General features: G+C 37.5%; 1 protein-coding gene and 2 long non-coding RNA genes across 3 annotated transcripts; all 3 read left to right on the forward strand.

Moving 5' to 3' along the window:
* The first annotated feature begins 14678 nt into the window (after positions 1-14678).
* LOC131235250 (LRR receptor-like serine/threonine-protein kinase GSO1) lies at positions 14679-18128 on the forward strand. Its single transcript, XM_058232390.1, has one exon. It carries the CDS (start codon positions 15115-15117, stop codon positions 18040-18042), a length of 2928 nt encoding a protein of 975 aa, XP_058088373.1. The 5' UTR covers positions 14679-15114; the 3' UTR covers positions 18043-18128.
* Positions 18129-36162: 18034 nt separating this feature from the next.
* On the forward strand, positions 36163-36779 carry LOC131235519 (uncharacterized). Its single transcript, XR_009166186.1, has 3 exons — positions 36163-36314; positions 36439-36588; positions 36686-36779. It is a non-coding gene; the product is annotated as an uncharacterized LOC131235519 (long non-coding RNA).
* Positions 36780-42186: 5407 nt separating this feature from the next.
* Positions 42187-50522, forward strand: LOC131234963 (uncharacterized). Its single transcript, XR_009165862.1, has 2 exons — positions 42187-42317; positions 50086-50522. It is a non-coding gene; the product is annotated as an uncharacterized LOC131234963 (long non-coding RNA).
* The last annotated feature ends 11351 nt before the right edge of the window (positions 50523-61873 follow it).

Below are 61873 nucleotides of genomic sequence, written 5' to 3' on the forward strand. Positions count from 1 at the left end.
GCCCAAGACAGTTATTTATGGTTAGATAAAGAAACCCTAATGAGCCAGACACCTTTTTAGGGCTATCTTTTGTTGAGAAGGTGGTTCACACGTTCTGGTGAGAGATGGGGCTGAAAAGGGTAAAAGGGTTGTAGGCCCCGCAAAAAAGAACATGAGTCTCTTGTCCTCTTATCACGTGGTGGGCCACACACGTGCGACTAGGTCGGTGCCGTTATGCGCTGGTGTCTAGGAAGTAGGTGTAGTTTGTAAAGGCTAAGCCCACATGCGTGTACGGAAACCACGTACATGCCACCACACACGACATTGTTGCAGTCGAATGAAATATCCAAGCCATTCATCAGGTGGGTCACACCATGTAAATTTTCTTTCCCAAAATTAATGTGGTCCAATTATAAAGTGAGCCACAAATTAGAAACAAGCACGCAAGGTAGAAAATTTTGACTGAGTTTATTGTAGCTGTACATTTGTTTGGACCGATATACAAGCAGATCGTCCTGATTCTTGATTTGGGGTATCTATTTATTGGTATCTCTTTGATGGATGGTTTGGATCTCTCATCTCTATGGAATAAGTGCACATGTGCGGCGTGTACATCAGCTGCCTTGTACACGCGGGGGGCCTAGCAAAGCCCATGTCCTTCTCCTTCGCTGATACGGTGCGGAGCCCGGCCCCACGCGTGCATCAGGAGGCTAATTCTCACGCCACACATGTGCCGGCATGACATGTTGGTAGGAGATCTAATCCATACATCAGAGGAGTACCGATATTTGGATGTGTTCATCCAAGCATTAGATCGTTCCGATTGTAATGTAGGCCACACTTTTTTAAAAAAGCTGTAAAATGCTATGCTGAAGTTTTCTTAAATGTGACATTGTGGCCAATATGATGAATGGACCAGATTTATTTTTGCAATACAACATCTACATGGTCAGAACCACTTTATGGGTGGCTTGGATATAACACCTGTAAGCCACGCTAGCGTATGCGGTGCGTGTATATTAGCAGCCTTGCACACGTGTCTGGCCTTGGGAAGCCTCTGTAGTGTAAGACACCAATAGCAATTCTCCGCCATTGGTGAAGTTTATTCATTTTTCCTAAAAATTGGGTGCATTTAAAAAGTGTCTTCACGCGTGAGGGAGCCCTTCCAATCCAACTGCACGGGTGCCAAAGTGGAATACGTGTTCGAGATCTGAGCTTTCCATTAGGTAGGCCACACTGTTTAGATCTGATTGGTTAAATATTATTCTATTTAACATGTTGGGTGACCAACAACATACAAAAAAAATGGACGGCTAGCAAAATGGTTTTAGCCGCCAGCTAACATCGTACGCTGTGGCTGACTCAAGAGGCATGAAACGGCCTGAAATCACTCGCACGTGTTTCATACTGGTGACCAAGCTGTTGATCTGATGGGCCCACGCATGTACGGGCGATCCCTACGTTACAAAGGGAAGTTCCTAATACTTCGATAATGCGCAAAAATGGATGGAAGAGGAGAATGGTCCAATGATCAAAGGGTCTGGATCTTCCAATCTGCAAATACAGTTAAATGGTAGGGGTAGGGTGGATCTTCCCATCTTTATGTATTTATTTTATATCCATGCCGTCCATCAGTTATGCCAGATCATTTCAGGGCATGAGCCCAAAAATAAGATGAATCGATTGATGGATGGTGTGGATGTCATAGTGGGACCCACATAGCTTTTTATTGCATGTGATAACCAGTGGCCTCCCTCACTCAGTGATTTGACTCACTGACTAGCCCCCGAGTGGTTTGGCTTTGAGTTTTATTTGTAACTCACCAAGCTAGTGGTAAGTTGGCCCTGGCCCAACTCTCTGGAAGGACCGAAACTGAGTCGACTCTGTCGAGTCCGATATGACTCAGAACCATGGAACTGCAGGTGCAGCAGGTGCAGTGTGACTGGACCAGGCTGGGCGGGAAGCCCAACCAAGCCCAACAGCTAAGAACTGGTCCGTTTCTAGTTCAGCACATTGCCAATCATCAGCAGCGAGAATGATCCTATTGGACCGGAACTTTCACCGCACCTGTTATAGCAAGCACGTGCAACACATGTGATGCACGGATGAACGTGATGAGGTCGATCGTCTCACTGGGGGAGGAGAAAAATAGAAACTAAAAATAGTTCTAAAAAGTAGAAATAAATTTGTTGAATATTGGTGACTGAAATAAATGAGTCTACAACCTTTTAAACAGGGATTTCAAGACTTAGAATAACTTTAGGAATTAAACTATAATTTTTTTATTTATAGTAAGTGTCCAATGTGGATTAACCATATTATTCTCTTAATTTTTCTAAATACTTTTCATGTTGTCCATGGAATCTTGCAAATTCTGCATGGGCAACCTAGCACAGCTGGCTTGGTTGGCTTAAGTAACTTGTCCTACCTAAAAATCATACATGGTACATCGACTAACTCATTCTGATCGGCGAGATATGCCTATTTTAAGGTTATGACGGTCATGATGACTTCTGCTGGGATCAGGCCTTCTCTGTTCCATCTTGGACATGAAAGTGCATCAATGCACCTGGGCTCCTGAACCAAGTGAAAAAGGCTCTGTAAGGCCCACCTGGGCTCTTTGTGATTACTGTTGTGACCATTGTACTTCGAAAGTCCCTCACATTAGAATATCCCAGCCATCCATTTTGAGTAGTTTTTCCATAATTTGCACCAGCTCATATTAGGATGTGACCCCAAAAGTAATGCTGATCCAAAGCTCAAGTGGGCCATCCCATATGGAAAAGTGTGGATCAGGACACCTAACCCAGAACCTACCTACAGAAGTTTTTGGAGCAGTCTGATATTTGCTTTTTCCCTTCATCCTTATGGGAAACACCTTATGAGCCAATTTGATGGCTTATAAACATCACAGTCAGCCACACCAAGGTTTCAATAATGGATTTCCCCATTCCCACTATTCCCTGTGGTGTGGCCCACTTGAAATGTGGATCAGCCTGATTTTTTTGACCCACGTCCTAATATGAGCTGGCACGTATAATGAACAGACTGGATGTAGCAAAAACATCACGGTGGGCTCCAGAGAGCTTTTGTTGCATGCGCTCCCTACAGTTGTAAGAAATTTGCAACCATTGTTGCATTTCTCTTCTTAACAGCTTGTTTGCAGGACCCAAATTGAAAGATCATAATTCTGTCTTAAATAGAATTCTATTGAGATTTATTCGTAATGCTAATTGAAATTTACTCCAATCCATATACATCCAAACAGTGCCTCCATTTAGTTCTAATCTCCATGAAATTCGTATTACAAATGCAATGCTCTTCGAACAGATGCTGAACGAAGCGCAGCATTTAGACTGGCAAAAGAAGCTCGATATCATTCAAGGGTAGATGGAGGGCTATCTTATCTCCATGGGGAGTCTGAAATCCAAATCATCCACAGAGACATCAAAGCAAGCAACATCCTCTTGGATGAGAAATTCAAGCCCAAGATAAAAGATTTCAGGCTCGCTAGATCTTTCACAGAGGATCAAACACATCTCAGCACTAGAATAGAAGGTACGTTGAAAGAATTCAGTAACTTTCTTTACGCAATTCACATGGAGAGGAATGCTAACCACTCATCAGGTGGGCAGGGTCCACCATGAATTGGTCACTGCCAAAAATTCAGATGACTTGGGTCATAAAACAATGGCCCGCCTTTTCTTATCACTTTTCTCCCTCAAAATTCCTTTGGACCAGTGCTTGCTATCATCCAACTTGAAGCTATTAAAACCACTGCCAACTAGCTGATGGGACTAAACAACAGCTAATTAAAAAAACATGCTACTAAAATCAAACGTTCATTTAATCCTAATGGCACACAAAATATGATAATAAATAAAAAAGGATAATGAAGAAAAACCCAAAACTACAACCCTACAAAAACACAATATATAGTTCATGACTTGAATTACAACCACAGGCAATCCAGCAAAGAGAATTTACTATAGTAAGGAGAGATTACAAATAAATAAGAAACGGTATATCTTCTTTAAGAATACAACAAAACTTCATTGATTCCACGCTCAAAAGAAAAATCATTCACTCTTGCAATGCTAACAATAAATCTTCTTGTAAGAATCCTATAAAGTGCGCCTATAGATCAACGGTCTAGATCTACCTAAAGGTTGGATAATGTGATCAGGTGTACCAGCAGGCACCACTAAGTTGTGATACATTCAGAATTCGTGTTAGGGGTGGTGTGCTGCTACCATGATACACACACAATATCTTGATAGAACTAGGATTACTGATTCGTGTGGAGACTTGCGGAGAGGAGTTTTGATGGGTTTCAAACTCCTCACCCCTCTAACCTATATTAAAAGGGCTGGGTCCTCAATCCAACACTAACGACAGAAGCTTGAGCCCCATTATATCTTCTCTAAATTGGGTGTTAGGAAAGAAAGACCTCATCATTTTTATTTACAACAATGGCATTACAGCAAGGTAGGTCATTTACTTCTTTAGATCTCCATATCCAATGCACAAGAAAGTCCTTTTGCAAATCCGTATACAATATTACACTTCTCACATTAGATATATTGAGAAGAAAACCTTAAAGCCTTGTATCTACCAAATAGAAAACTCCCTTCTTAAAACCCTCCTATAAGAAGAAATTTTTATTTTACTCTTTAAAATTTGTAACTCTCCCTTAAGTCCAATAAAATTTGTTTTAAAAGTCGCATTTGATAAGTGAAATATCAAAAATATCCCTCCTAACATCTACTAACACATAGGCCTTGTAAGCATGAAACATGTGTTATATGGCCTCAAAGAAATGAAATAAACCTACGGTGATTTTGATGTCACTATTTTAACACAACTTTTATTATTATTGGGATATGGCCCACTTGGAAATATCAAGTTATAGAGTCCATCTCAGTGGTCCCCACTTTCCAGCAATGGCCCACCTGATCAAGTACCTGTGATATCACCTATGGACATGCATGTTGTCTCAAAATGCAGGAGTAAGGAAAATAACAAAAAAGAAAAGAAAAAAGAAAAAAAGAACGGTGGATATTGGTTCTGGGGTAAATTTAATGTGAACTAGGAACGTGATACCAGAAATACATGGACCCTACATGGATGGCTTATATTTCAAAAATGATCAAACCGATTAGTCGATCCTGTCCATCACTTTCCTCCAATTTCCCCCACTGAATTCTTCACGTCATTAACCCACCATCTTTGGACGGTCACGATCAGATGGGCCTTTTCATCATGCCAAAATAACAGGCCCAACAAACCCCAAAGTAATCAGGACACTAATTTCAGGCCCATGGGCTCAGGCCGCGCACTAACAGAAAATTTTAACAAAACATTGATATGGGCCTGATCCTGGACCATTTTTACCGGCCACATTTGTGGGCCAGACCCACCTCATGTTCCTAATCACAGGCCCATTCGAGTAACCACGTGGTGTGGGTGGTGAGCGTGTGGTATGGGTATGTATAAAAAAATATTATTAATAATAAAATAAAAACATTTCCAAATATGATTTCAACACATCATGTCGTTTCATGATTTTATCACTAAGAAATATGTACGGACGCATTTTTAGCCACGATTTCCTAATTCCCATATTATCATTTCCTATGTTGAATGCAGATTTGGTGCAGCCAACTGACGTTGGCACAAGACCATATTCTCATCCTCCTACGCTCCTTCATGATTTGATTGGCCGACAAGCTGTTAGAAGTAGAGGCCTGCAGCCTACCCACCAACCAACCAGGTCTGCTGGGTCCCTCTCCACTGACTAAGTTCTGGCCTTACTTAGATAAGCTCAGTTATACATGGATTTTATCCACGCTGTCCATCCATTTTTCCAGTAATTTTAGAAGATGATCCCAAAAATAAAGCAAATCTAAGGCTTAAGTGGACCACACCATGGGAAGCTGTCATGATAATGATGCCCACCGTTAAAACCTTCTGAAGTCTCATGTAATATTTATTTGTCATCTAACTTATTCATGAGGTTACATGGACTTAGATGAAGGGAAAATACAAATATCAACTTGATTGAAACCTTTTGGCGATGGGCATTCAATTTTCCCTGCATGACCCACGAGCTTTAAGTCTACCTAATTTTTTTTTGGCTAATATCTTAAAATAATCTGAAAAAAAAAATAGATGGACAATGTGGATGAAACCCTCCACTTGCCTTATCCTCTCCAATCAAATCTTAGTACAAATAGGATGTGTCAATCAAATTTGTTACAGACACTACCTAGCAATATTTGATTAGATAATAGGTTGTTATCAAAGATGGCCCGTACACAACATTTTTCAAAATTGTTTAGTTGAGTACAAACTTAATTGAGCTTCATATACAGTATTTTGTAAAAGTTATTTAGTCAAGTACATACTTAATTGAGCTTCATTTTAAATTGCCACCTACTTTTATTTATAGGATTTAATTGGATAGTAGGTTGTTGTCAAATAGCAGTTGTCCATTCGAATCTTGCCACGCCGGGAGAGGAGATTAAAGAATCCAAGTAGGCTCCTATTACATTTTCTATATATATATATAAAGGCTCCTACAATAGTCCACTACCATTCAGAAAACATTGGTGACTCACCATCATCACGTGGCACTTAACTACGGTTGTCTGGACCAACCAAGTTAAGATCGCAGATTGTGGATGGGACAGATCCAAAGAGCCACACTAATCAAGCAATCCTAACCATCCAGTTGATGGTTATAAAATGGATGGTTAAAAGTAAGATAGTTAATGGTCCAAATTTCATGGGCAAAATAAAATGGTTATTATTTTTGGGTTATGCCCATCAATTCTGGATCAACAATTTCAACGATCTTGATTCTCATTCAACTATTATATTTTAAACTAATATAGGAGTCTAACCCCTGATGTAATTGTGATGAATTAAGTATACGAAATTGACCAAAAGCAAAGAAGGCCCACTAAAATTCCATTGATTTTTGAGGTCAAAGCCATGCAGAAGAAAACACAAGTTGGCTACCTAAATCTCACAAAAATATAACAGAGTTCGAAAAAAAAAAAAATGAGGAAAAGTTTGATACTCTGGTAGATTGTGATGGATGATACACAGACCCTTAGAAATCAATTAGACACTGTGAATGTAGGCATACAGCTGGTTATTCAAATTAACCTGTCCAAATTATAACTCCCATTCTGTATAAATCATGAAAAAAAAATATTACACTTATTTGATTATCCGAGTATAGGATTAGTGGTAATTAATGGACAGTTAAAAATAAAAGTATCCAACGGTCCTATTCCAACGAACAAGTTTCCATGGATCGAAGTTAGGATTGTTCAACCAATCTGATTTTAGGATTGCAACTTTGTGACACTAGGTTCCACATTTTAGTCGGTCTAATTTGAGTTAATACACATTTTTGGAGTACCTGTGTATCAAGGGTATTCTGCCAGAGTATCAAATTAGGCCCCCTTAAAAAAATAGCTTGACCAAGGTAGCCATGCAATTAGTCTAATTTTAAAGGTCTAATTTAAAAAGAGTAATTAAGAGACCCTAGTCAACACTAATTAATTATTTAATCATTGATTAAAGGTAGAGACAAAACTTCAAGATGCACCCCATTTCACCATATTCACATGAAGCCACACGTGCCAACATGTGACACGTGTGAAAGATCTGAGCTTACCATCTAGTTGATTAAGGGTAGAGACCAAAACCTTGGTATGAGTGTGTGTGGTGTGGGTGCGTGTGTGTAGGGAGAGAGAGAGAGAGATCAGAACTTCTGGATGCACCTCATTTCACCATATCCACATGAAGCCACACATGCGGAACGTGTGCAAGATCTGAGCTTCCCATCCAGTTGAAAATAATTATTAGATCTATTACCTTAAAAATTTCAGGCCGTTTCACTCTTCAGGTGAGCCACAATGTAGAAAGTGAACTAGACGGTTAAAAACAAAAATTTCTAGCTGTTCATTTATTTTGTATGATGTGGCCCACCTGATGTATGAAATGGGCTGTTTTTTCGTCTAAAAGATCTAAACAGTGTAACCCACCTGATGGAAAGTTCTGATCAACCATAGGTACTCTTCCACGGCTTGTGTGTCTGCATGTGCATAGCAGGAGCTCTCACACGCATGTGGAGTTAGCAGACCCCATCATTCCATTGTTATTTTATCAGAAGAAAAATACAATAACAGTGGAAAAGGTAAATAAAATAAAATTTGAGAAAACAACCCTTAACAACAAAGGAATTATCAGATTTATTGCACTAGTGGATCGTATGGACACAATTCACCGTACATGTGCCATAATCCAGACCGTCCCAATTGTTGGAAACTCGATGGATGGGATATAACGCGAAAATCTTGTTGATTGGATGACACTAACTGGATATTTTTCCATCAAATTGGAATTGTTGATTGATTTTCTTTTCCACCGTCCATTTGGTAGCTGCACATCAGGAATTTAAGATAAACCTATCAGTGTGGTTTTTGGTACACGTCCCATCCACAATGAAACCCATTATTTGGACGGTCAGGATTGTTTAATGTAGATTTTATGTGTAAGATTAGGTGTCTCCATCAGTATGATCCACCATAGTCTAACAGACTATCATGTAAACTCCTCAAGAACATGAACCCTTTTTAATAATCTCAGCATCCATTGATATCTATTTATCTACCTTCTCCTTTGGCCTTTTGCATTTATTTATAGTCCTCTCTCTCTCTTATAAAAATCATAAATTTCCCTATTATTGACTTCTTTCATTCTAAATTGCAGAGCAGGTGGTATTTTGTTTGTGTGGACCATTAAACTTTTCTCTCTCTAAAATAGATGATTAAGACAAAAAGGTCACATTAAGTAGAATTGTAGCATTATCCCTTTGACTTCTCCTAATGACAACTTCAAGAAGAATGGAGAGCTGGACTCACATGGCAGATAAACACCATTTGAAAATTGTGGTGACTCATCCTTTTGGCATGTGGCACTGACGTTAGACCATCCAAGTTGTGGGTCCCATTGTGGATAGAATATATATATATATATATATATATATATATATATATATATATATATATATATATATATATTTGTGGGTTCATTTTAGGGCATGACCCAAAAAATGAAGTAGATCCAAAGCTCAAGTGGACCACATCATAAGAAGCAGTGGGGATAATGATGTGTATGGTTGAAACCTTTCTAGGACTCACCACACTGTTTATTTGCCAACTAACATGTTCATAAAGTTATAAATATGAATGAAAGAAAAACAAAAATATCATATGCGGCTCCGAAGAAGTTTTCAACAGTAGGTGTTTAATCCCGACTATTTTCAGTGGTGTGGTTCCCTTGAGCTTTGGATCTACCTCATTTTAGGGCTCATGTCTTAAATTGATCCAGCAAAATAGATGTATATTGGTAGTGCCCACGGAGCTTTTCTAGTACGGAGCAGGTTGTACCGGAGGGGTCACACTGATATGTGTTTGTGAAATCCACTTCGTCTATCATTTGCATCTATTAGCCTAGAACTTGATCCAAAAAATTAAGCCCATAAGAAACTGATGGGGGCCACACCACAGGAGAAATTGAGTTTTGGCCAAATATCGTTCAAGGATATTTCGATCTCACTTAAGTTTTTTTTTGGCTTGAAATTCCGTCGTCAGCATACATACGTGATGCGGGGCATGTCAAAGCTTAATATTGCTCAATCTGAATTGTATGCTTTTGACCCTGAGCACCAAGATAGATAGTAAGATCATAAGCAGTCATCTATAATTGAAAATTGAGTAGTTTGGTTACCTATTGGGCAACTCGTGAAAGAGATCATGTGGTTTGTGAAGGGAAGAGTTTGTCATTTTAATAAGTTTTTTTGCCTTTCGTCTGAATCAGCTTTTTCTCACTAGGATAATGGATATTGATAAATTAAAATAGCGTAAGAATAGAAGAAATAAAATTGCATTAATAAAATATGATAAATTCTTACAAAACAGAGATAACCTTGGTGATCCACTGATTATGGTATAAATGGTGAGGTCTTAAACCTAAAGTCTTCCTAATCTAGCGACTTGCACATATGAAGATAATTACACTGAAAATAAAAAGAAAAGGCCTTCCTTATTCCAATAACACCAGTGTAGAAGAATAGAATTATACTACTCCTAAGCGAATTAAGTTAGTCCAATGTAGTAGTGTAGATGAGCTGAATTACACTACTCATAAGTTAAAGCCAGTCCAATAGTAGTGTAGACGGACAAGATTACATTAAGCTAAGCTAAGCTAAATTACGATAAGCATCATTGTGTTGTAGAATTGTATTGTGTTGTGCTGGGCTTGCGAGGACTTGAAGCTCTTCGATGGTCTTTCTATTTATAAAAATTTTAGGCGATAGCTGAAGAAAGATCTTCGAAGCCACTCCTCACGTTTGTCGATGTGGAAATAATTGTTTAGGCCCATAAACAATTGTGGCTTTTTATACAAAACCAAGTGTTTTAATCATTTATTGTGGGTTGGAAATGGGTTGCGCACATGTTGCTCTAATTATGCAACTAAGAGTTCTTCTCATAATGCCACGTGTAACTAGTTATTATATATCTACTCATTTGCTCGAATGTAGGTTATGTGCTATATAAATCAGCTAACTTGATATTGTTGTTACGTTGCTTCATAACTTTTTAAGTAGGATCGGTCATAAGGGTTTCTTCTATGCAATGTTATAGTGCAATATTAGTCAAATTTCTCACTAAACATGATCATATTTCAGTAAATCTTCATTGTCTGTTATAAAGCTATTATGGTGGTCGATTCTGCCACATGAGCATGACACACATCCCATGATAGCAGCCAGCTGAACTTATCCTTTTCAGACTACTCATCTCTTTTTGAACTCTAATCAAATTCCATCCTTAAAGCAATCAAAAAAATCTTATGCTATTTTATCGAGATCTCGCTACCACGTGGCATTATTTAAGCCACTAAATCTAATAAGGTTAAATCAGGCATATATAAATAGTTTTGTAGAAGGTTGATAATGATTTTCCCATCGTCCTGATGGGACTCGTCATATGAACGGGGTTTTTGGCAGACAAGCATGGTGGAGGGAGACTCCTATGTTAGTTTAGCACCATCCATCTGAAAATTGGCAGTGACTCTTCCATTAGAAATGTGGCATAGTTGTACGGTAATCTAAAATGTCCAAATCACTGCCCTGTGGGTTGAGAACAACAGAAAATTTACACCGAGAAGATAATATTAGCAATCCGATTTTAAGATTGTCTAGGCCGATGATTGGTGGGTGCTATGTTCAGTGAATCTAATGGCCAATCTATTTATTCCTCAAGTTTATCTCTTTGAATTACCAGATGCAGCTCATCCTCTGTGAAGGGCTTGACAAACCATAGCGATTCATGCGATTACTGATAATTCAATATATAAAAGTTATAAGAAGATATGCAACGAGCCTTCGCTAGAGAGACTACTCCTCATCAAGGCCTTTGGTTGCCTATCTTCGCTTAGCTAACGTAGTTCGTTCTACCCTAAAATCATATATTTTACGCCTGATAACTTATTCTGGAAGCCATATATTTTACGCCCGATGACTCATCCTGGACTGTGAGATATGCTCGATCTAAAGTCCGATGATCTAGATCACTTCTGTCGTCGACCAGGCCTTTCCTGATCCATCTTGACCATGAAATTGCCAGTGACCCGCTCTACATCACTTGGTCAGTACAATTTTAGAGAGGACATGGTCCACATTATGAATGGTCCCGGTAGTCCTATACTGCTGCCAATGTGACGAGGATGAGTCAGCATGATGTATAATAAAACATGGAAGCGAGTTGGCTGATGCCCACAACACCAAGCTGGGTGGTGTTAGGCGCTGTGGGGCACTATGATGTATGTGTTTTATCCAAGCTGTCTATCGGGTTTTTAAGCTCATCTTAGGGCATGAGACGAAAAATGTAGCAGATCAAAATCTCAAGTGGACCACACCATAAGAATAAGTGGTGATTGAATGCCCACGCCACAAAAGTTTTGGATCAAACTGATATTCTTATCAAAAGATTGGATGGCAAATAAACATTACGGTGGGCCCTGGGAAGGTTCGAGGTGGGTGTCATTTTTCCGCTGTTTCCAGTTGTGGTCCATTTGAGCTTCGGATCTATTTCATTTTTGGTGTCCATGCCCTAAAATGAGCTGAAAAATCGGATGGACGGTGTGGATATAAAATATGTATATTATGGTGGGACCGTGATCATTTACACCTTTGCTTGCCTGTGCTTTAATGGTGGGCGTTTAATCACCACTGTTTCATGTGGTGTAGTCCACCTGATGTTTTGATATGACTCATTTTTGGGCTCAAGCCCTAAAATAATCTGAAAAAATAGATGGACGGAATTGATAAAACACAAACATCTAGTGGGACCCACAGAACACCGTCCAACAGGCAGTAGCTACTCATGGTGGAAATGGTAATCCGCGTTCCCATGCATGCCTATGCGTTTGCTTGTTTGTATGTGAGGAAGTCTCCCGTATTAGTTTATATCCATTTTGAAAATGGTGGTTTTTATTCAAACGTACACACGTCGTAGTTCTAAGAAAATCCAAACCGTCGAAATCTCTGACTCGTAGATGGAGAATAACAGGAAAAAAAAAACACTCAGAGGATAATATCATCCATCTGACTCTTCCCATCGAAACAGTACCACTCAATATTTTGCTTTTAACCATCCATTTGAATGGTTAGGATTACTTGATCAGTATGGTTTTATTTTATACATCCACAAGGGGACCCACAATTTGGACGGTCTTGATAGCCGTGCATCAGTGCCACACGTGAGGAGGATAAGCCACCTGGCAATTTCAAAATGGTGAAAAACCAAACATATATGGGAGTATCTCCCATAAAAAGAAAAAGGCAAAGAAGCACTTGTAGCACTAGCTCGTGTTTCCTTGTATTGGGACCATGATGGGACCTTTTCTCCTCCAGTTTTCATCCAGACCCTTATTGCCTGTGCTTCAAATGCCTTTAAACGAAGGAAAAATATAAAGAGAATGAAATGCGGCACTGAAAGCATACAGTAAGCTAAACGAGGAGCTATATGATACACAGGCTCCGTACGACGCAGGCCCTCAGAAATTATACACATGGCATAATTAACTCAAATAAACCGACTAAATTGTGGACCCCACTGTTAACAATTCACAGGCCCAAGATCAGATTTCTTGAACAATCCTAACCTCTGATTTGTAGACACTTGTTTGTAGATTGGATATTTTACATTTTTGACCGTCCTGATGAGCATCCACGAATCCAATAATCAGATCATCAACTAAGGTTAATTTATGTTTCATGACACATCCACGTCACTTATCATAATTTGTATGGGTTTAAATTTAATTACTTGCATGCCACGTGTTCAATTTCTAAGTGGCTGAGTATCATTCATCTCACTCTGCCAGAGTATCAAAGTTTTTCTCAAGAAAAATGGGTTTTGTCTCTTCAAAATCCAAAGAGAATGGACCACTTGGCTCCATCTGTTTGGGCCGTTTTCTAACAGGAATCTAGCCACAAGATAATACTGCCAAAGCCCATGTTCTCTTACCTGAAATCTAATGAGGCCCATGTTGACAATAATCAAGACTCATGTGTTTTCTTCTGATATTCATTTGAATGTTGAAAGATTGGTATTTATTTATTTATTATTATTATTATTTTTGGAATGGTAGTTTGTTACAGTGGTTGTAGTAGTTCTTGTTCTTATGTTTTCTTCTTTTTTTTAAAGTTTGTATTAGGTGGGTTTTGGTTGAGGGAGAGGAGATTTGAATTCTGGCCCTTGATTTCATCTCACGCAGATATAATAAGGAGATTGATATTCCGACCCTCCCTTTTTTATGCATAGAACCCATTTTCCATTTTCTATTGTTTCTATTTTGAAGTTGTGTATGATGGTCACCTGGAATTACCATCAATTTTCACTTGGGGTCACTATTTTGTGCAGTGGGCCCACCTTTTCCTTTAGCATGAGTTGTCATTCGGTGGGCCCCACCATAGATGGATGATGCTACAAGGAAAGAACTTTGATTGCTTCTAAATGGGTAGTCAAAAGGAATCCAGCCAATGGGATGACCCGCGTAACGAATGGGCAGGATTCTTTCATGAGGAAAACCAAATGAATGGTACAGATCAACGAGACTTGGGCCTCTCGCATACTAAGTGGGGTCCATGGTTTGACGATCCAAGCTGTTGATCTTATTGGCCCGCCGACCAGATTGGATGGTTTCTTCTATTGATTTCAATTGATGGGAGGCCTGATATGGTGAAGTGAGAGAACTTCAATACTCCACCACAGCTTAACATGATGCAAATGGATGCAGAACTAACATTTATACAGATTCCCAATCCATACAAACCAAATTCAAATGAACAGTCCAAACAGTTGATGGAATTTCATCCCATTGTCAATGAATGTGTTGGAAGTCAATCCTACCTAGAATTCAAGGAATGAAATCTCTCACATTCCATTCCAAATTCCTGATCACAGAAAAAGATAAGGAAAGAGCTTTCAAAAATCTTAAAAAATAAAACATTGCCATGTAGCAGTGGCCCACCTCATGAATTTTCCTCCATGCCTGCAAGTGGGTCACCCCTACTTTTGTTCATCTTTCAGAATACCCAACTCACCATCTTATCCCCACTTTCTTCCCCATCTCACAAGCTACCCAAACCTGAAAAATGCCTGATAATTACCCCTTGAAAATTAAATAATAATAATAATAATAAATCCTTCCTACATCTAGAATAGCTAGTGAGAGGGGCCATTTCTACAAATTCTAGGGGGATAAAGTCTCCTCTCTACAAACTAAATGGTGGAGTCCTACTTCAGTACCACTATTTAAACTCCAAGCTTTCATCATCTTAGCAGTCTTGAACTGTGTTTCTCAATTCAAATTCCTTTCTCAAGATCTTCTCGTCGATCTTTAGCTGGTTTATATGCTTCCAGACACATCGAATGTGGGCCCCATCTTCTCGTTTTTCATTCGTGTATAGAATCGAGCTCCGGTAGACTGAACGCCGTAAGTTCTCAATCCAAAGTTTCTGAATTTTCTCAAACACTGGCCCTGAACATGAATCTTCAAATGGGTGGGATTCAAAAGTACTGTTTGGTTCTGTTTTTATCAGTACTAAGCATTTCACTTACTGCTACATTTGGAGATAGCTCGACAGATTCTTATTGGCTTCTGAGAATCAAATCGGAGCTTACAGATTCTGAAGGAGTTCTTGCAAGTTGGTCTTTGCAAAGTGATATGTGCAGATGGTATGGAGTGAAATGTTCAAATGATTGGACCCGCGTTGTGGGTGTGGATTTATCAGGAGCTGGATTGTCCGGTTCGATATCGCCTGACTTTGCTCACCTCGTTGCTCTTCAGAAGCTGGACTTATCTTCAAATTCTCTCACTGGATCAATCCCGCCTGAGCTAGGAAGTCTCAAGAATTTAGAAGAACTGCTCCTGTATTCGAATTTCCTCTCTGGTAAGATTCCTTCTGAAATTGGTCTTTTGGAAAAGTTGGAAGTTCTTCGGATTGGAAATAACAGGCTATCAGGAGAAATTACGCCGTATCTTGCAAATTGCACTGATTTAGAGATTTTGGGTCTTGCTTCTTGCGAATTGAATGGAAGTATCCCAATTGAAATCGGATATTTGAAGCATCTGAAATCACTGAATTTGCAGAAGAACAGTCTCACTGGCCACATACCAGAAGCAATTGGCGACTGCCATGAGCTTCAGAATTTCTCAGCAGCTGGCAACGCGCTCGAGGGAGGAATACCGATGGCATTTGGAAAGCTGGAGTTCTTGCAGACTCTAAATTTGGCAGAAAACAGACTCTCTGGAGAGATTCCCACCGAGGTCGGGAACCTGTCCAATCTGAGATACTTGAATTTGCTTGGGAACCGATTGGTTGGTGGGATTCCCTCCGAGCTGAATCAACTGAATCAGCTGGAAATCCTAGACTTGTCGAAGAACAGTCTTTCAGGGATGATCAATCTTTCTGCTTCCCACATGAAGAATCTCAAGTATCTAGTCCTGTCTGAGAATTTTCTGTTAGGTGGGATTCCGGCCAGCATCTGCGACGGAGAAACAAATTTGCAGAATCTGTTTCTGTCTGGAAACAATATCTCCGGTGGGTTCCCATCAGAACTACTCAAATGCTCTTCGCTCCAAGCATTGGATCTTGAAAATAACAGTCTCAATGGAGCGATACCTTCTGGTATCGACCGGCTAGAAAGGCTCACCGACCTTCGGCTTAATAACAACAGCTTTACGGGGACAATACCGCTGGAGATTGGAAACCTAAGCAATTTAAAGAATCTAGCACTGTTCCACAACAGCCTTGCAGGAAGAATTCCAGCAGAAATTGGAAAGCTACAGAGGTTAACTATCGTTGATCTTTATGAAAACCAGATGTCGGGGACGATACCAAGAGAGCTGACAAACTGCTCGAGCTTAACTGGGATCGATCTCTTCGCAAACCATTTCGAGGGTTCCATCCCATCGACGATGGGGAAGCTCAAGAATCTAGATTTCCTTGATTTGAGGCAGAATGACTTCTCGGGTCCAATCCCACCAAGCTTGGGCTACTGCAAGAAGCTTCAGGTCTTGGCCTTGGCTGATAACAGGCTGTCAGGAGCATTGCCGCCGACTTTCCGGTTCCTGACGGATCTAACCACCCTATCTCTCTACAACAATTCTCTCACGGGTACGCTTCCAGAATCTCTCTTCCTCCTGAAAAATCTCACAATCATCAATTTATCTCACAACATGTTCAGCGGCAGCATCGCTCCTCTCACCGGGTCAAGCTCGCTGAGGTTGTTGGACTTGACTAACAACAGCTTCTCAGGTCCGATCCCTTCAACACTCGCTGAATCAAGAACGATGGCCCGTCTCCGTCTGGGGCAGAATCTTCTTGCCGGCAACATCCCAGTAGAATTAGGCCGACTTACAGAGCTCACATTCCTTGATTTATCTTCCAACAATCTCATGGGCGAAATACCAGATGAGTTCTCGTACTGTAAGCAACTGGCCCATCTCCTTCTCAACAGAAACCAATTAACAGGCATGATTCCTTCATGGTTAGGGAGTCTACGAGCTCTTGGAGAGCTCGACCTGTCATCCAATAACTTCAATGGAACAGTGCCCGCTGAGGTCGGGAGCTGTTCAAGCCTACTCAAGCTTTCTCTCCACAACAACAATCTTTCAGGCAAAATCCCACCAGAGATGGGAAATCTTACTTCCTTGAATGTACTCAATCTGCAGAAAAACAATCTCTCCGGCGAAATTCCTTCGACAATCCAGCATTGTAGGAAGCTCTACACGTTGAGACTGTCGGAGAATTTCTTGACAGGAGGAATCCCGTCTGAGCTAGGAAAGCTCACCGAGCTACAAGAGATGCTTGATCTCGGCAAAAATCTCTTGTCTGGAGTAATCCCATCTGCTCTAGGGAACCTAATGAAGTTAGAGAGATTGAACCTCTCTTTCAATGACTTCCGAGGAGAAGTTCCACCATCACTAGGACAGCTAACTAGCCTTCATGCGCTCAACCTATCAAACAATCTCCTCCATGGCCAAATTCCTCCGACTCTGTCAAAATTCCCACTTACCTCCTTCTTGGGCAATGAAAAACTGTGTGGTCTGCCATTGAATTCATGCATACAATCACTGGGTTCGGAGAGAAAGAAGCTATCAAATACTGCAGTCGCTGGGATTATGGTGGCGATCGTGTTTACTTCGACAGTGATAGTTATGGTTCTGCTTTATATCATGCTTAGGATTTGGTGTAATTGGAGAAAGGTATCCATTTCAAGCTCGGATAGCGGCGGATTTGAACGTAAGAAGGAAGAGGAGAAATGGGTTTATGGAGATGAGAGAAATGGTGAGTATTGGAAAGTGAATTCCTTGGCTTTCGTTTCTTCGCCAGAGAAGCAGATGCCAACACCAACATGCATTTTTCATCTGAAAATGGAAATGGATAGCATGGAAAACACATTAGTGTAGGAAATCTCTGCAATGTACTACATTTGATTAGCTTTTTTCTGTTCTTTTTTTCTGTTTTGTGAAGTGAGTTTGAGAAGATTTCATTCCATGGCCTTAACTGTCATAACTGTCAGGGGATTTTTCATCTTGTGAGGGGTTTTTTTTTTTCAAAGCTGTACAGAGGTTAGTCCTCTTTTGGATTTTTACAAATCACTGCCTAATTATTGTAGAAATTATATCCCCATATCTTTATTAGAATGGTTTTCATTAAGCTACCTCATTAATCTGGTTTTTATTAAGCTATCTCATTAGATTTTTAACAGAAGTTAGATTAGGGGGGTTGTCTTTTGTAAATTATGAAACTAACTTCTTGCTGAGAATGCCTCTTTAGCAATTAAGTGTTCTCCAGTCAGAGAATAAGATTGATCACCCGATCTCATTTTGGGACCATGACACGGGGACAATGGATTCCACAACTTGGTCGGTTCTGATTTGAGTTATTATATGTGGCGTGTACAATCTACACCGCATATCTAACAACAATCATACTCGGGCAGAGTAATAAGTTGAAATTAAGTCCAAAAAAAATGCAATAAAGAAGAGGAAAAAATAACTTTATTGCTATAATTGGAATCAAGAGTACATGAGCCAAATGAAAATAAGAAAATGAGATGATTTGGAGATTCACTCACTCAAGAAGTTGGGAATCACTCACCCAATAAGAGATAACTTGGGACTCGCCCGGGGTTATGGAATCACTCACCCAATAAAAGATGAATCACTCAACTCACATATAAAAAAACTTATAGAGAACAACTCTAGAATGCCCTCCCTCATGGAGTAAGTACTACATCTATAAGGGAAAAGCTTAAGTATAATATAGTGCTTCTTTGTGTATTGAGGGTTGTATCAATCTTCTCCCTATTAAAAGAACTCATCCTCGAGTTCGGTTTGGTAATTCCTTTCCACATTATTCTATTGATATCCCGTAACTCCTTATCATTGATCCAAATATCTTCATATTGGAGTTTGTTCTCTCATCAAACGAGATATTTAGTATTAGTATTTTGCCCTGTACCCACGGACCATCGGTGGAATGTTACCAAGTCATGGAAGCATTGCACTTCAGTAATTGATTTTAGGCTGGGCTACTTCACACTTGTTTTAATTTTCTCTTCATATACTTTAATGCTTTTGGATGAGATAAGATAGCCCAAAAGGACTACATTGTCAAGCATGAATGATTTTATTTTTTTTGGGTTGATATATAGCTTATTTTCACGCAAAACACGAGAAGCGGCTGAACTTTGTAAATAATAAGAATTTTACATATATTTGATCCAATCATTTCATCAAGCATTTTATGAGTATCTTTATCATTAGTTAGCTCATCATCATTAAATTTCATAGTCTTTATTCATTCCACCTTTATTTGGTTCGGTCATTTCATTATACACTTTATAGTCTATTTTTGTTATAAATTGGCTCCTTATTATCAAATTTCATGTGGCCTTTTATTCACTCCACATTTCTTTGATTCGGTCATTTCATTAAACACTTCATACATACCTTTATGATAAATCGGCTCATTATCATCAAATTTCAAGTAGTTTCATTACCTTTATTTGGTTTGATCATTTCATCAAACATTTCTTGGACATCTTGATCATAAATCGGAATACTTATAAATGACTTATGCGGGAAGACTTCACAAAAGCTCCTCCATCATGTGTTGTACATTGTTATTAGTATGCCTTAATTCTTCAATATCTTCGCGAATGTAGACATCTTGAAATAAAGTCGTCCATTTGGCCAATTTTTTTTTTTCATCTTACTATAAGAAATCAAGCTTGATCTAAGAACAGAATTTGCTCTAATACCACTTGATGTGGAACCCAAAGAAACACAATAAACTGGAGGAAAGAAGAACTTTATTACTATATTCTAGATTAATAGTACATGAGCCAAATGAAAATAAGAAAATGAGATAACTTGAGAATTCACTCACCTAAGAGGTTGGGGAATCACTCACCCAATAAGGGTTAGCTTAGGGACTCACTCACTTAAGGGGCAGGAGAATCGCTCACCCAACAAAAAATAGCTTGGATGCTCACTCACCTAAGGGGTTGGGGAATGACTCACCCAATAAGAGAGGAATCACTCAACTCACAAATACAAAACTTATTATAAAAAATTTATAATAATAATAATAAACAACTCTAGAATGCTCTCTGTCTTGAAATAACACTTACCTATATAAGAGAAAAAATTAAGTATGATATAGTGCTTCTTGATTTACCAAAAGTTGCATCACTTTCTCTCGCGAGCACGGAAAAACTAGATTTGAATTTCATACCTTCCCTTTTATTAGACCATCTTCCACATAAGATTCACCATGCTTTCTTACAACTCAATGGTCAAATTCTGGATTCTGTGTAACAAAAATTCTCTATGGGACCCACCATGACAATGTTTGTGTCACATCTATTTTGTCCATCCATTATGCGAACTCATTTTAAGACATAAGCTAAAAAATTAGACAAACCTAGAGCTCAATTGAGCCACACTAGAGGAAAGAGCGGGGACAAGGATGCCTACCTTTGAAACCTTCCTGGGGCCACCAACATTTTGGATCAAGATGATATTTTTGTTTTCACTTCATCCTAGCGGGTCTTACCTTATGGATGGTTTGGATGGGATATAAGCATCACAGTGAGCCTCAGGAAAGTTTCAATTGGGGGGCATCCCCATCTACACTCTCTAAGTGTGGCCCATTTGACTTTTGGATCAACCTCATTTCTGTGCTCACATCCAAACATGATATGATGAAATGATTGGACCTCACAACGACATCTCGGTGGGCCCCACAGTATTTTTGTAACCAATGTTATACGAAACTGGCTTTCAAAAGAACATGTGATAGTTTGTTCAAATACATCCCAAATTACATTGTGAGGGACTGTGGCCTTTGAATTTGCATTATATATGTTCCAATGATCTAAATTGTATATAATATTTCTCGCTTTGTATGGTGGATAGAAAATGTTAGGTCCCAGTCCCTGACCCGAATGGTATGAGACCTGATCCGAAGACCTAACTGGACAAAAATAGGGTATTTTGGATATTTCCATATATGAGGTATAAATACTGTTTATGGGTGGAATTATCTAGTTTTTGGGACTAAAAAAGGATTGGGGCTTTAATTCTTGTGAGAATTCGCGTCTTTAACAAGCATTCATTCTTAGAGTAGACATAACACTGAGCCACCTACATCTTTTTTATTTTCTATATGTTTGGTTTTCTTTGTTGCATCAGTTCATCTTCTTATAGAAAATAAACCAAAGCTCTCAATTGAGTTATTTTAACAATTCAATAATTCAGCTCTTTTGCTTTGATCATAGATGGTCACTGTATTCTTAGTACAATTTAAGATGAGAATTATTCAAGCCGAAATCATTTTGAGAATCCTCAACCGAAGAGAGTCATATTACAAGAACGGTTTCGGGCATTAGAAAAAACCCAAATCAAGTCGCTGGAGTCCTAACTTGTTTTATATTGTAATAAGTCCGCATGTATTCTACCACTTCAAAACTTATAGCCTCTCCTTATCACGCGCACGATCTCTAGGCCCACCCTAGCTCCGTAGACCAATGTGGTTTTTGTCACATCTACTCCGTCCATTAGTTGTGCTCCCAATGGTAGGCCTTTGGGCCTAAAACAGCCATAAAGTGAACTTAGTGTTGGGGGACTGCGGAAGTACACGGAGATGAATCTAGGATAGCAATCTAATAACATCAAGCAAACACAAAGAGAACACAGCGATTTAATGTGGAAAAACCTTTTTAAGAAAAAATCACGACACAAAGCGAAAGATGATCACTATGAAAGCAGAAATTACAAAGAAAAAGAGCTTACCCGATTCAAACAACCTCGAATCTCACCTTTGCTATACCATTTAAAACCCTAGGATAATTTAGAAACCCTTAGAATACCTTCCAATCCCATTTACACTCATATATATAACCTTGGAAAGAATCCCAAATGAAATTGGAAACAAATCCCGCAAATTTACAGCTTTGCGAAAAGTCTGCGCAGAATTTGTCGATGTCATCGAAGCACTGTCGATGCCATCGAACTAATCATGTTGATGGTATTGAAAAGTGTACAATTAGTTCAGCAACCAACTTAAAAAAAAAAAAAAAAAAAATCTAGAAAATATCGATGGGATCGAGAACTCTTTGATGCCATTGAAGGTAGCATTGAACAGACAGACCCTGTATCTGACTTGATTTAAGACATCAAATGTAACACTTATGTGAGCGAGCAACACCACATGGAGCAATGAGGATGGAAAGTCAATCACAAGTTTGTGTGTGAGGCGACTTTCGCATGTATCTTTCATCAACACATTCATTTGGTGTCTCACAATGATAAGGGGAAGATACAAAAATCAACCTTGTCCGAAACTCGAGTAGGCCACATTGTATGAACTTGGGCTGTTTTATTAAAGTGAAATACAAGGAAAAAAATTGTTAAAATCTAATAATTATGATTTTCTTACATGTCTGTGCCGCCAGGGTAATTCCATTGTCCTCGATATAGGATTAACACAGTATGCTTTGATTTTCGGTTTATACAACTAAGCCATGGTTTTCTAATCCAGATCGAAATCATCATGGATGTACCATGAATGACGTATTTCTAAGATAAAACAATCTTATCTACCCAATCTTGGGATTTTTTTAGATGGATGACACGGTGTCAGTGAAAAAGCTTGGAAAATACCGATGTCGGCGCTCTCTTTCAAATGCATTGCCAACGTCATGATGGTACATTTACCACATGGTGATTTCTCTCCTTTCAAACAAACCATTTTAGGCAAAATTCTACATTAGCTTACATGACTTTTATATTAGAATGATCTTTTTTTTATGTATGGTGAACATAAGCATTCTCAGCTGATGGATGAAATAGATTTGGTGTATACAGCATATTGGGTGTTGAAATGTTGCCTAAAATTTAGGATATTTATTAGAATAGAGAAATCCAAGGGATAGTGCTTAACAAAAATAACTAAAATTAATTAGGTTATTTATTTATTTATTTATTTTTTATTAAAGATATTGGAACAAAAATACCAAATATCTAGATAATGTGTGTATAGAGAAAGGAATGCTCACCTGCACGCCTTCTTACCTGACCACCTGTGCACACCTTCGCACACATGTCATGGGCATAGAATCTGAACGGTCCACATGACGTGGCACCCCTTGAAACTTAAAAGCCTAATTTTCAGCCTGATCCAAAACTCTAAATGCAAATCAAGGGAGGAAAAGGGATCGATGACAAGCAATCGCCATGGCGAGGATCAATGAGACGAAATCAAAGATTCAATCAACAGCAAGGATATGGGTACAGCTATAAATGGTTAGAACCCATAGGTATAAAAACATGTCAAAATAACAAAATCCCAAAAATATCTGTTCACGTGTAGGCTGGGCAGGAACCACTGAATGGGTTGCGTTTGGATGAGCTATTGAATTTTATTGCAATAGTTAGTATAACAGAGTGGATGGCCTGCATTCCCCGTGGCTTGGGGCACAGCGATGTCGTTCTCACACGGCGCATGTCTAAGGATCCAAACCAGGCATCCTGCGGGTCCCATTGTAGATTGGTCCATGACTGAAAATTGATTTGATTGGAATGTCATCATTGTCTCTCTCTCTTTCTTTTCTTTTTTAAATTTGTATGCCACCATACAAAAGGCTAGGATGGACCAAACATTGGATAAGGCCCATTCACCGTTGAGAAAACTAGATGAATGGTTTTGATCTCAACCATGTATGCCACGTGTGCAGAAATGACATGGAGGCACGAAAATAATGAATATTTTTAGGGAAATTTAGGTTTTGAAGAGTTGTGGAATAGCTTAAAGTCTTTATTTGAGTAATGAAAAACGATTTCACTCACTTTAAAATTTCTTTAATATTTTTAATAAATTTATTATTTTAAAATTTTACTGTTATGAGAAAATTACGATTTTAGAGTACATCTCCGTAACTCTATATATATATATATATATATATATATATATATATATATATATATATATATATATATATAAGTTTAAAACTAAATAATGATTGTAATTTGATTATATTAAATTAATTAAAGGTTTTAAACATTTAGTTAATAGTTCTATATTTTTGAGATGTTTACCTCACAATTACTCTACGATTTGAATTTTACAGAACGATGACTTAAGAAACCAATCTTCCTTTTTAGAGGAGAAATTACACTCTATTCCTTTTATTGCTCTTAACAAAGTAGAGAATTCGTATATGTAGAGCTTACATGATACTGTCTAACATCCAACTCTTCCGACAGACGAAAACCAACAAGATTATTAGCAAACCAAAAATATGGTAGACACAATTTTTTATACCCAATCTGTCACAGCTAGACCCAATTGTTGATATGACGCCATGTGTCAGCACCACCATACATAATATTAGGAGAAGATAAAGATCAATGGTAGGAGATAATGAGGATCAAGAGGCATTTTATTCAAGGACCGATCTTAATTCTTATAATTGGTAGCTTGGTAGATGACCGATCTCTTTAGAACTGGTAGCTTGGTAGATGACTAATCTCTTTGGAACTGGTCTTAATTCATCTATTTTATTGCCTAGGGTCACATGATATTCAGTTTGAACTGAGATGTTTTCGGCTCTAGCACGTCCGACACATACATATACATAATTCGCACAATCAAATCTCATCTAAGCACCACACGTGTGGTCATGTGTCTGAATTATATCCAAAACCAATCATAAAATAGGCCAATAAAAAACAATATAGACCACTCAAAACATTCTAATTCAAGCGTATCTCATATGATAATTTGATTGACCTAATTTTTTGTTTGTGCAATCAACATGGTGGGGTGAACATGTCAGATGGCTTGGATGTTAAACACATACAACATGGCCCCCCTTGTCTCACTTTTCATTTAAATTAGGGCATTTTTATAATTTCATTTCTAACCATCTAGACATAATTTGTAAAATGTGAATTCTTGAGGAATTTTGGGATAAAATTTCCTCATATCTTTCTTTTCAATTTTCAATTAAATTAGTCAGTGGATTGGATATGGGTTGACCAATCTATAAATGACTAACATTTTTAGGGCACCGCGGAAGCACACAGAAATGAATCAAGTGGAGTAATCCAATAGAACTAGACAAACACAATGCAAACACTCCGAATTTAACATGGAAAAACTTTTGTGGAAAAAAATCACAACACAAAACAACAATAAACACTATAAAAGCATAAAATTACAAGAGATGTGGGGAATACCCAATTTGAACAAACCTCGAATCTCCCGTACAAGCCCTTGAAACCTTAAGAACTAATTAGAAAGTCTTAGATAACTCTCAATCCCATTTACACCCAAATATAGCCTTTGAAAGGATCTCGATCGAATTTGAAAACGAATCCCAAATCATTCGATGACATTGAAGTTACTTCAAAAGCATCAAACTAATACCAAAATGTTCCAGCGACTAAATATGGAAATCAAATTTTATTGATTGCATCAAACCATCTTCGATGGCTTCAAACTTGACATCGATATCATTGAATACTCGATATCATTGTAATGACACCTAATATGTCCAACAACCAACTGAAAGAAATCTGAAAATTTTCAATGGCATTGAAGCCTGTCTGATGACATCGAAAATGACATCGATAGGATGAATTATATATTTAAGAGATATATCAACAAATGTCTATAAAAAAATCTTCTGTTTGCCACAAGTAGCACAGAGGGATTCCTTACTTATTGCAATGTGATAGGGATTCCTTGCTTGATGCAATGTGACTGTACCACATCATCGTGCAAGAAGGTAGGAAATCCATGCTCGTGGCAAGTAGAGGATCCGGATTCCTAAGCTTGTAACGTAATTCAACTAACTAATGCATCCAAACGCAGCCTAAAGTTCCATTAGCAAATGCCCTGGATCTCAAAAGCCGAGAAAATCCAGAGGTGGAATCTAGGAAGAAGTAGGAACCTTATCCGAGTACCCAAGTATCGGATTCGGGTCCTCTACTGGTTTTACTCCCTTGCGCATGCACCCGAAGATGTGACCACCTGTCAGATGGGTGCATGCGCACGTGGAGCGCCCATCAAGAACCAAATTCGATGTATCCGAGCCGTTCATCATCCAGTGTTATGATTGTGTGTTAGGTAGACTTAGCTCCACTTCTTTTAGGCGAGCCTTTCAATGGAAAAGAAGAGCAATGGGGATGGAAATCCTCTACAGCTCATGTTGTAGAAAGATAGCGCAACAACTGAGCTCTGTGGGCTCACCGTGATGTTTGTGTTACATCTGATCCGTCCATCAGTTGTGAAACCTCATGTTAGAACTTGGGCCCAATAATAATTGATATAAAACTCATGTGGGCCACACCACAGGGAACAGTGGGATGGGGGACGCCCACCAAAGAAGCCTTACTGAGGCTCACCCTGTTGTTTATATGTCATCCAAACCGTTAATCAGGTGAACCCTGGAAGAATGAAGAGAATTCCCAAAAGTTAGATGCGTGAATTTTGGATTTTTTGTCGTGGTTTTACGTTGTTCTTGATCATTTTTGTTATTTGCGGTGAAAATTAGGTGGCCAAACTGATGGATGGAGTGGATGTACCAGTAACATCAAGGTGGGCTCCACGGAACTCGAGTGTTGCACGCCCTTTTCTACAACAGCAGTTGCAGGGGATTCTGGTCTCAGCGGCTGGGATTTTACTTTGATCCCCTTTCGTTCATGGTTAAAAGACTACTCGACGATTCGAACCCAACTCGTTTTGGTCCCCGCGAGTTGAACTTTTGGACCGTTGATATTATGGGCCCCATCGATATCCTCCATGATTTCCCGCATGTGAGGCCTAGAATTCGATTGTTTGAATCATTGAAAGGATGGGCGACATACGAATACCCCGCCTGCATTTTTAACATGTGGGACCCAAAGCTTAATCATTTACACTGTTGATATGATGGACCATCCATGCGGATAGACCGTCCCAAAAATTGTAAAGGGTCTCATCGAGTGGAAGTGATTTGTTACTCTGGCAGCGAATGACACTTGATATGCTTCTTAGGCGGGTACTCAGATATTCTACTCGTGCAATGCATTAGCACAAATGAAACTAATTATATTGTGAACCCAGTGTTGATTGGTTGAGCAATCCTAGCCTCTAATTCGTGGAGATCTGTTTATTGAAATAGGGCTGCTTATATTTTCAATTTTTACCCATGAATAAACACCTACCAATCCAATAGTCAGATAATCAAATCTGTGACTAGGCCCGTTTGGTGGACAACTTCACTTGAATTACCTGCACCCATGTATGCAATTTCAGCTTATTTGAAAGTGGGATTAGGTGGTGTAGAATAGCATTTGGTTCCATGTAAATTCCATCTTACATTTGGAATTCAATGGAAATAATTGGATTATAATCTGGGTATCATTTAATTCTTGCACATTAATGCATATGTTTTATCTACGTTATTCATCTATATGTGCCCTTTAGAGGTGACACTCGAGTTGCATATACATATAGGTGACTAACATTAGTTGTAAAATTTGGTTTGTCGACCATAATTTTATGGTCCACCAAATTTTAAAATATTTTTTCCAAAAAAAAAAAAAAAATTGATCCCAAATATGAAATTGGACGGTTAAATTTTGAATATTTTCAAATATATAATCCTTATTAAATGATGTTAATTTCATCATATGTAATTCAATGTCACCTAATCCCATGTTCCAAATGCACACCCATGTACTTTATAAGTTCCTACATATCATTTATCAAACATTGTTAAATTTCTTCAGGAAAGTCTCTTTAAAGTCAATTCTTTTTATCTCCGTATGAAAGCCACTCGACTAACAAAAAAATTTAAAAAAAAAAAAATTTAAATTTTTTTTTTTTTTTTTTAAATGATAAAGAAAAGAAAATTTATGTTTATACCCCTGCACGAGACATATTATATATAGAGCCAGCCCCACTCAATTGCTTGGGCCAGAATAAGCCAAGCTAGCATGGGCACTATTGGGTCGCCCTAAAGTCTAGTGGTCCACAAGTTAGGGCAGGCCTGAAATTTTTGTCCCAATGACTAGGTGTGCCCAACCTCATCTGTTTTAGTAAAGCAACTAGACCTAGAACTGGACCAACCTAATCCGCCAGGTTGCACTCCAAGTCAATAGCAGTCTTACCGTTAGGAAGAAGCCAAGATAACAAACAGAACTGATTACATAAAGGCAGGGTTCAATGCCATTGAATCGGGTAGTTTCGTTCACCACTGATACGGGTCGACCGAATTGACCCGTATCAGTCTGTTTTCATGGACGATACCAAAATACATCAAGATGTACGTATCAGTTTAAGACGATATTTTAAACTTTTCATGGGCAACGATATTTCATCGGATTCATTAAAAGTTTAATAGCCACAAGACGTGTTAAAATAATTTTTATTCTCATCTCCCTCTTTAATATTGTATCTATTGGCTACGCAATTAGCAGTGCAAGCGCATGTCTGTAAGTAATTGATTCCTACTAACTCATGGCATGTGGCCACAAGTAGCATCAACTGTTATTGTTGGAAGGTCAAGAGTACTTTTGGCTGCACCTAATATATATTTGGTGCAACCAAACGCACCACTAAAGTAAATTACTATGAGGGCTAGTCTATAGAAGAGTAGGAATGCAAATGGTCTAGTCAAGGGGGGTCGGACCCAACCCACTTATTTAAGAAAGGGTTATAATTTTGGACCCACGGCCACCCATTAAAATATAGATCAGGTATAGGTTGGGTTCAGGTTAAAGTAGTCAACCCAATTATTTAATAGAACCCTACCCATGTGTCGGGTTACAGTTTACATACTCTATGGTTAGGTTATCACAAGTAGCAGAAAGAGTAACCACGTTTAGAAAAAGACTAACTAATTTTCTTTGGGTCCAGGTATGGCCATGGGTTGGGTCCATTTGATGTAGTGTGGGTTGTAGACACTTTCATGGCAAAGATGGACCAAAGAAGGCCCGATTGAAGGCAGAAATTATCCGGACCGTTATAACCTTAAAAGAGTCACATCTTGCATACTGAAATGAGTTTTTTGACATTATATATGATTTTGGGTAGGAAAAACTACTTAAGCTAACCAAACAATTCTACGCTAAGTTACCCACGCTAGATTTGTGAGATTCAATCAAATTGATGGTCAAAAGTCCCATTTAATTTCATTTTTACTATAAATAATAAATTTTAGTTCAAATTTAATTTCATTTTTACTATAAATAGTAAATTTTAGTGCAAGGTATAACTTTTGATCCATTGAGTTGTAGAAGTCGCGCCCAACATGAAAATGGCTTGGAAGAGTTGGAGAATAACGTGATTGGGCCAAATTAGACTCTTATTTTTTTTTGCCAAAAACCATGAAGTCTTGTAGGAATGGCATTTGTCTATAAATAATAAGTTTACTAGTTATTGTAACTCATGTTTCTATAGGGTGTTTGAGTTGGGGTTTAGCATAAAACTTCATCTTAGGTTTGAGTTCTTATTAAAAAAGTTGTAATTTCATTTTTTATTATCAATCAAGTTATTTACATTTATTAAAAATATTTCTACTTTTATACCTCATGGATTCAAGAAAGCTATGTGAGAAGAAAGTCTAGAGAGCTCCATGGATTCGGAGTAGATATCCTTGAGGAAGATGGTGATCGACCTCATCACATCCCTCCATGCGTCACCATTTTAACATGACCTCAATTGAACCCATTTAAAAACCAGGTCGAGGTCTGGTCAAATTGATTTTGAGACGACCTAGAGCTGCCCCATGGTCCTAAATTTTGGTCCCAAATATGAAATTGTGATGCACCGAAAGGGTTCGGTGCGAAAACCTACTTGTGGTTAGAGACAACTGGTCTCTCGCGGACAAATCTTGGCCATTGGATCAAACAACCAAAGTAGGATTGAAAGAAATGGCCTTGAAGGCCCTACAACAGGCTAGATCGGGTCTGGATCGAGCCGGGTGGGCCCAGATAATGAATGGGTTTTAGGCCTAGGGCCAGCCCTTTGGCTGACACACCTGCCTGAGCCTGACCTGAAGTGGTTCAGACCAGCCCATTGACAGCCCTTGATAATAGCTATTTGTATGAATGATATTTTTGGGTCTTGCTCCATCCACGATGCCAACACAAGGATAGTAATCTTGACCATTGGCCTGTTGTGTTTAACCTTTGGTTGGCCATGCCAAACACGTCCTTCAAGAAATAACAGAGGCTAAACAATCCTATCCAACAGCTTCTTCTTCTTTTTTTCACTTTCCAGCGCTTACTATTGCCTACTGACTTTTTTTGTTTGTTTTGAAAACTAATGATCTGATAACTATTGTTGGGGGGAAAATCCGACAAGTCGATAAGTCGGCTTATGGAATGGACCAACTCTACTAACATGGCCCGAACTTTAGACGCTGAGCCTAACCGAGGTCCACATGTCCTAAGCTAAAGGTGAGACCTCTAAGGAGACCGATGCACCTTTAAGGACACTCAAAAGGCTCCTCAAAGGCCACATAATACTGACTCAACCCATAGGTCGGTTATAGATCGGGTACAGATCGACTAGACCTTGGCTCGACCCAGGCCCGACCAAGCCTCTAGGTCGACTGTAGGTCGGCCGTCAGTCGGGGGTAGGACAATTATGGATCGACCGTGTCTCAGCCGATAGTTGATTAAGGGTCAGCCATCGTCGGTCGACCATAATATAGTCGATCCACAAACTGGCCAGTATGAGCCACCCGGACAGGCCAACACTGCAGGGTCGGTCGACGATCGGGAAGTGATTTCTGACCCAAGCAAGTCAGGCTCCGTCGGTTATACCCTTCTGGATACTCGCCGTTACATCCGACCCAGAACCGAACTGGAGACTTAGCTCGATATTGAAAATCCACCTTTCGAGATTCTCGGAAGATAACTCCTGACCCCGGAAATCTAGTAGACCTAAGATCTCGGGATCGTCTTGGATAGCGATGAATCTCCTACATATCAGGGAAGGATCTCAGAATCACGGGATTACACCTCCTTTATAAATAAGAGATGCCTAAAGGTGAAAGACACACATTCTCACCCCTAAACCCTTTACAAGCTTATTAGACCCATATTACAGGCCTGACTTTGGCATTGGAGGGTCCCCTGCGTTAGTTAGGGTCTCCTTTGTCCTCTTCCTATACAGGTTCAAAGGTAGCAGAAAGGGGTGAGCCAGAAACTGCATCAACAACTATGATCATTTCATGAATTTCTGTTTTTAATTGTTTTCCATTTTTATTTTTTTATTTTTATTTGTTTTAAAAAAAAAAGAAAAAAAAGACAGACGGTCCTAATTGGTGCATCACTATGCCACCTATGCTGTGCCAAGATAGGGACTACCATATTCTAATTCCACTGGCTCAATGGTATCCACAATGTGGCTTGCAATGGGCTAGGCTAAGGCTAGCCTATGTTTGCCCTAGCCCAGCCCTGGCAATTGTTTCATAGAAGTAGCCTTTCATATTTTTCTACATCCCCATACATTTCGTCCAAGTGCTCTCAAATCTATAAGGTGCATTTGGAAGTCACTATATTTGAATCCAGCAGAAAATTAAAGATTGTCATAATTTAGTCTACTCTGGGAAAAAAAAAAAACTCTACCGTCTTTCCTAACGGCAACGGCAGCACAAACAAAACTTAATTTTGATTTCCGTCTCCGGAGATTTTTCAGAGATTTCTTCTCCCCTCAATTCTAATTTCAAATTCCTTCCTTTTACAGATGGATTTCATCAAAGCTCTCGCCGAAAGAAAAAATGGATTTTTTCTTTTAACAGTCGGAGGCCCTCCTTCCCCAATCTCTCTCGCCCATTTTTCATCGGGCAGCTAATAGCCCATTTCGGCTATTTCATCTATTCATCCATAGAAGGTCCACCCCATCTCACAGGTATTTTAATTTTTTTTATATAATTTGTTTACAAATTATTTATTTTATATATTATTTCCTCCATTCAAAATCCTTTTTTTTTCAAGGCTATAGATATTGAAGTATTGTTTGTCTACATCTGAATTTCTTGATCAATATCAATAATGGTAGCTGTAAATGACTGATGTATACTTTTGTGAAAACCCAAATGTTATCGTTAAACCCAAATCTATACTTTTGTTTTTTGTTATGGGTGTTTGACTGTAATTTTCCTTTTAAAAAAGAACAAAAAATCCACGGTTGTACAGATGATCCTGGCCCCATCATGGATAGAGCATGACAAAAAAATATAGTGAATAAATGATCCTAGAAATCTGATCTGGGGCTATCAAATGTACGGTTGTACAAAGAAGAAAATATCAACCATTCAAAATTCAACAGGCAAAATCACATCATTAAGATCTAATCGGTTCCAATTACTCTTGCCTTTGTTCACGATGAAGTCCCCAAATTTGGGAACTCTGGGTTGGCATATACATGCATATTACAGGTGCATTCGAGTTGAGTTGCAACTCTTCTAACTCGGGGATGAATCGGAGTGACTCGACTGAGTTAGCTGACTCATCCAGTTGACACGTGATATCGAATCTAAGTCGACTCAGACAAGTCAGCATGGGATTTGTCCAAGTCTTCAAACCATGGATGCATGTGTGTAATACATCAGTCATTTACAGCATTTGGGTTTTCACACATCACCATCATCTTAAATATCAATAATGGTAGCTGTAAATTCTATACTTTTGTTTTTTGTTAACCTTGATATGTTGCATTCTTATTTGCTGATTAAAAAATGTTGCATTTGTTTTTTTTTTTTTGCAGATTGGACAGATCCGGCGCGAGCTAGTTTTCTAAATGTTTTAAACACAGGTGGTGTACAAAGGTACGCATTTCACCTTCTCTTATTAGGCACATGTCGTTAAACCTCATCCTTTTTAGTTTCAGTGGCTTGATTTGAATTTGTCTTGTAATACTTTGGTCCTTTATTCCTCCATTCATTTATTATCTCAAACCATTTCATTGCTATGCTTTAAGTTCTTGTTGATTAGATCTTTTTAAAAAAATTAAGATTTTCAGGCACCTTTCTCATGATCCGCAGAATCAACGTATCATGGAATAAAATAGAAGTCAAGCATAAATAAACTTTTCAGGCATTCTATTGTTTACAACCACTCACTAGTCATAGCGAAAGCTTTCTCACACGAAGGGACATCAAACAAATAAAATAAAATAAAATAAAAAAGGTAAGATGCTGCAATTCATCAAATCGGCATATGTGAAACATCAAGAATGTCATATTTGATTTGGGCAGAACACATCCATATGCCACCAAAAGCGGGAACTCCCAACGTACAACAACTGCTGAGTTCGACCACAGTTAAACTTAATTGACTTGCTGAAATAATATCATAGAAACATTAAGCTAGTTAAAAGACTTGAAAGTTTCTAGCATATAGTAATCAGAACTTACATTCAGGACCCAGGATAACCGTTGATTTCTCCGCAACAACCTTGTGGACATAGATACCTTCAAAAAGATAACCAAAAAATATCCTCAGATTTGGCCTTAGCTTTAGCTATAAGATATTGACATTTCCACCACTGTTAGTTTTGATGTTATTTTGCCACTATACAATAATTTGTAGTTAGAAATAAAAATTAATATGCCATGTGTATGCATAAAGTAATTAGATTATTGTTGTAAAGTAGATCATTTATTTTCAAACACTATTTTTGCCTTTCAGGTCAATGGAAAGTGCAAATTTCTTCAAATCATGGACACCACGTGAGGTGGAGGACACGTCTCAATCACAACCTCATATAGACATTGAATTAGAAAAGGATATAAATGAATTAAGAAGCTCTAATGCATATACGAGTGATTCAGGCATAGATGAAAATGTATCAAATTTGAAAATTGGTATGGAATTTGAAACAGAGAAAGACGCATACAAGTTTTACAATAGTTATGGACAGAAAGTCGGTTTTAGTGTTCGGATTGATACTAGAACTATAGACCATAAGACGAGAGTAGTGAAAATGAGAAAATTCATCTGCTCTAGAGAAGGTAAACGATCATTTGATAAATATGATGTAAATGTGAAGCAATACTGCGATGAAACAAGAACAAGTTATAAGGCATACATGATCATTAGGTTGGGAGTTAACAATAAATATCAAATTACCCATTTTAATAGTGATCATAATCATATACTTGCATCTCCAGAAGAATCACATTTACTAAGATCACAACGAAAACTTTCTATAGCTCAAGTAATAATAGTTGATGACTGCGACAGATCCGGTATAAAGGTAAAAGTAACATTTAATTTAATGAGTAGACAAGCTGGTGGTCGACAATATGTTGGACATAATATGGTAGATTTCAAGAATTACTTACGGACGAAAAGGATGAATTCAATGAAACAATTCGATGCTGAGGGTCTACTGTAATTTTTCAAAACAAAGCAAGTTGAAGATCCACAATTCTTTTACTCTATTCAAATTGATTCTGAAGATCATATTACCAATATTTTTTGGGCAGATGGAAGAATGATTTTAGATTACGATCGTTTTAGAGATGTAATTTGTTTTGACACAATGTATAGAACAAATGAGTATGGATGACCATTTGCACCATTTCTTGGTGTTAATTATCATAGACAAACAATTTTTTTAGGGTTGCACTTCTATATGATGAAACCATTGATTTTTTTATATGGTTGTTTAAAACTTTTTGTAATGCAATGTCTAGAAAAATGCCTCAAACCACTCTCACAAATCAGGATAAGGCAATGTCAAGTGCGATTAAAACGGAATTAACAAGAAAAGTTCACCGTATTTGTGTTTAGCATATGTTTCAAAATGCGTGCAAACACCTAAGTCATTTATTTAATTCTTCTGAATCTTTTGGCAATGATTTTAGTAGATGTGTCTGTGATTTTGATGATGGTGGTGAATTCCACCATGCATGGGAAACAATGATTTAGAAATATGATCTTACAAATAATACATGGTTGCAACAATTATTCAATGAAAAAGAGAAGTGGGCATTAGTGTATGGAAAAAAAGTATTTTGTGCTGATATGAAAAACACACAACGTTGCGAAAGTTTGAATAAGTAGTTGAAGAGATACTTACATCCAGGACAGAATATTCTCAGATTTTTTGAACACTTCGAACGATTGGTGGATGATAGAAAGAACGCTAAATTAGAAGCAAATTTCAAAATGACTCAAAGTTCACCAACTGTGTTGTTTCCTATTAATATCTTGGAGCATGCAACTAGTGTTTACACGACAACCATTTTTAAATTATTCCAGTCTGAGTAAACCAACAGTCTTGGTCAAACTGTTGAAAAATTAAAAGAGTCTGGGATGGTGATTAAATACCAAGTACGTGAATGTAAAAAAGCATAGACTCCACATCGTTACCGTGAACTCAACAGATGAGTTTTTTAAATGCATTTGCAGAAAGTTTGAATTTATGGGTATTTTATGTTCCCATATATTAAAAGCAACAAATCATATCCTCACAAGACTGCCACCGAAGTACATCTTAAAGAGGTGAACCAGAGAAGCTGCTTCATATTCCTTTCCGTCAGTTATTAGAGGATGTGGCTTGGATGGAGACTCTAAGAAACTACGTTTTCATCGTTATAATAGCTTGATTTCCAGCTTTCTTAAGTTGTCATCAATGGGTTGTGAAAGTGAAGGGTCATTTCAATGTGCTATTAAATATTCTAAGTTGATGCATCAAGAATTGCAAAAAAAAAAAAAAAAAATTAAAGAAAAAGCAAAATTAAAAGGACCATCATCCACTGAAGATTGTTGCAATAATAACGACAGTTATAGATAGGATGATTGTGTAATTGTAAATGTTGACAATGTACAATTGAAAGACAAAATCGTTGAAATTATAAATTTAAAAAAAAAAAAAAAAAAAAGCTCATGAAACAGGAATGGGGAATCTCAATGACTTTACAAAAGAAGATCGAGGAATTAAAAGAAAATGAGCTAAAATTGTTGAAAGTAAAGAAGAAGCTTATAAAAGCAAGAGAAAGGAGCAATGTCATGGTAGACGTAGATTTAGGAATTGTATGGAAAAGGAAAAAACAAAGAAATGCCAAAAGAAAGTGCAGAAAAGTGAACCAATCTTATACCCTACTATTGAAGATTTCATAGATGCATCAAATCCAATCCATCATCATACATGTCTCACAAAGGTACAATGTAACTATCTTGATTTAATATGTAGAAATTTAAATATTTTAAAATCAATGAAAAAAAATTAAATGATAAATTTATATTTATTTGTGAACTTGATTTTCATGTTGTTACTTATATCAGGGATACAATGGTGGTTGTTTGGATCCCGTGACTACGTACTTTCAATCAAGGTTATCTCATTCCGTCATTCAACCACATCAATCCGTGCAAGACCATCTCCAACCCTCGATTCACTTTCCTAATAATTTAAGTTTCACTCAATTACTTAAGGTAAGGAATTGCATTTATGAAATTTTTAAATAAATTATATTAAATCTCTTATATTTTTATGATACTAACTTGGATTCATGGAATGATTAATATGCAGAATACTACAAATTATGTACGTAGCATTCCAACATCCTGTGGCAGGTTGTAGTAGTAGTTCAATAATTGGAAAAGAATGACAATAACCCTCGTGACATATGAATGTTCTAAGACAAAATTTATTATTTAAATGTCATTGATTTTCTACTCATGCTATCGTAAATGTTTGCTTGTACGGACAGCAGATTACAAATTTTGAGCACATTTGTTCTTCTCGTTATTTGTTTTAGGTGGCTGTTACTTTGTCCTTAAATTTATAGTTTTTGTGGATGGTATGCATTTTATCCGTAAATAACTAGTTCAAAAATTAGATGATTAAACTATGAGTACTTTACTCTTTTTGTTATTTATTTTTAACTAGTTCATGAAATTTGTGCTTGGAATGGAAGTACATGGTGGAATATCAAAATATTCTGGTATTTTTATTCTTCATTGGTTTATTCATCTAGGTAAATTGTAGCTAGGAAAACAATAATCTTGCTTCAGGAATGAGTGATTAAATATTATATGTTTTGTTGTTATTATTATTATTTTATTTTATTTGTTAAATTTGAGATGGGTTGTTTCCCACCTTTGAAACATCTTTTGTGCGTATCTGGAATAGGGCCTTATATGAGATTTCTTGGTGAAGCAGGATTCATGAACCTAATCCCGAAAATCTGGGACAAGGCTAGATTTAGGCTATTGTTCATTAATCTAACATTTCATGAGTCATACATCAGGAACATTCTAGTATATCAGATATGAAAATGTGTGGAGAGAATGGTTGGTGAAACGGGATTTACAAATCTGACTGCAAATAGCTGGATAACTCTCTGATGCTGATGAAGTTATAGTCTTATCTTTAAGCCTCAGTTGGTGAATGTAGCATGTCATGATCCATCAATCAGACATATGCTAAGTTATCAGATACTGGAATGTGTGGAAAGACAATCACCAACTGCATTCTTTAAGAGGTGAACCAAAACAATCCATTGAAAATCTCATAGATGATGCAGTAATCTCATAGATGAGCACAATTGCTTGATTAGAACAATTTACGTTTCATGGAATTGTGTTTCCTCACTTTATCTTTCAGCAAATCCAAACAGAGGTTGAATGAAGAGGTTGAAAAAGCCAAAATGTTTTTTTTCCCTTAAAAGTTGGCACTCTTTCCCCGTGACTTGCATTTTCTATATGCTCTGTTTTATAAAATAACCTTTTATTTTATTATTATTTCATATATTTCTGCACCCATCCTCATCATATTGTTATGTTGATAACTATACTCACAGCATCCACCTTTAACTTGTTGCTGCTCTGGTAACTATACTAGACGACACTCCATTGTTCACTACTATATATAGCACATGGACTGCATAAAACCTAATCTGGGAGCCTAATCTTTTAATGTACATATCTGTAGAGAAATGTATTGTTCGCGGCTTACTGTTTATAGTGGCATTCCAATTGCTTATGATCTTTTATTTATGGCAAGTCCATTCAACATCTTCTGATGATTTTCTAGTAGATCTGCTTGTGTCGAAGTTTTTCAAGTACATAGATATTTGGTATGGCCTAAATCCCTAGTTTAAATTTTAATAGATTCGATGTATGCAAGTACCATTTTTCAATTATTTTAACAACCTTAGGAGGCATTTCAAAATAAACCTGTTGAAATTGGAATTTTGAAATGTTATTAGATTCTCACCAACCATCTTTAAATGATTAAAGACAATGGGCAGGTTGATTCTCTTTGCTTGTAGTTATTAGAGCTGTGACGTAATGATAATGGTACTATGATAATGAACAATGACCAACCACAATTATGAAAATAATAATATTTTGTAAAAAAAAAATTTTAAAAGACTAATTTTAAATTTTTTATTGAATTTCATTGAGTACATAAGACCCAAATCAAGAAAAATTACAATCAATCAAGGGAGATTACAATCAATTAAAAATAAATTCAAGAAAAATCAAATTTGTCTAATTGAATTTTGTATAAGAAAAACGGGGGGGGGAGAGGGGAATGAAAATTTACTGAGTTGAAATCAAATATATCTCTATGGGAAAGACATTCCATAAATTTCATTAAGTAAACACCACAATCAACCCTGCTAATACCAAACAGAGACAGGTAAATATTATTAAATAAGAGTAAATTCATATTTTAAATGAAAAATAACTTACGAATTTGGTTGCTGGGGCATTCTTGGTCTATAAAGATAGTAAATCCAGCACATTCTATTTCACAATTTTTTAATAAATGGATCTTCAAACGTGAAACCTGCATTTATAATAAAGAAGTATTAAATACTTTCTTAATCACAATTTTTTAAGTTGAATGTTCTTCCATTGAACAAATTAATATACATACCATCGTATTGATGTAGGTTGATGCTTGGTAACCTTTGAGAGAGTTGTAAATTTAAAATATTTTTCTCTTTAAGTCAATTACAAGCAAATACCAATGGGACATTTCATTCAGTGGGATCATAAGTTTTTCTTTACTCTTTAGTTCGTAAGGAATCCTCCTTTTAATACTTTCAATTTTTGTATCATTACCATCATAATATATCTCTTCAAATTTGTTGTCTCATTTCGCTATAATTCTCGTTATACACACATATTTCTGAAATGGTCCAATTTAAATGAAATTAACATCATTTAAACACAAATTACTTATATATAATAATTTTGTTACACATATAAATGAGAAAACTTACATAAAACCATGCGTTGAAGAAGTGGTATTTTAATAAATGATACCCACCACTATTTTCTCGAATAGCCATCAATTCGGTATACTTGGATATAACCTACATCAAATTTAACATATTAATCAGTTAAGTCATATCTATGAATAAGGGATCATACCTCATCGTAATATAACATTTAAATTATACCTCATCATCTACCCATTTCATTGGATTCAACAATGACTCTAGGGATCTCCTTTTGACAAGAAGTGGGCCAAATATTTGATTCATAAGGATATATATTATCATATTATTACAAAAAGATTTAAAAAATAAGTGGGTGGATTAAAAAGTAAATACTTAAAGCATCTTACTTGATATTATTCTGAGCTTTAAGAATCGTAATTGCATTCACCTCTTCTTGGGATAACATATACTCATCACTCTTTTCCATACGTGATTGGATTTCAGGAATTTCACATATACTTTTACCTTTGGTTTTACATGAAATTTCAGTGTATGGACATTGTAAGACTTTTAAAGGAATCTTCCTGCCCTGCGCTTTAACACGCTTCACTAAAGAGTTTTGATTTGCAATAAAAGTCTTTTTTATCTTCGTATTCGCATGAACGGGAGTAGAAATTTGTGGTATGTCAAAATTTACTTGCAATATATCTTTGATTATCTCATATGATGTAGCTTCCCAATCATAGTTTCTCTTTAACTCTTTCACTTCATCAGACAACCATTGTATGATTATTTCTTTATCAAATATCTTATCTCTTAACTTTTTGTTTTCCATCAGTAATTCTCGGTACTCACTATTATCTTCATTTTTCTTATTCTATATATAAATTTAAAAAACATAATATCTTATTTAGATTAAAGCATTCCTAATTATTATGAATGAAAATTAAATACATATGAAAAAGTTTATTAAGATTACTTGTATCATTAACTTCTTTATACTGTTCAAAATTTTAGGTTTAAATTGTCTGCACATTTCGTTGACTGCACTTAATATCTCTTGTATAAAAATCATAAGAATCAATAAAATGGAATTAGTATTCTAACGCATTGTGATATATAAAATATACACAAATTAAAAATAATTGTTGTATTGAAAATAATTACATTTTTCTCTTTATTTTGTAAAAATATAGGTTCCAAATGACTACATATTTTTTGGGTGATATTTAAAGCCTATATGCAAATCATAACAAAAATAATAAGAAATTAGTATCACAAGATAACATGATTAAAAAAATATATGCATATATAAAATATCTGTTAAGTGGGGAACAGTTACAATTTTCTGAAACATGTTAACCAATTTACGTTCCAAATGACGGCATATTTCTTCTATAGTATTTGATGTATCCTATACGTCAATTAAAAATACAAATATTGTTTAATGTGTAATCACTATTGATTGCATATTGAGTACAAAAAAAGAAACACGAATCACTTACAGGAGGAGGTAATAGATTTCTCTTTTCATACGTAGGCTTTATTTCTTCAATAACCTAATGGATATAAATATATAAATGTATATACTTTATTTGAACAAATTAAATATTAATTTTAAAATCTTAATTGAATTAAATAATTGATTACCTAAGTGTAGATGAGATTATCAATATATTTCCTATATGTGTTAGCATGTTGGTAAGCACTTCTACCTATCTCAATAAACATGAATACACCATTTTTGTTGTTAATATTGGCTAATGAATGATGTGCTCTTGTAACCATGGCTATGCATAAAATAAATTCATATGAGAAAGACATATGAGAACGAAAAGAAAAAAAATTGATAAAAGTACTTATTTACTTAATTCTAGTGTCATGACACATCCGTTCACATAGCTCTTTTTCTCCTCCATACATTTAGAAATACTTCTAACTAAAAACTCATAAACAACAGTCGCCCAATCATAACTATACAACTTTTTCAGGTTATTCACATATTGCAACAAAAATTTTGGTGTGGCATGATTTGAAGTTAGAAATAAAATTATAATAAATATATACAAAATAAAGAGTTTGGTAAAGTCGGCTAAACATTCATCCAAAGTCTCTTCCATTCACCTCTTAATATTTTTCTCAATCAAATTCCTCAATATAAGAGCACTTGAAAAATATTTATTTTTAAAATTTTCATCGCAATCTTCTAGTTTCTTCTTCATATCTATATACTTTCCATTCATACTCAACCCCAATATCAAAGTAATGTCTTGGGGTTTAATAAATAGCCTATTTCCTCCAATGATGAAACTTTTATTTTCATTATCCCATCTACATATAATAGTATTTAAAAATGTGCGTTGAACTGCTGACCTTAGAAAATGCAAAAATTCCTTAAAAGGAGTGGTTGATATTGCTTTTTTATGTTCATCTTTTAAATTAATTTGATTGATAAAATCAAAAAAAAAAAATTTGGTAGGTACATCTGGTGTTGTAATCATAGTTTTTTGATTGAAATGACTCATCCTTCAATCATAAAAATTAATAACGATTAAAGTCATACATAACTTTTATATCTCATTTTAAAATTTGATTTTTTAAAAAAATCAGAAACATAATGAGAGGTTACTCACCATGTTAAGTACAATATACTTTTGAAGAACTTGTCAAATTAAAGGGATAAACACCTACTTAAGAACAAAAGATCGTTGGTCAAAAAAATATTTTTTCGAAAAAATTTACATGTATATACGCGTGCTTTTATATTATATTTGTACATATCTATAATACCTGTAATATTCAATTTTGTGAATTCCACCACGTTCAGTGGTTAATAGTTATTGTGCCTTATACACTATGTTCACTATTTATTTGGTATTAGATGGATGTTCTTGTATTACTATAAATGGGGACGTGGTTGCTCAAGGATCCCAGTTTTTCTTAAAGGATGTTAAGGTCTTGACTGCTCAGATTGACCTAGATACGGTAAGCTATATTTCTTTACCCTTGATCTTGTATTCTTGATGTTGATGAGTATTTGAAGGGCCATTTGCCTTTTTCTAAATAGATTATTTCTATTCCAAATTTCATCTAAATCATGGGTGAATGGTCTATTTGATTAGCTTCCATCTATTCCATTATTATATTAAAGATGTGGTGTTAAGATTATGTTAGCTTAAATTAAGGGATATTATTTCATGTATATATTTATGAGATTTGTAATCCCTTCAATCAAGGGAATTAGATAGATCTTAAGAGATATTATTTTATGTATATGTTTAGGAGATTTGTAATCCCTTCAATCAAGGGAATTAGATAGATCTTTATTTTATTTTTCTGTAATTTAGGATCTTGATTTGCTCTTGTAAGTTTATATATAGCAGTCCATTTTGACTGTTAAAAATAACACAGAGAAAAATATAGATTTTTCTGTAAACTGATTTTTCTCATGATATCAAAGAGCCAATGATCTTGTTGCCTCTATAAATCATTTCCGCCTACTTTGATCACGCTATGTCTACATCTGCGATTGATTCTGCAGATCCTTTTTTTCTCCATCCTTCTGATCATCCTGGCATGATTCTTATTCCAAAAGTCTTAGATGGAACCAATTATACTATGTGGAAGAGATCTATGCTGGTAAGTCTCAGTGCTAAAAACAAACTGGGGTTCATCAAAGGAACAATTTTCACCCCAGATGAAAAAGATCCAAAATACTCTTTATGGCAGCGCTGCAACGATATGGTGCTTTCCTGGATATTTAACTCTCTAAGTCAAGAGCTTACAAACAGCGTACTCTATGCTGAAACGCCTTCAGAGATCTAGACAGATCTTCAAGAACGATTCTCTCAAGGTGATTTTTCTCATCATTATCAAACTCAACGATCTATTGTTAAATTGAAACAAAATCAAGAACCAATTTTTTCTTACTATACAAAGATGAAAATGTTGTGGGATGAGCTAACTACCTGTAGTCCTTCAAACACGTGTACTTGTGGAGAACAAAAAGATCTAAAAGAAAAGGAAGAAAGGATTCGGCTGGGACAATTCCTTATGCAATTGAATGAGACATACTCCGCTGTGCGAGGGCAAATCATGTCAATGCACCCTCTACCAATTGTCAAAAAGGCATATTCACTTCTATGTGAAGAAGAAAGGCAGCGAGGACTTACTGAGGCCAAGGGTACTGATCTCATTCATGCTATGAGTATCAAAACCTATGAAAACTCTAGGGAATCACAGTCTGATGCTCAACGGCAACACAGACAGTGGTCATCCTCTCATTCCAAGTCACATGACACCAGAAAATCTCTGTTATGTTCTTATTGTGAGGGCACAACTCACACTGTGGATCGTTGCTACTACTTGAATGGATTCCCAATTGGTCACAAGCTCCATGGCAAAGATGTCCAGCCACCAAATCGAAGCAGAAAATATGCTACACATCAAACCAGTGCCGAGATGCATCAGGATTCAATCAAGATACCAACAGAGCAGACCCCTCAATTCACCTCTGAAGAGCTTGCCCAAATAAAAGCCTTTTTTCATAATAGTAAAAATTTTGCCAGAGCAAACTATACAGGTATCTCTACCCCTTTTTGCTCATCCTTTAGTTGTAAGTGCTATAGTTTATATCCCTGTTTGTTGTCAAATTTGTAGTGCCAAAATCACTATTATACTCTGTTATACATAACTTGCATAAGTGAAGCTCTCTCAAGGATCAACATTCATAAACAAGCAAAGCTGACTCAAGATCTTGAATGAAAGAACTGATCACAAGACAAGATCTGAGCTCAAGACAAGACTCTTGAATGCAAGAACTGCTCACAAAACAAGACTCAAGCTGAACTCAAGACTCAAGTTGAAAGTCAAGCTGAACTCAAGACTCAAGCTGAAACGTAAGTCACTTTCAAGATTGAGCTACTTCAAGGTTTAATCTTTATCAAGACTTCAAGGCTCATTCTTCATGGTCTCTTGTTTCAATGTCCATACTTCATGATTGAGGTTTGTTTGACCATAGGATGACCTTAGAAGTAGGTCATTTCGGATACATAAGTCGAATGTTATTTTACATGTGATTGGTCTGTTCTTCGACCAGTCTTAGGTCTGCTTCGACTAGTCCTAGACTTGCTTCGACCAGTCTAAGAAAATCCTCGACCAGTCGTAAGTTTGTTACAAATTCCGGATAAAATCTGTTAGCCTTCGACTAGTCCTGGAATCTGTTCGACCAGTCGTAGGAACAGTGTTTCTGCATCTTCGACCAGTCGTAGAATCTACGACTCGAAGTCCAGCGAAGATATTCAGGACCTACAACCAGTCGAAGGAAACCTACGACCAGTCGTAGGTGACCTACGACCAGTCGTAGGAGAGCAAATATTTGTTATGGCTTCGACTAGTCGAAGAGCACTCTAGACCAGTCGAAGACCTGATCTTCTCACCTATAAATAGAGCACGAATCTCAGAAGAAATCATCGATTTAATTATAGTATTCAAGCCAATCTTCGTCGAACTTCTGAGAGATAATTCTGTGCTCCATTTAAGCTAAGTGTGCTTATTTAATATCTTCTTTCCTTAGCTTTATTTTAATTGATTTTGTTTCTTATATTCCAATCTGATTTGATAAAGAGGAATTGTTATTCCCTTTCTTTGGAATCAAAATCAATTAAGGCAAGCCCTATTTGGTTTAATTTAAAATCTATTAGAATTAGAACCATTGTAATCGAGTACTGGACATTGAACTTGGACATTCAATCATCTACTTTGATTTGGTTCTACCGGGCTGCTACAACGAAGAAGATATTCAGGTATTTTACATATTGTAAATTCCTTTCTATTATTTTGGTTTCTTTCAAGATTTGCCAGAAAAATCTTGTTATATTGGTTATCTGAGGAAAGCCAGGAAAACTCAGAAGTGGGGGTTTTTTTAATTGTGTAAGCCCACATACAAAGACACAATTGTAAGGGTTTTGGGTGAACCTGGGAAAACCTATCTTTAGTGAACGCTAATATCCCCTGTGTGAGGATATTAGGAGTGGAGTAGCTTTTTGTGTGGCTGTTGGATAACAGATGGTGAAAACACAGGCGAACCACTATAAATCCTTTGAGTTGTGGTTGATTGATTTATTCTTTTAATTGTTTTTATTCTTTTTGTGGGATGTATGTATGGTGGTGAATGTTGTAATTATTTCAAGCTTTGTGAGAATGTTGTAATAGCTTAGAATTTACTTTCTGCTATTCCTTTATAAGCTTGTTTTTCAATTTCATTTTGAAAGTTGTTCCAGCAAGGTTGCCCTGCCATTTTTATGGTGTATGGCTGTCCCTAGAACAATACATCTTTAATTACAAGTTATTTCAATTCAGTTCATATTTATTTTTGTATTCCTCTTCGATTTGAGACTTGATACAAAGACCTTTCTAGAAATAAGGTTGTCCTACCATAAACTCTGTTTTTGGTGTAAGGTTGTCCTTAGAATAACGTTTGTATCAACCTCTCAAGATCTGAATTTTGAGGTTGTTTTTCTTTCCTGCATTATTATTTAATTTGGCTATCATTTTCTTTATTATTCCGCTGTTATAAGTTTTTATTTGGCATTGTCCTATTCACCCCCCCTCTAGGACATATAGCTTGGCCTTTTCATTAGTGTCCAAAAGACATCCTTGAATCATTGGATTATTGATAGTGGTACAACAAATCACATAGCATCTTCAATATCTAATACCTCTCCTTTATCTTCTCAAGTAACTTTGCCCAATGGTGCATATTCTAAGATAACTGTCATTGGCTCCACACAACTCTCAGATCATATGCGTGTTAAAAACATTCTATGTGCACCATCTTTTCATGTCAATTTACTATCAGTGAGTCAACTCACAACTGCCATGAATTGTTCAATTCACTTCTTTCCCACTTTTTGTATATTGCAGGACCTAACTTCGAAGAAGATGATTGGATTGGGGAAGCAGCTTAATGGCTTGTACTACTTTGTTCCTCCAGTGAAGTCTGTACCAACTTCTTATCATATTGATTCTACTATAAACCTTCCATGGCACGAGCGGTTAGGACATTCCTCAAAGGCATGTTCACAATTTTTGAGTCATGTTATTCCCTCATTTGTATTTGATTCTAAACATTTTTATGAAACTTGCCATTTGGCTAAGCAAACACAGCTACCATTTTCTTCAAGTTTTATTCAAACTTTACATTCATTTGATCTTATTTATTGTGATATTTGGGGACCTTTTCGTACTGCAACTCATACAAGGGCACATTATTTTTTAACCATTGTTGATGATTATACTCGATTCACGTGGATATTCTTAATGAAATTCAAATCTGAAATGCAAGGATTATTAAAAACTTTCATCTATTTTGTCAACACTCAGTTTAATTGCCAAGTTAAATGCATTCGAAGTGATAATAGCTCAGAATTCATCTCCATGAAATCTTATTTTTCCAATCTTAGCATTTTATTTCAAAGCTCTTGCCCATCTACACCTCAACAAAATGGTGTAGTTGAATGAAAATATCGACATCTTTTAAACGTTGGTAGGGCCTTAAGAATTGATGCTAATCTTCCCTTGCATTTTTGGGGGGAGAGTTTACTTACCGCTGCCTATCTTATTAATCGTCTTCCTACCCCTGGGCGGCGACATAAATCCCCATATGAAATGTTGTATAACAAACCACCTATCTACTCTCACTTGAGAGTTTTTGGATATCTTTGTTATGCAACCATCTCACAAATTTGACTCTCACGCTAGAAAATGCATCTTTGTCGGTTATCCTGTAGGCCAAAAAGCCTATCGCTTATATGATCTCAACACTCAACAACTTTTTTCAAGCCGTGATGTCATTTTTCATGAATCATTTTTTCCTTTTCTTGCTCAAAAACCCTCACCAGAAAACATTGTTTCCCAACCTGAGATATCTGAATATATTACTGATTCACCCCCACTTGCAATTTCTCCTGTTTCTTCATCATCTGAGATCACTCCTCCATCCTCTCCTTCTTCTCCTTCTTCCTCTATATCTCCTGCTGCACCTCCTCTTCGCAGAAGTGAACATGTCAGACAGACATCCACCCTCTTTCAAGATTTTCATTGTGGACAAGTTAGTACAACGCCATCAACTGCAACTTCAAAATAGGCATCTTTGACTAAGTCAGGTACTCGGTATCTTTTAAGTACTTATCTTTCCTATGATTCTTTGTCTTCTACTCATAAACACTTTGTTAATACCATTTCGAGTGTCCTAGAACTCACCTCATATGCTCAAGCTATCTTAGATCCCAAATGGCAAGCGGCAATGCAACGTGAACTTAATGCTCTCACTATCCAAAAGACATGGTCCTTGGTTCTCTTGCCTGTTGGTCATCGCCCCATTGGCAGCAAATGGGTCTATCATATCAAATACAATTCCAATGGCACAATTGAACGCTATAAAACTCGATTAGTCGCTAAAGGATTTTCTCAACAAGAAGGCTTGAATTACACCGAAACATTTGCTCCTGTCGCTAAGTTAACCACTGTTCGTTGTGTTCTTGTTGTTGTTGCTGCTAGACATTGGCCATTGTATCAAATGAATGTGACCAATGCCTTCCTACATAGTGATTTAGAGGAAGAGATGTACATGACTCCATCACCAGGTCTTTGTCGACAGGGGGAGAAACTAGTATGTCGACTGCATAAGTCTCTTTATGGGCTTAAACAAGCCCCTCGAAATTGGTTTACAAAATTCTCGCATGCTATCAAATAGGCTGGCTTTGTTCAATCACATTCAGATTATTCTTTGTTCGTGAAGACTAAAGGCTCATCTACAACTATGGTACTTATCTATGTAGATGAGATAGTAATAACTGGAAATGATGCAACTGCTATACAAAGTCTCAAACAATTTCTTCATCAACAATTTCATATTAAAGATCTTGGTCTCCTTAAGTATTTTCTTAGGTTGGAAGTTGCAAGGTCCAAAGAAAGTATTGTTATCTCTCAACGAAAATATACTTTAGAGATCATAGAAGATGTTGGATACTTGGGTGCTCAATTATCAAACTTTCCCATGAAAATGAATCTGAAGCTCACAGATTATCAAGGTGATCTGCTACATGATCCAGCTCGCTACAGGAGATTAGTTGGACAACTAATCTATCTCACAATTACAAGGCCAGACATCACATACTCAGTTAATATTTTAAGTCAATTTATGCATGCTCCAAGAAAGCCTCACTGGGATGCTGCTCTTCGCATTATCAAATATTTGAAAGGCAGTCCTGGTTTGGGATTGTTGTTCTCCTCAAGCAATTCCTTTGCCTTAAAGGCTTATTGTGATGCTAATTGGGCAAACTGTCCTATGACAAGAAGATCAACTACAGATTATTGTGTGTTCTTAGGGAATTCATTGATTTCATGGAAAGCAAAGAAGCAGAAAACAGTTTCAAAATCATCCTCAGAAGCTGAGTACAGGTCTATGGCAGCGGCAACCTGTGAGCTAACTTGGCTCAGATTTTTACTCAATGATATGCAAGTTTCTACAGGACCAGCAATGTTACTATGTGATAATCAAGCTGCTCTCCACATAGCAGCAAACCCAGTATATCATGAGCGCACCAAACACATAGAACTTGATTGTCATGTTGTAAGAGAAAAGATATAAGATGGTCAGATTATCACCAAATTTGTTCCATCTCATTTACAGCTGGCAGATGTTTTTACGAAGGCTCTTGGAGGAAATGTGTTTAAAGAATTAAGAATCAAGTTGAACAAGCTGGATATACATGATCCAACTTGAGGGGGAGTGTTAAGATTATGTTAACTTAAATTAAGGGATATTATTTCATGTGTATATTTATGAGATTTGTAATCCCTTCAATCAAGGGAATTAGATAGATTTTAAGGGATATTATTTCATGTATATATTTAGGAGATTTGTAATCCCTTCAATCAAGGGAATTAGATAGATCTTTATTTTATTTTTCTGTAATTTAGGATCTAATTTAGAATCTTGATTTGCTCTTGTAAGTTTATATATAGCAGTCCATTTTGACTATTAAAAATAACACAGAGAAAAGCATAGATTTTTCTGTAAGCTGATTTTTCTCATGTGGTGACACATAGCTTCCTCTACCTTTCACAGATCTTTTTTTTTTTTTTTGTAAAGTTGATGGAAATTTTATTAAAACAGCACCGATAGGTGATAAAGAATACAAACCACAAAACAACCAACTAGCCCACCCTACTACATAGGCACAACACACCCTTTCTCCCCTCTATCACAGCAGATCCACTCCCGAACAATACCCCAAACCCTCCCTACAAGCCACTCAACGTTGTGGCTAACATTATGGAAGCATCTTTTATTTTTCTTTTCCTAAATGTTGTAGTTAAACCCAAATGCTGTAAATGACTGATGTATTATATACACGCATCCATGGTTTTAAGACTCGGACAAATTACAAAAGTATTCCACCATTTTTTATATTGATCAAGAAATTCATATGTAGACAGCTAATTATTGATAATGTAAATGTGAGCCCCACGTCGGTGTTCACTAGACAAAGTGACAAGGTTACAGTACAAAGTGGGCCCCACGTCAATGGATATTCCCTCATTCTTTTAGTTGTTGCTTATTCTGTGCTAACTTCTCCATCAAAAGTGTGACAAGACATGAGAGCTTGTATTCTTGTTATGCATATTTTAAATTTCTGATACTTTGGATGTTTTACCTGAGAATTCATTGTCTATTCCATGAAAATAGGACGAGGCTGGTGCATATCATCTATAAAGACAGTCGGGACTAGAAAAAGATCTAAGTAGGTGTATGTTAGGTGATTATATTCTCCAATTATTTATCTCTGCTGTCTGGTGGAAGCTCAAATGAGAATATATCAGCACATCTGCATCTCCATATGGATGGAATGGCTCGAGGCTTCTTCATTTCATAGTCGAAAGCATCTACAGCTCGCATTTGTATATATGAAATGAAACAACTTCCTTTCCACATTTTTTAGGTAGTTAAGGGTATCTGAGGGTTTGATCTTTTGGTTGTTTAGCATTTCCATAAATCAGATCTTGAAAGGAAATTAATATATTTGTCCCCTCTGATTTATAGATACGTCTTTTCTTTCCTACAATGTTGTAATAATAGTACAAGTGAAGGTATATCTATCAATCAATGTGACTGTAAATTATTTTTTTAATTTTTTCTTTAATCTTAAAATGTAGGGTGATATTCTGTGGTGCCCCATTTATTTCAACTCAATTAATTAGCATATGCTACCTGTAATTTGGACTCTGTAATTACTACCACCTAAGCTCCCATAACTAGAGATTGTCTATGTTTTCCTTGTACCAGACTGGTGATAACCGCATGTGCATCATCCACAATTTATGTGATGTACATATATGAAATCCAAACCATCCCAAGTCTTAGGGCCCATTGTAGATACAGAATAGCTTGAAAATACTATTTGACCATCCTAACCATCCAAATGATTGCTATTAGTAGGACTGAGAAATAAGTCCAAAATTCATCAGTAAAGTCAGATAGCTAATATTGTACAATTAGTTGGTAATGGGATGGTTAGAAATAAGATGGTCAGAGGTTCAAAATTCTAGTTTATGATGTATCCGCAATGGGGTCCATGCTTTCGACCGTCCAGATTGCTATAAATGCATCTCACGTTTATGGTGGATGAGACAACAAAACCTATAACATGATGGGAATTATTATTACAGCCTAACCCTGCTTCATTTCTTGGCATCTCCTGTTTGTTTCTCCTCCAATGTTGGTAATAATCAAGAGTAATAAATCAACTGTCCACATTGATCAGACTGCCCAAGATGAACTTGACTGGTGCTTTGGGAGCACTTGATTATAGATTTGGGTTTAACTACAGCATTTGGATTTTCACAAAAGTATACATTAGTCATTTACAGCTACCATTATTGATATTGATCAAGAAATTCAGATGTAGACAACCAATACTTCAATGTCTATAGCCTTGAAAAAAAAAAGGATTTTGAACGGAGGAAATAATATATAAAATATATAATCTGTAAAAAAAAAAAATGTATAAAAAAATTAAAATACCTGTGAGATGGGGTGGACCTTCGATGGATGAATAGACGAAATAGCCGAAATCGAAAATCGGCTGCCCAATGAAAAATGGATGAGAGAGATTAAGAGAGATTAGGGAAGGAGGGCCTTTAATCGTCAAAAGAAGAAACTCATTTTCTCTTTCAGCGAGAGTTTTGATGAAATCCATCTGTAAAAGGAAGGAATTTGAAATTAGAATCGAGGGGAGAAGAAATCTCTGAAAAATCTCCGAAGACGGAAATGGAAAGTTCCGTTTGTGCTGCCGTTGCTGTTAGGAAAGACGGTAGAGAGTTTTTTTTTAATAGGAAACTGCCTACATGGCAGGCGTGGTTAGCTGGACCAATGAGGTTGCGAGAGGCAAAGAGTCTCTGCCTCCCGGAAACAGAGGATTCGAACTCTTATATATAACTTCCCAAACAGCGCCTTATTTAAATTTGAATGGTTCAGTGGTCGTCTCAAGCAGTAGCTAAAGAGGCCAATGGATCATCGTCAGCTGCTAAAGGGACTATTTAGAACAAACATGGGTCGCATATAGCAATGGTAGCTATGCTGTGGCGGTGGAGAGTAGAGATGTTTGCTATCTACATGTCTCCTCTCTCTCTCCCTCTCTCTACCTCTTCCTCTTGAATGTTGAAGCTTAGTTTGTGTAGGGATTTTGCCACTTGCTCTCATGTGAGTGTGGTCTACATAAAGAGATGCATTGTGTAGAGAAAAATATTTTATTAATTTATCTTTTAAAATATTTCTTAGTGTGAAATTTCTTGTACGGCGGAAAGAAATGTTAGTCTTTTTTTTTTTCTTTTCTTTTTATTTTGTTTCTAATGAACAAGAAAGCTCTATCTTACTGTCTCCCGTGAAGTTAATATATTATTGAAGTACATTAAATCGCTATGACTTTTCTCTTATTTTTATTTTTTTAATGTTAGGTTCTTTGTCCTTTTGTTTAATCCTTTTCTTTTGTGTTTTGGTATCCTTCATTGATCACGTGTAGGTGTTTTTCCACAACATGCTACATATGAAAGTGTATGGTTGATGCAACTACCGAGATACTTTGGAGAAAAATGTTGACTATTTTGTTCCTATATACAACCAATGACGGTGTTAGCTTTGATCATGGTGGCATTAATGCTAATATTATGTATTCATACAAATCACACGGAAGCTTATTATCACTTTATTCGTGAAAATGTCATGAGCAAAGAGGTATAGTTAAGTCATGTATTTGTAAGTGACCAAGTGATGGATATTTTTTACAAAAGCACTAAGTATAGATTAGTTTTCAAAAGAAGTTCAAAAATTATAGATTTAACAATGAGGGAGTCTTGAGGATTATTGCCAAGTCTTAATTTAATTATGACACTAGGTTATTAAGTACATTTTGGTTGAGTTAAATTGGAAAAGTAGTTAGTCAATTTATTTCTTAAAGGGTGTTTGGTTTTCCAATTACAAGAGTAATTAGTTTTAAATGGATAAAGATTACTTACCCATGTAATTATGTTGTGACATTACTTATGTTTGACTGTAATTATTACATTATAATGTTATTTTTTTTACAAGAGCATTATTAGAAAATTAGTAATTTTATAATATAAAAATATAATGATTACATTTTCTTTTACCTATTTACTTTACATGTGTATTTAAATATCAATTTTTGTATTGCAATTTTCTTTTTAAACGAACACCCTGAAATGATAATGATGGCTCATTTATATTAAATTATATTAAAATTTGGAAAACCAAATAAGCCCTCAGATTTATGATGTTAGTAGGATTAGAAAACAAGAAGTTATCTTTTTCTATTGTAGATACCCCACCCCAAGGTTGATAAGCTGATTAGAGCATTGTATGAACCTCAAACCTAGGTAAAACCTAGCCGGAACCCAGCCTAAGTCTAAGCCCAATTCATCCCCAGACCTAGGACAATTAACCTTTATAACTATAATAAAGCATATGCAAGTAGACTAGAGGGGAAATGCCACCCCATAGGGCCCCTGCAAAAATAGAGCCCATTCACATGGTAGGTGATGCATTATACATTGCCTGCACGTAGATTCTCGCAATATTTTCTCGTAAGTTAGCTAAGGGGGTGACAAAACCAAACCTGCCAACCCCTCAAGGTGAAATGACCCTCAGTCTCCACATTTGCTCAAAATTATGCATCTTGTCATTTTATCTAACCGTCACATTTTACCACATGGCACCCATATTCCAACAACTAATCTCAACCCTTGAGCATTCTTTAACCCTTAGATTTCTCAAAATTTACCAAAAGATAACCTAAGGCATCTATAAATACCCATCCCCTTCTCATTTTCAAATCATTACTCATCTCCTATCTCTCACCCTATAACTTTCATCCTTCACTTAAGCTCATCCATTCACCAAGGAGAGAGAGAGTAAAAACAGGAAACCTTTTTAGCCCAAGGTCAGCCCAATCAAATCCTAATCTTAGCCACCTAAGCCACCCAAAGAACCAATCCGATCCAGTCAAATCAATCCTTGAGACAAAATTGTTCACCCACCTGATCGGCTCTGATCAACTTCATTCATACTTACATCTACATTGTGCGTTGCCATCTCTACTCCCAACCCACCTGCTTGCTAAATCGGTTTGAGTGTATGCTCTGTGGCTCACCGGTATACTAGATCTTGCTCATCAAGAACTCGAATCAACCAAGTTTTCGACCGCTTTTCCAAGTGGGTGAATCCGAGTAGAGAAATTTGACATTGCCCATCTCTTGAAGTAGGCACCGCATCATCACATTGCATCACACACATTTACATCATTTGTACACAAGAACCGATTCAATCCTTGATATTTCGTCTTGTTTTATGAAGTAGAGACCATATGGTTTATATAGGCCGAGATGGTGCCTAACACCTTTCATCTTTGTCACTATGATCCCTTACCTAAAATTTTTGATCACAGATCAGGAATCATTTTAAAAAAGAAAATTCTTTGATTCCTTCTCTTAAAATTTCTATAGAGTTTAGCCAACCGTGAAAATATTAGTGATTGACTAGCAGCAACTCTTAAGGCAAATATATTGTATCCCAAGTTACAAATATTAAAAAGTCCGAAAAGACAACTGCGAGCATGATTTGTCTGCAATTTAGGGCCAACGTGTAGGTGGGCTACCTAGCACATACGCAGCATATATGTCTCTTGGCTTCCTCTTACATTTTTAATAAAAGTATTTTTTAGAGAAATGCTCCATTCCTTTAGATGCTTAGATAAATACACCATGCTCATAGCGCACTATAAGTTATGATGTTCCTCATTGCATTAAGGGTACAAACAATCCAATCTCTTGATCTAGATTGTTCGTGAGGTCCAGCCAAGATTTTTGTGGGCTATCGTGCAAACATTGAACTAACCTTACCATACCTATATAATCATTGGCCTTTAATTTGAACGGTCCAAATCAATTACACATAAATAAAACCAATCAATAATTCCATCAATCTATTCATTAGAGCCCATCATAGCTAGCTTATGACTCTAAAGAGTCCCTCATAGGGCTTTGAAAAAAGATCCCTATAAGAATAGGGACAAATCAGAATAGATTGGATCATATTTTAAGTGTGATGTTTCCATATGGCCCATAAAATGTCTTTTGAACTTAATATAAGACAATTCAAGTTGATGGATTGAACTGTCCAAGTGGCAGATGCAACTAAGAGCACTATAAGTTATAGTGGTCTAAGAGTAATAGATCATGATTCTATTGTAATCTTCCTCTCTATTGACTTTCAGTACCAAAAACAAGAATGAACTATTGAATTTCATAGTGGAATTGCTTTAATGTTGTAATTTTCATCTTTGGTGATTTTCAGAAAAAAAAAAAAACAATTTCTGAGACTGACGAGTATGATGTGACTCATCCGTGTTGACTCAGAACCAAACGAGCCTTTTAACCATTGACATGGCACACCCTTGCAGTATCCCACCCATTCCTCAAGTGGGCCCGTTGTTCATGCATCCCCACCTAAAAGGGAGAGAATTATGTTTTACCTGGGTAACACGTTAGTGGGTGTTTCCCTGACGTGGGGCCCACCTTGATTTATGTGTTGTATGGAAGCAGATTGCCTACTGAGTAAACTTTGTGGGGCCCACCAGGATTTATGCATTTTATCCACTCTGTTCATCCATTTTAACAGATAATTTTAAGGCTTGAGCTCAAAAATTAAGCATATCCAAAGCTCAAGTGGACCACACAACAGGAAACAGTGTGAATTGAACATCTACCATTGAAAATTCTTGGGGGCCACGGAAGTTTTGGAACAAGCTGATATTTGTGTTATCCCTTCATCCATGTCTGTGTGATGTTATGAACAGGTTAGATGACAAATAAACATCACTGTGGGCCCTAGGAAGGCTTAAAACGGTCGAAATCATTACTCCTTGTGTTTCCTATGGTGTGGTCCACTTGAGCTGTGGACATGCTTCAATTTTCGGTTCAACCCGGATGAACGGTTTGGATAAATGACATAATTCATGGTGGGCCGATCAAGTTTACTCCATACCATAAAAGCGCACTAAGTCACTCAGTACCCGATTTAGTGTTATATATCCACTCCGTCCGTCAGTTTTTCTAGCACATTTCAAGACATGGCTCCAAAAAATGAAGTAGATCCACAGCATAGGAATTGAATACCTACAATTAAAATTTTCTCGAGGGCTAAGAAAGTTTTGGATCGTTCTGATATTTGTGCTTTCTCTTCATCGACCTCATCAACCGTTGGGATGACAAATAAACATTATGGTTGGCCCTAGGAGGGATTTTTGTGGTGGCGTTCAATCACCACTGCTCCCTGTGGTATAGTGCACGTGAGATTTAGATCTGCTTCATTTTTTGTACCTTGTTCTAAAATAATCTGGAAAAACTGGTGGACGGCATGGATATACAAAACATACATCAAGGTGGGCCCCACAGTCAAGGAAACACCCACTAACTTGTTACCGGGTAACACCTAATCCGCTCCCCACCTAAAAGCTGGCCCACCTCTGAATGTACGGAAAATGGCGGTAAAAGAAAGTTTGCCGATGTATCCCAAACAAATGTACACGCGTGACCACCTGATTAGTGGACAGTCCTGATTCTTGGGACAGCATAAACATGATGGAGCCAATCTGATAAACTGTATCATGGAACCACCTAGCTTCTTATTAATGGAAATTTTATTGTTGAATTTGGATTGTAATTTTCATTCCAACGGTCCATGTTTCCGACCAATTTAGATCATCCTTTTATGCAATTTTGCTTTCATAATACATATACAGTAGTCCCCACCATTTGAACGGTTTGGATCATGGTAGATATATGAGATATGTACAGAGTTAGTGCGCGTGACTATGGATGGTCATACTCTGCTAGAGTAGGAAAGATTTTTTCCCGAAAGGGAATCATAAAGGAGTGGAAATTTATGGTCATGGAAACGGAGTCATGATGCATCAGGTGGTAATAAAATCATCATGCATGAATTTGTGCAATTGAGGCCCATTCTTTTGTCATCCTGACCGTCTATCTGATCGGCCCTTCCGTGAATGCAGGATGTTCTAAAAAACCGCTTGCTCAGGTCATCTGAACCATTGATTAGTGGCTTTTAAATAGACGGCTAAAAAAGATCCAGCAACCATCCAGAGAAAAGGACACCGATTTTACTGTTCGGATCCTCTCATCATGGAGAATTTTTTATTATCATTTCACATCTACATTTTGTTCCAGTTTAGCAACTGCCGGGATCACCTACAGGGCCCACCTGGACCTGATCATCAGCTCGGTAGAAACGGATAGGTCCCAGTGGATGAATGGTCCAGATTTCATCCACATGTTTTCTGGCCGTGGTTCTTGATCAAAGGCAGTCTAGTGCGAGCAAGTACGGGAGCGGATTAGGTGAGGGCCGGGGAACAGCTTCCTGGGTGAGGCCCTGACCTTGGGGCCCACCTTGGTGTATGTGTTGTATATCCACGCCGTCCATCAGTTTTTCCAGCTCATTTTAGTGCATGGTTCCAAAAATGAAGCAGATCTGAATCTCAAGTGCACCACACAGTAGAGTAGAGATTGAATTGCCAAAGTTAAAAACTTTTTGGGTCCACAAAAGTTTTAGATCAAACCGATATTTATGTTTCCGTCGTCCAAAGTCTGTTTGACCTTATCAACAGGTTCGATGGCTAATAAAGATTACAGTGGGCGTTCAATGACCACTGTTTCCTGTGGCGTGGAGCACTTGAGATTTGGATCTACCTCATTTTTTTTATCATACCCTAAAATGAGCCGGAAAAACTGATGGACGGCGTAGATATCCAACAGATACATCAAAGTGGGCCCCACGGTCAGGGACTTGCCCAGTAGGCTGTTACACCGGACTCGCCTAATCCGCTCCCAGCAATGGAAGCGGTTGCCATTTTGCCTGAGACCCCGGGGCAGACCTGTACTCGGCGCTGTGTGGCGTCCACAGAGATGTAGGTGATAAATCCACTCCGTCTATCTGTCTCGAAAGACCACAATAGGGTAGAAATTTAAAAATCAGGCATATCCAAAAATCAAATGGGCCACACCAACTAAACAGTGGGAACAGAACCATCCACCATTGAAACCTTCCAGGAGTTTACCATGATGTTTACATGCCATCCAAACCATTCATAGGGATGGCCTGAATGTACGGAACCGTAGGAAAAAATATCATCCTCATAAATCACTCAGATAAACTGTAGGAACAAATATCATCCTGATACAAAACTTCTGCCACCCCAGGCGTTCAATCCCTACTTTCTCGTGTGGTATGGCCCACATGAGTTTTGGATCTGACTGGTTTTTAGAATCATGTCCTATTTTCGTCTTGTAAAACAGATGAACGGAGTGGATTTGTCACGAACATATCTGTGGGCCCCACAGCCTGGGGCATAGGAATATCTCTGTGCCCCGGGTCACAGGCATTCCCTAGCAATAACGTGATGTGGGAGCCACAACCCATTGGAACGTGTGCGAGGCACGGTGCCGACCAATTATTCGATCCTCCATCCAGAGAATATCCTCTGGCTTTTCAATTTGGATTATTATGGTCTATGATTCGGTGATCCTGACCATTGGTCTACCGGGACACAGTGGATAGACCATCTCCCATAAATATCTTACATCCGGCCATTTAAATTTCTCAATATCTATCCTGCAAACGGACGGCCAGCGAGAGATTTAAAAAAACGAAAAACAAAAAAAAAAAAAAAAAAAAGCAACCAAGCACATTCAGCTGAAAATAAGCTACGGTATTAGCGGCGAGGAACTTCCGATCTAGGTGATTCTAGGTCAGGTGCATCCTCGGTATACTCGCCAAACGAACGGTTCGGATCAAAGATCCATGGGCCCACTTTTACAAATTGACGACCCAAATATACCGTATACACCCTGGTGTCCGGTATCACAAACCAGTACGCTACCGACTACAAGACAAAATATTGAAATCCAGTGCTTTGTGAGAACTTTTAAAAAAATGCTCCTAGTTATATCTGAGCAATTGGTTTATACGATCGGTTCATCCAGACCGTCCATCAGATCGAACTGACCATATAATGCAAATCCATCCGTAACTTGCCCACAAGAAATGGGCCTTCTCATATAATAAAAAAAAAAAAACATAACATGTGTGCTAGCGTACCCTATCCGGGCTTGTGTCATTTGCAATGTCTTAAATACAGCAAAAAACACAGAAACAAAAGCACTTCAGTTTATCATCAATGTATGCAAAAGGTGGCCGCTCTGCTCACCACGTGTCGCAGGCGGATTGGAAGTTTTTGCATGTAAAAGTATACTTATCCTACATACACGTCCCTCTTAGTGGGCCCCACTCAATGGATGGCTCTAAAGGAAATGACACAACTTTCGTAGATCTTGGACGAAAAGGAAAAGGGTCAAAAAAAAAAAAGTACGGTTTGTGAGTGATACATTACAATCAATGGCCAGTATTAACTTACGCCTGGGTTGACTCGGCTTAACGTCCACTCACATGAAAATGACCCTAACATGCACAACCAAAGACTAAAACCTGCCACCCAAGGCCCCCTTCTGGACCACACATCAATGGGCGGTTTTATCTTGCGCTTGGGGTGTGATGCGCTAAACATACGCCCACCTGAAGAGAGATCTACTAAATGGAAAGAAAATGAGAGTTATAAGTACTAACAAGACTGAAAACCCAATGGTAGTGGCTAGCTTACACTTGGGGGGTCTCATGGGCTCAACCTACGCCCACCATTGGTTGCAGAAAACTTACCATAAAAGGAAAGAAGATGGACAATAAGAAGATTTCTATGGTTAGGGTTGACATGTAAGAATGCTATCAAATGGATTCTAGGGTTTGCATTTTATAAGGGTGCTGAGGGCATTAGGGCAACTTCAGTGTGCTGGATTTAGGGCAGCGGACAGCGGTGCCAATATTTCAACATAAAAGGCACGTAGTCCGCGGACTACTGAAGTGAAATCATAGTATCCTAGCCTGACCAGGTGGGGCCACTTCAACAGGAAGGGTCGACTTTCGATGGGCCAGTGCGGTCATCTTTGTCCGTACAGATGAAAAAAACCAATCTAAAAATGGATCGAATGCAAGAAAGTTGATCACCTGGCTTCTTTACCTATCCATGGCTACGATAATTCGTGTCGATTAATACCTACATCCGTGAAATACTCATCGTGGGAGCTACCTATTGAGCGGTTCCAATCGTCCACACGGGTGTCTAACCAGGGACTACGAAGTTACTTCGGTAGTCCTACGGACTACAAGACCGTGCAAGTTGCAACCGGAGAGTTGGCTGCCTACTTAAAAATTAATTATTTTTTCCTCAGTCGCGACTTAGGTCTCAGCATCTGTCGCTGCCCACGGGGGTCCTCATGATGAGTTTCCTCTGATCAGGTCCATTCATATTGTGTAATTCAAGTAATTTATTCTGAATTCTAAAGTATGATTTTGTTAGATGAGTGAAAGAAAAAAATCAATGGATGGTGTTCAACTACAAAAATCAAAGGCCAGGATCATGATCGATGTACGACTATGGGTAAATAAATTCGATGGAAGAAATAAGAATATGGACGGTCAATATAATCTTACTATAATACAATGTGGGCCCCAATATGGAGCGACACACGACGGAACCTGAGTCGCGAGAGAAGCGTAACAAATTCTAAAAAATTTGGTTGTACTTATCCACCTGAGGGAGCGAATCCAGTACGCTATAGAGGCATGGAAAGTATCATGCTCCCCTGTCATTTCTGCAGACGTGGTGTGCATCGGTTAGATCTAAACCGTTCATTCGTGAGCCACAGTAAAAAAAAGACAATATTCACCGTATATCTGGCATACCAAAACCTCTGTGGTGCAACAAATTTTCCAACAGTGGACGTTCAATACTTACTGTTTCTTGCTGTGCAGCCCAATTAAATTTTGGATATGAGTCACTTTTGGGCCATGTCCTAACATGATCCGGTAAAACAGATGGAGTGGATTTCTCACAAACATTACGGTGAGCCCCACCTAGCTCCCGTGGCAGGAAGTCCCTGGGAAAGGCTTTGCGGGCACCCTCGGCGCTCAATTGCCAGATGGCGTGCCACATGTGGAGACGCAAAAATGTTAACCTCAGTAAAAAATGCTAGTTATGAAGACTTCTTCCGATCAGTTGTTCCTACAAATTATCTCCTTTGATTTAAAAAAAATTATAAATTATAAATTTTAAAAATAAAAAAACTTACATTCAGGTTTGGATTACCTTATGGTTCAGTCCAAAGTAGAGGTGGGCACGAGACAACTCCATCTGGCTAACTCAACTTCGTCCAGCTCGATTTGGATCCAACTCGACCCGAACCAAATGAGTGACTCAGTCCGAACCGAGTAAGCTTCATCTGATCTGAATTCGAACCAAGTCGAGTTCGAGTTACCCAGTAACTCGACCCAACTTGACCCGATTAAACTCAATCCAAAACCCGACTCGACTCTCTAACTCTTTCCCGACCTGATCCCAACATCTCTCTCCCTCCCTCATCCTCCTCATCCAAGCTGGGCAACGACCCACGACCATCACCCTCCTCCTCCTCTTCTCTCTCCGCTCCACTCCCCTCCCTCTCTCCCTCCCTCATCCTCCTCTTCCAAGCCCGGCAACCACCCACCACCACCACCCTCCTCATCCTCCTCCTCTATCTCCTCTCCACTCCCTCCTTCCGTCATCTCTCAATCCGACTAGGTACTTTTGACCGGTTCGGACTCGTTCCAGATCAATCCAGGCCAGAGGGATCGAGTTCAGGTCATGCCTATTTCAAAACCGAATCGAGTCAAGTCAGCCCTAACTCGGTCCGATTCGACTCGATGCCCAGCTCTAGTTCCAAGCAAAGGAATCTACAGCTCGATGGAAAATCCACTCCAGCCACCAAGTGTGTCACCCCATGTTAGGCCGAAGGTT

The sequence above is a fragment of the Magnolia sinica genome, chromosome 19 (assembly GCF_029962835.1).
Source record: "Magnolia sinica isolate HGM2019 chromosome 19, MsV1, whole genome shotgun sequence".
NCBI classification, from domain to species: Eukaryota; Viridiplantae; Streptophyta; class Magnoliopsida; order Magnoliales; family Magnoliaceae; genus Magnolia; species Magnolia sinica.

Bases quoted from the DNA above. Each gene is read 5' to 3' on its own strand.
- LOC131235250 (XM_058232390.1), top strand. From the start codon at position 15,115: ATGAATCTTCAAATGGGTGGGATTCAAAAGTACTGTTTGGTTCTGTTT.